General features: G+C 41.8%; 2 protein-coding genes across 5 annotated transcripts; both read right to left on the bottom strand.

Moving 5' to 3' along the window:
* Positions 1–17,096: 17,096 nt before the first annotated feature.
* LOC116729656 (uncharacterized) lies at positions 17,097–18,309 on the bottom strand. The gene is made up of 2 exons (XM_032578329.1): positions 17,756–18,309; positions 17,097–17,668 (listed from the first exon to the last, which is right to left on the bottom strand). The coding sequence occupies exons 1-2, from the start codon at positions 18,102–18,104 to the stop codon at positions 17,097–17,099; spliced, it is 921 nt and encodes a 306-aa protein (XP_032434220.1). The 5' UTR covers positions 18,105–18,309.
* A 10,039-nt stretch (positions 18,310–28,348) lies between these two features.
* On the bottom strand, positions 28,349–67,122 carry ebf2 (EBF transcription factor 2). 4 transcript variants are annotated; one of them, XM_032579753.1, is made up of 16 exons: positions 66,301–67,122; positions 64,702–64,858; positions 63,021–63,084; positions 60,881–60,936; positions 60,689–60,762; positions 59,363–59,431; positions 37,574–37,655; positions 34,575–34,716; positions 33,367–33,497; positions 33,037–33,163; positions 32,860–32,948; positions 32,700–32,765; positions 31,761–31,935; positions 31,496–31,678; positions 31,238–31,408; positions 28,349–31,069 (listed from the first exon to the last, which is right to left on the bottom strand). In XM_032579753.1, exons 1-16 carry the CDS (start codon positions 66,432–66,434, stop codon positions 31,038–31,040), a joined length of 1,752 nt encoding a protein of 583 aa, XP_032435644.1. In that variant the 5' UTR covers positions 66,435–67,122; the 3' UTR covers positions 28,349–31,037. The 4 variants fall into 4 exon arrangements, with proteins under 4 accessions (XP_032435644.1, XP_032435645.1, XP_032435641.1 ...); XM_032579754.1 differs by having other exon boundaries at positions 63,021–63,078; XM_032579750.1 differs by having other exon boundaries at positions 28,349–31,408.
* Positions 67,123–72,089: the final 4,967 nt, after the last annotated feature.

Raw genomic sequence — 72,089 nt, 5'->3', positions numbered from 1 at the left:
CAGGAAACATGAATATCCTCAGTGAAACGCTAATGTAATTACTGGTTATCTTTTACAAGGTGTAACCAAATTCAGAAAGACAGCGACTCGCTTGGTGACACCCAGCTAGACCTCACTTGGTCCCAATCTGTTCCTTTAGATGTACACCCCGCCTCCTCCCACCTGCCTCCTATTCTTCCTTTCTAATCAGGCGTCCCTGCCAATCAATTTGATTGCCATGACAACATTTCACGCGACACCCCCTCCAAACATAGTCACCCACCCGCCACCGCCACCACCCACACCTATAAACAAAAACAAAACAAAAAAAGAAGCTGAATTCCGACAGCTCAGGATTGATGAGGGGGAGTGCTGTCAAAGGCCAGAAATTAGATTAGGAGTGAAGCAAACACACACAAACACATCACGACTCTGAGGCAGCAGGTGCTTTTGGTTAAACCTTAATTACATGATCTCTGATTTCTCTAATTGATATGGTAATGACTATGTAATTAATGCAAAAGCAGAAATACCAGTAGCTTCCTTAATGAATGGATTTATTTGATTAGATATCCTTCTGCATATTTATGCAGGCTGATACACAGACAGGCAAAGAAAATTGTTGTTTGGGTTTGTTGCTACTGTTGTCACTCCTACCACACCGTCTTAGAATATGTAACACAAATACATTAATATAATACTAAGAGTATATAATGACAAACCACATACAATAGAAAATATCTACAGTTCAAATAGATAGTAAGTGAGATCAGAAATCACACCCTCTTTTTACAGGTAGGTGGCACTATTGAGCTATTTCATGCACATTGTAGGCATGGAGTCTGCTGACAGAACTGATAACTACAAGATTTGCTATCAGTCTGAGGGCAGGAGGTGGACAAAATAAGTCAAGCTGCTGCACATATGTTGCAGCTGTAAGGGCAGTTGAAGAAAAAAGCAGTGTGAGTAAAGCGAACACACCAACTCTGTTTCATCACACATGATACAAAACGAGCAGGATATGCACACGGCCTTTTCAAAGTATCGACATACCTTCATCTTTTCCACAGTTTGCCAAGTTGCCAACCACAAACTTCCCTGTACTCTATTAAGATTTTATTTAATAGTCTATTGCAAAGTAGTGCATAACTGGGAAGTGAATGTTTCTAAAAGGTCAATATGTTTCAAAATATGAAACATATACATAGTGGTGGCAGCACTGTACTGTGGGTTTGTTTTTCCAAAAGGAAAGACAAATGGATGGAGCTAAATACAGGGTGATCCTCAAGGTAACTCTTAAATATGAACAAGATGAGGATTCACTTTTGAATAGGACATTGACTTTAAACATAAAGTCAGATCTGCACAGTCCAAAGTGAGTCCTGAAGGGGCAGTTTGCTCTACCTTTTAGTTGCTCCCCTGGTTTAACACACCTGGTTCTAATGAAAGGGTGACTTGCAGGAGCTCCTGCAGAACGTGATGACACACTGAGGGGCTTATTCAGTCTTTTGAAACAGCTGTGTTGGAGCAGTATCACCCCTAAAACATGCAGAACATCATTGAGAACTATAGAGTCGAGCATCTCTGGTCCAGTCAAAGTGCAAACCCAAATCCAATTTAAAATCTGTTACAAGGCTAGAAAACTTAATGTTCACAAGAACACTCCACCTAGTCTGACTAACCTTGAAATATTTTTAAAGAATGGAAAAAAGCTTGTCTTTAGATGTGCAGACCCTGCAGAGACATACCCCAAAATATTTCAACTGTAACAGCAGGAAGAGGTGGTAATATAAAGTATCTAGTCATGGGAGGTAATTTGTATATGTGTTAACCTTTCCTGCTCAGTCTTCTGACCATGGTCGGAGGACACAGGGGAGTTCTTCCTCCAGGGCCGAAGTGAAGTCTACTTCGGGGTTAACTCCTTCATACGCCTTGAACATGAACCACACGGTGGCTGGAAGTTAACTTTTAATAGCGCCAGCTAACAGTTGAAAGCTTCACAGAGCCACTGCTCCGTAGTGATGTGTCGGTCGCGAACGATCCGGCTCTAAGAGCCGGCTCTTTGAAGTGAACGATTGGAACCGGCTCCACAATGGGAGCCGTTTTAGGATCCTATTTGGGAGCCGGGCTTTTTTCTACAGTATATCGCTGTCTCTCCGCCTCCCTGTCGTTGTGCTTGTGCTCTGCAAGTGCCAGAGCCGATAGTTTTTCCCCACATCGTTTTTTTTTGTCCTGCGGTGCCTCGCTGTCTCTCCGCCCCTTCTCCCTCTCCTTGCGCGTTTTGCTCTTCTGCCAGTGCTAGAGCGGAGAGTTTTTTTTCCCTCGGTCGGTCCACTGCCCTCATGTCAAGCGTGTGCTCCACACATCTGACCAATCACACATAGTTTCAATTAATAATGTGGCGGGAAAACACTGAAATAAAAGTTTATCTCCACTTTTTTTGTGGAAACGGCATGCAATTGGCCAAGCTGTATAGCGTTCGTCGGCAGGGGTTTATGCACAGACACTCACTCAGCGGTCAAGAAGCACGACAGAAAGAAGGGGAGTCAGTGTGAGAACTGAATAGGTGAAAATAAATGAGTGACAGAAAACGGAGCAAGATTTGGACTCATTTTAATGCTACATCAAGCTCCAGGGCAGAGTGCAGACTGTGCAAAGTCAGCATTTAATATCGTGCAGGCTCGACAAACAACCTGCACAGGCACATGCGGACATCACACGCATCGGTATTGCTATAGCATTGTTATGCGGCATTTTTACTCATCATAAGTGCTTAACAATGTCAATAATGAAACAAAATATTATAAAATTAGGTTTAAGCTATTAATTAATTAATAATGTCAAAAATATATATGGGGAGCCGTTTGGGAGCCGAAAGAGCCGGTTCTCCACAGTAAGAAGAGCCATTAGAGCCGCATCTCGAAAAGGAGCCAAAAATCCCATCACTAAATGACACTGCTCTATGTAAGTTTAGCTGTGAGCTGATGGGCTGCAGATTCGCCGAATTATTTTCTAAGCGCAAGTTAAGTTTTGGTGGGTAAAATGTTTGTTTTCCTGTAGAAAAATATCTATCTATTGTCACATGAAGAAAAAGCAACTTAAAAAATAATGTCTCTCTCAGTACATATATTTTTAAAGTCGTCACTGTCTCCTAAATTCCCATCAGCACATTGGACATAACCGCCAACTGTGTGTACTCATTCACCGTCCGGCCGATGAATCATTTTGCAAAAGGGGCCGACGAAGCGGTGTGGGAAGAGACTGTCTTTAAAACACATAGTAGAGCATTTTTGATAGCGGCATGATATCAGAGACAATGACAGCAGCGTTATATTTACCGCTGACAACAGACTTATGCAGTAATAAGTTAATTTCCCCTTGGGATCAATAAAGTATTTTTGAATTGAACTGAATTGAATACACCACTAGGACCACCTGCTGGTTAACACATAGTGTGTTATTTATCAAATTCCCACAGTCACTGAAAAAAGCAACTGTTTAATCGATTTATTTGCTTTATCAAACATTTAAAGTGACTGTTTCCCAGCTTTTAATTTCCCTTTGTTGATCAATCTTAGTGAACAAAAGTTGATGTCATCTCAACTTTTGTTCTTGACCCAAAACCATCCTTGTATTTATTTGAGTCACATGACCTAAGTTATCTTCCTTTAGAGGTTTTGCCCTCTTGCATGCTGCCCTAAGCAGTGGCCCCACAAAAGAGGACGATACCCACCCCTTATTTGGTATCTGCTTATTCTTCCTTCTTGACCAATTTTGTGTGTAATCATTTTCTTTGCATGAAGTATACAGAGGAAAGGTGATATTTTGTCACCTGCAACATTTATTTATTTAAATCATGCTCCCTCTCCACACACACACACAGAATAATGCTCACCATTGATCTTCAAATAATTCCAGACCACAGTTAGGAGTTTTTGCTGTATTTTAACGTGTATGGAAGTAAATATGTGAATTTATTAGTTTAATTATTTAATTTATTATCAGAATTTGAATAAAAAATGCCTCTGAAATTTGAATGTTGTATATTAGCGTTTACTTTTTCAGTGTTAAAATAAATTCAGAATTAATTTTAACCTAAAAAAATTCCGTGTCATTATTTGTACATGGTTGCAATTTTCATTTATTAAAAAAATTCACATTCCTATTTCAAAGTGATCAAATTTTCAACATACATATTTTTCAGTGGTAGAGAAAGTGGCAAAGGAAAGGGGGGAAGATTACACAAGGAGAAATAACCAAAATACAAACACAAAGGAGTAAGTAGACTAAAGGAACCTAATTAGAACAAAGGAAAATAACTAGAAACAAGAAATAAACGTAATTAGAAACACCAATGAAGAATGTGGAAAACAAGGTAAATGAAATGGAAACAACTAAGGAACACCAAAAGAATCTGAGGAGGACGGCGGCGGAACAGCAGGCTTGGTGGATGCTGGAGACAGAGCAGAAACCTAGGAGGATGTCGGCAGCAGAGTAGAAACCTTGGTGGACGCTGGCGGCAGAACGGAAACCTTGGGGATGCTGGGGATGTGTCCAATCCTGGCTGACCTCCTAAGCCTTGTGGCAGGTCCTGTTGACCTTCCAGCCAACCTCCTGAGCCTCGCCAGGAGGTCGATGGGACCTGTGACAAGGGCAGCGGAGCAAGTACCCGCCCGCGGCAGAGCAGGAACCAGGAGGGTAATAGGACCCGCAACAAAGGCCTGGAGGTCGGCCCGGAGACCAACAGGACTCGCTATGAAGCCCTGGAGGCAGCCTGGGAGACCGACAGGACTCAATACGAAGCCCTGGAGGTCCGAGAGGAGACCAACGGGACTTGCTACGAAGTCCTGGAAGTCAGCCCAGAGACCAACAAGACTCGCTACAAAGGCCTGAAGGTAGGCCCGGAGACCAACGGTACTCGCGACTAAGCCTTGGAGGTAGGCCCGGAGACCAACGGGACTTGCTACAAAGCCCTGGGGCTGGCCGGGAGACTGACACGACTTGCTACAAAGCCCTGGAGGTCAGCCCGGATACAAACAAGACTCACTACAAAGGCCAGAAGGTCAGCCCGGAGACCAACAGGACTCGCTACAAAGCGATGGAGGCCAGCACGGAGACCAACGGGACTCACTACAAAGCCATGGAGGCCACCCCGGAGACCAACGGGACTTGCCACGAAGTCCTGGGGCAGGCCGGGAGACTGACACGACTCGTTACAAAGCCCTGGAGGTCTGCCAGGAGACCAACGGGACTTGCTACGAAACCCTGGAAGTCAGCCCGGATACAAACAAGACTCACTACAAAGGCCAGAAGGTCAGCCCGGAGACCAACAGGACTCGCTACAAAGCCATGGAGGCCAGCACGGAGACCAACGGGACTCGCTACAAAGCCATGGAGGCCAGCACGGAGACCAACGGGACTCACTACAAAGCCATGGAGGCCACCCCGGAGACCAACGGGACTTGCTACGAAGTCCTGGGGCAGGCCGGGAGACTGACACGACTCGTTACAAAGCCCTGGAGGTCAGCCCGGAGACCAACGGGACTTGCTATGAAGTCCTGGAAGTCAGCCCGGATACAAACAAGACTCGCTACAAAGGCCTGAAGGTCAGCCCGGAGACCAACAGGACTCACTACAAAGCCATGAAGGCCAGCACGGAGACCAACGGGACTCGCTACGAAGCCCTGGATGCAGGCCGGGCGACCGACAGGAATCAATGCAAAGCCCTGGAGGTCCGCCAGGAGACCAACGGGACTTGCTGCGAAGCCCTGGAAGTCAGCATGGAGACCACCGATAATCAAGCATGAAGCTTGGAGCCCTCATGGCACTTCTTTATTTAGAAGTACCATCTTTCGATCCAGTACCTGAGAGTGCCCGTTAGGTACATTTTCAGAAATATATTGGAGATGCCTCTGATCACTCTTCTGAATACAGTTGGCTGATTCTGGTCTGACACCACCTGTTCTATTCTGTCCCTCAGCTGTCCCACTTCAAGCTGCAGGTTATTGTTTTCCTGCTCCAAGGTGGTGTTCTCCTTCTCCAGAGAGCTCTTCACTTGCTCCTGGGTGGCATTTATCAGCTGCAAGGTCTTGTTTTTCTGCTGCAAGTACTTTATTCTCTGCTCCAGGGCGGTACTTTTTTGCTCCAGAGCGGTGTTTTTCTCTTCCAGAGTGTTCTTTTCTTCCTCCAGAGCGGTCTTTTCTTCCTCCAGAGCAGTCTTTTCTTCCTCCAGAGCGGTCTTTTCTTCCTCCAGAGCAGTCTTTTCTTCCTCCAGAGCATTCTTTTCTTCTTCCAGAGCGGTCTTTTCTTCCTCGAGGGCAGTGCATTTCACCTCCAGAGCAGTGATCGTTAGCATCAGGGAGTTCTTTTCCTGCTCATGTTGCCTTCTTCTTAAATTGAGTTTGTGATGCAGGTCTCTGTTATCGACCTCATAACCAAAGTTTTGCCGTTCCAAATGCCTTACTCTTTGCTCCAGGTAGGCATTTGTCCGCGATGTATGAGATAATCTCTCCCTCTGAACGGTGTTTTCCCGGTCTAATGTGGAAATTCTCTCCCTCTGAGAGGTGTTTTCCCGGTCTAATGTGGAAATTCTCTCCCTCTGAGAGGTGTTTTCCTGGTCTAATGTGGAAATTCTCTGCTCCAGGGTACTGATTTGAGTGGTGTATTGCTGCACCAAGGCAGTCTTTTCTTTTTCCAGGACCTTATTATTCTGCTTGAAGAAGGAGTTTTCCTCTTCCAAGATGGTGTTTTTTTGCCCCAGTGCAGTGTTTTCCTGCTTCAATGCGGTGTTATCGTCCTGTAAAGTTTTGTTTACATCAAAGAGCTTTATTAATTCCTTGTCTTTTGCAAGTGCCGCTTTTTCTGTGTCTATAACTTTATTCTTCAGCTCCTCGTTTACTTTGATGAGTGACTGTCTCTCAATGGACATCATGTTCACTTCTTCCAAGATGCCATTTAGCTTCTCTGTCTCTCTTGCCAAGATCTGCTGTATTTCTTCATTCCCAGAATCAGAAGGTGAAGCCTTATTGCGCTGACTCACTTTTGGTCCTTTTTGTCTGAATGAATCCAAAATCTGTCCCATGTTTTCCTTTATTTGTCTGGGGGGAATTCCTTTTAATCTTGAAAAACTTTCCTTTTCAAACTCTTGTTAGGACACAAGCCTTCTTCTTGCTCTCTCTCTCTCTTCTGCAATGCTTATGACTGCAGAATTCAAGTGTGCAGCTTTTTGTGACTAGCTCTTTGTGACATCACTATGGTGATGTCACAAGTTGATGTCACTATCTCAGCAGAACAACTAGAAAACTGCTGAAGTTTGGGAAGATAAGAACAACTGTGGCGAGCGTCGGTTGAGTTTACCCAGAGAGCGGGAGTTAGCTCAGACCTTTTTTGGTCAAAAGCAGCACAACAAAACTTAATACGCCATTATTAAATGGACCCGGGTCGACCCGGGTCCAGCGGTGCAGTGCAAAAGGGGCTTAGTGTTCGTCTCTAGGCAACCGTGACATCATCATTGGTCCAAAGTAGTGATGTGTCGGTCACTAACGATCCGGCTCTAAACCCGGCTCCCAAATAGGATCCTAAAACGGCTCCCATTGTGGAGCCGGTTCCAATCGTTCACTTCAAAGAGCCGGCTCTTAGAGCCGGATCGTTAGACTGCTCCAAAGACTGCTCTGGAGGAAGAAAAGACCGCTCTGGAGGAAGAAAAGACTGCTCTGGAGGAAGAAAAGAACACTCTGGAAGAGAAAAACACCGCTCTGGAGCAAAAAAGTACCGCCCTGGAGCAGAGAATAAAGTACTTGCAGCAGAAAAACAAGACCTTGGAGCTGATAAATGCCACCCAGGAGCAAGTGAAGAGCTCTCTGGAGAAGGAGAACACCACCTTGGAGCAGGAAAACAATAACCTGCAGCTTGAAGTGGGACAGCTGAGGGACAGAATAGAACAGGTGGTGTCAGACCAGCCACAGAATCAGCCAACTGTATTCAGAAGAGTGATCAGAGGCATCTCCAATATATTTCTGAAAATGTACCTAACGGGCACTCTCAGGTACTGGATCGAAAGATGGTACTTCTAAATAAAGAAGTGTCATGAGGGCTCCAAGCTTCATGCTTGATTATCGGTGGTCTCCATGCTGACTTCCAGGGCTTCGTAGCAAGTCCCGTTGGTCTCCTGGCGGACCTCCAGGGCTTTGCATTGATTCCTGTCGGTCGCCCGGCCTGCATCCAGGGCTTCGTAGCGAGTCCCGTTGGTCTCCGTGCTGGCCCTCATGGCTTTGTAGTGAGTCCTGTTGGTCTCCGGGCTGACCTTCAGGCCTTTGTAGCGAGTCTTGTTTGTATCCGGGCTGACTTCCAGGACTTCATAGCAAGTCCCGTTGGTCTCCGGGCTGACCTCCAGGGCTTTGTAACGAGTCGTGTCAGTCTCCCGGCCTGCCCCAGGACTTCGTAGCAAGTCCCGTTGGTCTCCGGGGTGGCCTCCATGGCTTTGTAGCGAGTCCCGTTGGTCTCCGTGCTGGCCTCCATGGCTTTGTAGCGAGTCCTGTTGGTCTCCGGGCTGACCTTCTGGCCTTTGTAGTGAGTCTTGTTTGTATCCGGGCTGACTTCCAGGGTTTCGTAGCAAGTCCCGTTGGTCTCCTGGCAGACCTCAAGGGCTTTGTATTGAGTCCTGTCGGTCTCCCGGGCTGACCTCCAGGGCTTTGTAGCGAGTCCCGTTGGTCTCCGGGCTGACCTCCAGGGCTTTGTAGCAAGTCGTGTCAGTCTCCCGGCCAGCCCCAGGGCTTTGTAGCAAGTCCCGTTGGTCTCCGGGGTGGCCTCCATGGCTTTGTAGCGAGTCCCGTTGGTCTCCGTGCTGGCCTCCATGGCTTTGTAGCGAGTCCTGTTGGTCTCCGGGCTGACCTTCTGGCCTTTGTAGTGAGTCTTGTTTGTATCCGGGCTGACTTCCAGGGTTTCGTAGCAAGTCCCGTTGGTCTCCTGGCAGACCTCAAGGGCTTTGTATTGAGTCCTGTCGGTCTCCCGGGCTGACCTCCAGGGCTTTGTAGCGAGTCCCATTGGTCTCCGGGCTGACCTCCAGGGCTTTGTAGCAAGTCGTGTCAGTCTCCCGGCCAGCCCCAGGGCTTTGTAGCAAGTCCCGTTGGTCTCCGGGCCTACCTCCAAGGCTTAGTCGCGAGTACCGTTGGTCTCCGGGCCTACCTTCAGGCCTTTGTAGCGAGTCTTGTTGGTCTCTGGGCTGACTTCCAGGACTTCGTAGCAAGTCCCGTTGGTCTCCTCTCGGACCTCCAGGGCTTCGTATTGAGTCCTGTCGGTCTCCCGGGCTGCCTCCAGGGCTTCATAGCGAGTCCTGTTGGTCTCCGGGGCCGACCTCCAGGCCTTTGTTGCGGGTCCTATTACCCTCCTGGTTCCTGCTCTGCCGCGGGCGGGTACTTGCTCCGCTGCCCTTGTCACAGGTCCCATCGACCTCCTGGCGAGGCTCAGGAGGTTGGCTGGAAGGTCAACAGGACCTGCCACAAGGCTTAGGAGGTCAGCCAGGATTGGACACATCCTCAGCATCCCCAAGGTTTCCGTTCTGCCGCCAGCGTCCACCAAGGTTTCTACTCTGCTGCCGACATCCTCCTAGGTTTCTGCTCTGTCTCCAGCATCCACCAAGCCTGCTGTTCCGCCGCCGTCCTCCTCAGATTCTTTTGGTGTTCCTTAGTTGTTTCCATTTCATTTACCTTGTTTTCCACATTCTTCATTGGTGTTTCTAATTACGTTTATTTCTTGTTTCTAGTTATTTTCCTTTGTTCTAATTAGGTTCCTTTAGTCTACTTACTCCTTTGTGTTTGTATTTTGGTTATTTCTCCTTGTGTAATCTTCCCCCCTTTCCTTTGCCACTTTCTCTACCACTGAAAAATATGTATGTTGAAAATTTGATCACTTTGAAATAGGAATGTGAATTTTTTTAATAAATGAAAATTGCAACCATGTACAAATAATGACACGGAATTTTTTTAGGTTAAAATTAATTCTGAATTTATTTTAACACTGAAAAAGTAAACGCTAATATACAACATTCAAATTTCAGAGGCATTTTTTATTCAAATTCTGATAATAAATTAAATAATTAAACTAATAAATTCACATATTTACTTCCATACACGTTAAAATACAGCAAAAACTCCTAACTGTGGTCTGGAATTATTTGAAGATCAATGGTGAGCATTATTCTGTGTGTGTGTGTGGAGAGGGAGCATGATTTAAATAAATAAATGTTGCAGGTGACAAAATATCACCTTTCCTCTGTATACTTCATGCAAAGAAAATGATTACACACAAAATTGGTCAAGAAGGAAGAATAAGCAGATACCAAATAAGGGGTGGGTATCGTCCTCTTTTGTGGGGCCACTGCTTAGGGCAGCATGCAAGAGGGCAAAACCTCTAAAGGAAGATAACTTAGGTCATGTGACTCAAATAAATACAAGGATGGTTTTGGGTCAAGAACAAAAGTTGAGATGACATCAACTTTTGTTCACTAAGATTGATCAACAAAGGGAATTTAAAAGCTTCGAAACAGTCACTTTAAATGTTTGATAAAGCAAATAAATCGATTAAACAGTTGCTTTTTTCAGTGACTGTGGGAATTTGATAAATAACACACTATATGTTAACCAGCAGGTGGTCCTAGTGGTGTATTCAATTCAGTTCAATTCAAAAATACTTTATTGATCCCAAGGGGAAATTAACTTATTACTGCATAAGTCTGTTGTCAGCGGTAAATATAACGCTGCTGTCATTGTCTCTGATATCATGCCGCTATCAAAAATGCTCTACTATGTGTTTTAAAGACAGTCTCTTCCCACACCGCTTCGTCGGCCCCTTTTGCAAAATGATTCATCGGCCGGACGGTGAATGAGTACACACAGTTGGCGGTTATGTCCAATGTGCTGATGGGAATTTAGGAGACAGTGACGACTTTAAAAATATATGTGTTACAGGTCCTGAGTGTTAGAACTGCTGTAACAGTGATGATGCAATCTAAAGGACAAACAGACAGGAGTCAGCAGTGGAACGTAGCGCTGCCTTTAGCATCCAGATTGCTTTTTTTTTATTATTATTATTATTATTTGTTAACACACAAAACCTTTGTATTAAAACACAGTAAATCCTTTTACATTGCCACTGGTCTACTTTCATGACAGGCAAAAGTCAACCCCACACTGCTGAAGACAACCGCGGCACATACACCAAACAGGACAAACCAACTGCCGCAAAGTTTCACTGTAATTTTACTGTATTCCTTTCTTTTTAAAAAAACAAACAAATAAAACTTCTCAAACACCAACGCGTTAAAATATAACGGTCCTACAAGAAGACGTTATATTTCAACGGCCCCACATGAAGACGTTAAAACATAACGGTCCTCAGAGCGAGCCGGCACATTACCAACTACCCCCGTCCGACAATACTGACAAAACGGTGCATAGAAACCGCGACTCAGTGATACATCACATCAATCAATATATACACATCTTACAAAGTTGTCTTGGTGGGTTTTTACCACTGTATACTGACCTAAAGGACAAACAGACAGGAGTCAGCAGTGGAACGTAGCGCTGCCTTTAGCATCCAGATTGCTTTTTAGGGCAGACCGGAAGTCCATCCCAAAACCAACCTGGAAGCAACGCCCCCCAAACAAAGGTTCCGCTTCGCCATTACCACTCCCGTCCCCACCTCAGGAACGCAGTACTAATGTAAACAAATGAACTTGCCTAACTGTAAACACAATGAAATTTGTTAATTTATTATTTTTCTTTTAGAAAATAGAATAAATTTTATCTGAAACTATTTCAAAATTAATAAAAAAAACTAAATACTGTGGTGACATTTCCTTTTTAGGTGCGCCACACTCTCCCCAACTTAAAAGGTGGCTCCCGACACTTCAAAGCCAGTGATGACAGTTCACAATATATTAACAACTTGGTTATTATCACAGGAACCTCACTCAAATTACCTTTTCCTTCAGTGTCCACATCTTAGTATACAAAATTATAAGGCATTGTAAAAGGGACTGCCGTTGCATAAGGTACAGTCTGATGAGGAGCATAAAAATGTCCTTGTACAGGTTGCATTACCCACAGTGGTGGAGCTTGTAACCCACACAGTCCAACATGACCTATGACCCCTTGTGGCTGGTAAGAAGGCTGGCCCAAAGTGTTGTAGCTGAGTGTCTGAGGTGGTCTCCTTGCCCGTGTAGACCTTCTGAGAGATCCCTCCTGAGTCGGTGCTTGCTCCTGCTGCTCGATTTCAAGTTCAACCTGTTCAGTGTCTCTCTCCAGTTCTTGTTCTCTTTGTTCATTGTCCGTTTCACAGTTTTGGACTAGTTCATTTTCAGCTGGGTGTGGATGCTCCGTTGGAACATTTTCATCTGTAGTGTTCAGTTGGGAGTCCCTCCCTTGGTCCACGGGTGTGAAAACTTGGCTTGAGGCTGGATTAGTTTGAGTGGCTGGTTCCTGTACTCTGGTTGTCACAGGTACTCTGAGCCAATAACGCATCCTGGAGTCACTCAGAATCTGATGAGTCACTGTCTCTTTTACTTTGGCTTGAACCAACCTGGCGACCGTTGACTCTGCTTCTGATTGGCGCTTTATCTTTTCTGTGACCACCGGTTACAGGTAGGTCATTAACCAGGTGTAGGAGATTTCTGTGGAGAACCCTGGTTTTCTGGGCATTGTTCTCAGGATATACTTTGTATATGGGGCTGTCATTAATCTGTTCTTTGACAATGTACACAGTCTGCTCCCAGTATGACCTGAGCTTTCCAGGTCCGCCCTTTTCTCCAAGGTTGCGAACTAGCACTCGGTCTCCAGGTTCTAAGACAACTCCTCTCACATGTTGGTCATAGTGTTTCTTTCCGCGAGCACTCGACTTCTGGCTGTTGTTGGTAGCAATACGATAAGCCTCTTTCATCCTCCTTGCCCACTTTTTTACATATCCATGTGGTGTTTCACTGTCCTTCTCGGTGTTGAGTCCAAACATGAAGTCCACAGGCAAGCGGGGGTGCCGTCCAAACATTAAGAAATGTGGGGAAAACCCAGTGGCCTCATGTTTTGTGCAATTATATGCATGAACAACTTGGGGCAAAAAGTCTTTCCAGTTATCTTTTTCCGTCTCCTCCAGAGCTCTCAGCATTTGTAGCAGGGTGCGATTAAATCGCTCGGCAGGATTTCCCTGTGGGTGGTATGGTGTGGTACGTGAGTGGCTGACACCTGACAGCTGCTGTAGGCCCCTAAACAGTGAGTTTTCAAATTCACGGCCTTGGTCGTGATGTAGCCTAGCAGGGTAACCGAAGCGAGGAATAGAATCACTAAATAGTTTTTCCGCAGCAGTTTTGGCTGACTTGTTTCTGGTTGGCCATGCCTGAGCGAAACGCGTAAAGTGGTCAACTGCGACAAGTATGTATTCGTGACCACCTCTGCTCTTTTCTAAATGCATAAAGTCAAAGGATACTAGCTCCCTGGGTGCACTGGAGCTGATGCTCCCCATGGGTGCCCTGACATGTGTGGTGGGTTTCTTTTGTTTTATACAGGGACATTGTCTCGTCACATAAGCCTCGATGTCCTTCTTCATAAAGGGCCAGTAGAAGCGATCTCGGACTAGGTTGATAACTCTTTCAGTACCGAGGTGACCCATGTCGTTATGAAGGTGTTTTAGTACCAAGGACCTGTACTTTGCTGGCAGTATAAGCTGCTTCCTACCCCCAGCTTCCCTGTAAAGTAGCTCATTCTCAACCTTAAGTTTTCCCCACTCACACATTAACCTCCTCACTAACCCATCTGCATTTTGTCTATCTCTGTCAGTTAGTGTGGGTTTTGTCTCTTTTAATCTGAGAAGTTCTTTTATTGTTGTGTCTTGTCTTTGTGCTCTTACTAGCTCCTCGTGGCTAATGCTAGGTAAGGCTGGTGTGTCTGACCTAGTGTCCTGAGCCAGATTTAAAATAGCTACATAGGCAACATCACTTTTCTTTGCCACCTCACTCCCTTCCCATGTTGCACAAACAATGTCTCGGCTAAGCTCCTCTGTACACTCCCCGACATAGCTATCAATGTCCAACGGAAGGCGTGACAAAGTGTCAGCGTCCACATTCACTTTACCTGGCCGGTACTTGATGTTAAACCTGAAATCTGCAAGCTCTCCTACCCACCTATGTCCTGTCGCATTCAACTTTGCAGTGCTCATTACATATGTCAGGGGATTATTGTCGGTATACACCGTGAACTCTGGGGCATAAAATAAATAATCCCTGAACTTTTCACAAATGGCCCATTTAAGAGCTAAGAACTCTAACTTACCGGAATGTAAACAATAGTTTTTTTCAGCGGGGGTCAGAGTTCTTGAGCCATATGCTATGATTTTTAATTTTCCCCCCTGCCTCTGATACAACACCGCCCCAAGCCCTTTCCCACAGGCATCAGTATGTAAAACAAAAGGCAGTTCAAAGTTGGGGTAGCCGAGCACAGGTGGATCAGACAGAGTGTCAATGAGCTGCCTCAGGATGTGGTCGTGTTCACAAGTCCAGCTGATAGGAGTCTTTGAGGGCAACTGAACACTTTGGCTTTTCCTGGACTTGGTCTGAGTGTTTTCAGGACTCCCTTTGACTTGTAGAAGGCTGTACAAAGGTTTGGCGATCCTGGAAAAATCTTGAATGTAGGCCCGATAATAACTTAGGAACCCAAGCAGTTTTCTTAACTCACCCACATTCGTTGGCGTCTTCTGACTGAGTGACTTGACAGCTTCATAGTCCTTTGGATCGATCCGGACTCCATTTCCTGAAACCAGTCTACCCACATATCTGACCTCTGCTTTAAACAGTTCACATTTGGTTGGGCGAAGCTTGACCCCATGTTGCTGTAGAGCTCTGAGGACTTTGCGCAACGCCTCAACATGTTCAGTGAAACTCTTTGAATAGCAAAGGATGTCATCCAGATATAGGATACAACAATCATCACGCAGGGTGTCCAGCATCTCTTCCATACTGCGTTGGAAGGCAGCAGGGGCATTACTGAGACCAAAAGGGATCCTCACCCACTCGTACAATCCCCAGGGTGAGATGAAGGCAGTCATATGGCGGGAACCCTCGGCCATGTATCCCTGGTGGTAAGCTTTACCTTGGTCCAGAATGCTGAACCAGCTGTGGCCACCCAGCGTGTCCAGGAGGTCTCGGATGCGTGGAAGTGGGTGGCGGTCAGGCACGGTTTTCTGATTCAACTGTCTGTAGTCAATACAAAGTCTTAGCGTGCCATCCCGTTTCCTCACACACACTACAGGTGCAGAAAATGGTGATTTTGACTTGACTATCCAGCCTTTAGCCAGTAAGTCTTGGATATATTCTTTCACCTCTTTGTATAATGGCTTGGGGATGGCAGTGTATGTGCGTTGGACTGGGATGTCATCTTTCAGGTTGATAGTCATGTTCAAACTCGGAATATCTCCAATGTCACCATCATCTCGGGCAAAAGCATTTGATTCCTCAAATAACATCTGCTTTACTTCTTTTTGTTGTTCTGGTGTTAAATGACCAATGTCCACCGGGGGGTGCCAGTGGGCAGTATTGGATGGCTCCTGGTCTTGACTGGATTTGGACATAGAGCCAACAACACAGGTGGAGACTGGTGTTGTTTCACAAGAGTCTTTGGGTTGGTCAGTCTCAACTATTTTTGTAATGGCCTCAATGGAACCCAAAACGGTTGGACTGCGTAAAGTCACACTCTGGCTGGAATAGTTTGACACAGGTACTTTAATATACGGCCTATCTGTTTTTTCTATCTGTAAAAGTCCTGCTCCAACACTAAGCTGTTCGAGGTGGACATCATCTAGCACTGGCTCAAACAACACAAGTGACTCTGTGGAGCTCATACTCTCCGGGACTCTACACTTAATGTAAGCTACCTGACTAGGATAGACTATCCCCCCTTTGAAACCTACTTTTACAGTAGCTGGCTCATGTATGGGACGCTCTTGGGTCTGGATAAAGCTTACTAAGGTGTTTACAGCGGAAATGTCGATTCCCATTGCTCTACCAATTAGCTCAATAAGTTTGTAGTTCCCCCCATTGTCTCTAATGAACTCGTGGATCACATTAAAGCCTACTATGGGTCTCTCGATCTTAAGGCGGCTCACAAGGAAGGGTACGCGTACAGATAGGTCTGGGTCGTCGTTACCCTCGAGGTTGACTACAACCTCCACCCACCCATCATAAGGTACTGTGTCCCCGGTGACTGCTTTCACATTAAGATCATCATCCATCAGTTCACTTAAGGGTCTAACCTGTTGTCCGGGTAAGTATCTATTTAGCCACGCATGATCTAAAAGACTTACCCCCGCCCCTGTGTCTAATACCACCGTTACTAGGTAACCTGCCATTATACATTTGAGAAGGGACTGGCGACCTACTAAGGGAGCTACTAAACCACGCGGTGTTCCTTTGTCAGTTTCTTGTGAACATGCACCTAATGTCTCTCTGCCAGTAGTTTTGGATTTTTCCTTTGAGCGGGACTGCTGAGGTTTGCCGATCAGAGGTGGTCCCTCTGCTCTGATCGTCTCCAGTTTCCCGAAGTTTTCTTCAGGCACCCTAAGGCACGATGCCCTTCCTCTCCACAGACAAAGCAGTGGTTACAGTTTGGATTGGTTTGTGAAACACAGTTCTGACAGCATTTTCTTTCTCTTTGAGGTTTTCTCTCTGGTTGGGGTTTTGAGCTCCTCTGCTCTGGTGCTGAAACATGAGCTGTCATTGCTTTCAGGTTTTCCATAGCTTGTGTCAGTGCTTCTACTTGGGCGCTTAGTCTTCGAAGTGTGAAGTCATCATTAATCTGATTTACTTTCACATTGTCCTTTGTTTTCTCTTTCAACTCACTGTCTGCAGCGTGTGCATGACTCACTTTGATGGTAGAACTTCGGCCAAGTCGATGCTTCCGCTCACTTTCCTCTGCCGTGGTCTTTATTACTTGGCGAAGTAGTGCCTCATCACTGACAGTTGAGTCACCTAGGAGGGTCTTGAGGTCTCGACGAACACTGTCATACTTCTCCCCTATGCCCTGGCAAATAGTGTTGAGAAAGATGCACTGAATTGTGGAAATATCGTACTTAACGACTCAGTCTGGTTGTCTGAGGGAGAACAGGATCTTTTGCTTCAGTCCAATCATTCTATACAAAAACTGCTGAGGGGTCTCATTTTCAAACTGCTTAGCACACATTAAATCTTGGAAGAGTGCTGTGCTACTTTTCTCACCTAAGTGAGACTGCAGGAAACTTTTAAGCTCAGAAACTGTGAGATCGTCTTTTATTGTTAACATATCTCGGAAGTTACCTGGCTTAATGGCACGTAACACTCCTCTAATCACCTCATTTGGAGTATGATTCTCCCTGAGACCCTCATCTATCTGTTTACAGATGCTATTGTAACTGATTTCTGATGTTGTGTCACTAATCATTCCCCCATGCACTTTGAATTCTCTGCGGGACAGCAGCGGCAAATCTTTCATGGCTATCATACTCTCACCAGTGTGACTTGGAATGTTCCCTGAACAAGGAACAGAGTACTGTGGTGAGCATCGCTGAGTCGGGAGAAGTGGGTCCCCTGTAGCTGGTGGAACTGATGCCGAAGTTGCCTGCTGGTTGCGAGATTGGCTGGCGCAAGATGGTGTTGGATTCCGTCCCTGTGGGTCTGGAGAAGCGGAAGTGGATAAGGCTTGGTTTAATTGAGCGTGAACAGTGTCATAGCGGGCCAATAATCTCTGTATGTCTGTGTCACCATAACCATCTTGTGGCTGAACAGGGGAAATGGCCTGCTCACTTGTACTTGCTTCTGCTTCAAAGGACACTGTAGTATGTCCACGATTCGTCATAGTGCTGTCTATGAAACATTCCAGTCTTTTTAATAATGGCAAACCCTGGTCCTCACGACCCAGGATTGTTGGACATGTTAGGTAGGTAGTCAGATATTCAACACAACTTTCTTCATCATTCTGAGTCAGCTGACTGGAGTCCAGTCCCTCCACGTCTCCAAGAGAAGTTGCGATGAGGTGGGCTTCACTACCTGTTAGCTGGTGTAACTTTTTCTTGATGCTCCATACTAGTTGTTTTCTCTCACCAGAAGACATCTTGCTGATTTCGGACACTTGAGTCCACAGTGCTGCACTCTGCAGGCAAGTACACCCTTTTTACCGGTTACTGGCCTCTTTACTGCACACTGGGTCACTCCTGGCTCCGGAAACATCTAACACGAGAGGTCCTGGTAGTCAGTATCATTGGATCAGTAGTAGCCCATGGATGTACGGCCTGCTGATCCCGGACGAGCCCCCACAATCTGTTACAGGTCCTGAGTGTTAGAACTGCTGTAACAGTGATGATGCAATCTAAAGGACAAACAGACAGGAGTCAGCAGTGGAACGTAGCGCTGCCTTTAGCATCCAGATTGCTTTTTTTTTATTATTATTATTATTATTTGTTAACACACAAAACCTTTGTATTAAAACACAGTAAATCCTTTTACATTGCCACTGGTCTACTTTCATGACAGGCAAAAGTCAACCCCACACTGCTGAAGACAACCGCGGCACATACACCAAACAGGACAAACCAACTGCCGCAAAGTTTCACTGTAATTTTACTGTATTCCTTTCTTTTTAAAAAAACAAACAAATAAAACTTCTCAAACACCAACGCGTTAAAATATAACGGTCCTACAAGAAGACGTTATATTTCAACGGCCCCACATGAAGACGTTAAAACATAACGGTCCTCAGAGCGAGCCGGCACATTACCAACTACCCCCGTCCGACAATACTGACAAAACGGTGCATAGAAACCGCGACTCAGTGATACATCACATCAATCAATATATACACATCTTACAAAGTTGTCTTGGTGGGTTTTTACCACTGTATACTGACCTAAAGGACAAACAGACAGGAGTCAGCAGTGGAACGTAGCGCTGCCTTTCTTCTTCTTCTTCTTCTTCTTGAGTTTATTGGCGGCTGACAACAAACTTTAAGTAGCATTACCGCCACATACTGGTATGGAGTGTGGTTCGAGAGTAGCGCTGCCTTTAGCATCCAGATTGCTTTTTTAGGGCAGACCGGAAGTCCATCCCAAAACCAACCTGGAAGCAACGCCCCCCAAACAAAGGTTCCGCTTCGCCATTACCACTCCCGTCCCCACCTCAGGAACGCAGTACTAATGTAAACAAATGAACTTGCCTAACTGTAAACACAATGAAATTTGTTAATTTATTATTTTTCTTTTAGAAAATAGAATAAATTTTATCTGAAACTATTTCAAAATTAATAAAAAAAACTAAATACTGTGGTGACATTTCCTTTTTAGGTGCGCCACATATGTACTGAGAGAGACATTATTTTTTAAGTTGCTTTTTCTTCATGTGACAATAGATAGATATTTTTCTACAGGAAAACAAACATTTTACCCACCAAAACTTAACTTGCGCTTAGAAAATAATTCGGCGAATCTGCAGCCCATCAGCTCACAGCTAAACTTACATAGAGAAGTGTCATTTAGTGATGGGATTTTTGGCTCCTTTTCGAGATGCGGCTCTAATGGCTCTTCTTACTGTGGAGAACCGGCTCTTTCGGCTCCCAAACGGCTCCACATATATATTTTTGACATTATTAATTAATTAATAGCTTAAACCTAATTTTATAATATTTTGTTTCATTATTGACATTGTTAAGCACTTATGATGAGTAAAAATGCCGCATAACAATGCTATAGCAATACCGATGCGTGTGATGTCCGCATGTGCCTGTGCAGGTTGTTTGTCGAGCCTGCACGATATTAAATGCTGACTTTGCACAGTCTGCACTCTGCCCTGGAGCTTGATGTAGCATTAAAATGAGTCCAAATCTTGCTCCGTTTTCTGTCACTCATTTATTTTCACCTATTCAGTTCTCACACTGACTCCCCTTCTTTCTGTCGTGCTTCTTGACCGCTGAGTGAGTGTCTGTGCATAAACCCCTGCCGACGAACGCTATACAGCTTGGCCAATTGCATGCCGTTTCCACAAAAAAAGTGGAGATAAACTTTTTTTTCAGTGTTTTCCCGCCACATTATTAATTGAAACTATGTGTGATTGGTCAGATGTGTGGAGCACACGCTTGACATGAGGGCAGTGGACCGACCGAGGGAAAAAAAACTCCGCTCTAGCACTGGCAGAAGAGCAAAACGCGCAAGGAGAGGGAGAAGAGGCGGAGAGACAGCGAGGCACCGCAGGACAAAAAAAAACGATGTGGGGAAAAACTATCGGCTCTGGCACTTGCAGAGCACAAGCACAACGACAGGGAGGCGGAGAGACAGCGATATACTGTAGAAAAAAGCCCGGCTCCCAAATAGGATCCTAAAACGGCTCCCATTGTGGAGCCGGTTCCAATCGTTCACTTCAAAGAGCCGGCTCTTAGAGCCGGATCGTTAGTGACCGACACATCACTACTTTGGACCAATGATGATGTCACGGTTGCCTAGAGACGAACACTAAGCCCCTTTTGCACTGCACCGCTGGACCCGGGTCGACCCGGGTCCATTTAATAATGGCGTATTAAGTTTTGTTGTGCTGCTTTTGACCAAAAAAGGTCTGAGCTAACTCCCGCTCTCTGGGTAAACTCAACCGACGCTCGCCACAGTTGTTCTTATCTTCCCAAACTTCAGCAGTTTTCTAGTTGTTCTGCTGAGATAGTGACATCAACTTGTGACATCACCATAGTGATGTCACAAAGAGCTAGTCACAAAAAGCTGCACACTTGAATTCTGCAGTCATAAGCATTGCAGAAGAGAGAGAGAGAGCAAGAAGAAGGCTTGTGTCCTAACAAGAGTTTGAAAAGGAAAGTTTTTCAAGATTAAAAGGAATTCCCCCCAGACAAATAAAGGAAAACATGGGACAGATTTTGGATTCATTCAGACAAAAAGGACCAAAAGTGAGTCAGCGCAATAAGGCTTCACCTTCTGATTCTGGGAATGAAGAAATACAGCAGATCTTGGCAAGAGAGACAGAGAAGCTAAATGGCATCTTGGAAGAAGTGAACATGATGTCCATTGAGAGACAGTCACTCATCAAAGTAAACGAGGAGCTGAAGAATAAAGTTATAGACACAGAAAAAGCGGCACTTGCAAAAGACAAGGAATTAATAAAGCTCTTTGATGTAAACAAAACTTTACAGGACGATAACACCGCATTGAAGCAGGAAAACACTGCACTGGGGCAAAAAAACACCATCTTGGAAGAGGAAAACTCCTTCTTCAAGCAGAATAATAAGGTCCTGGAAAAAGAAAAGACTGCCTTGGTGCAGCAATACACCACTCAAATCAGTACCCTGGAGCAGAGAATTTCCACATTAGACCAGGAAAACACCTCTCAGAGGGAGAGAATTTCCACATTAGACCGGGAAAACACCTCTCAGAGGGAGAGAATTTCCACATTAGACCGGGAAAACACCGTTCAGAGGGAGAGATTATCTCATACATCGCGGACAAATGCCTACCTGGAGCAAAGAGTAAGGCATTTGGAACGGCAAAACTTTGGTTATGAGGTCGATAACAGAGACCTGCATCACAAACTCAATTTAAGAAGAAGGCAACATGAGCAGGAAAAGAACTCCCTGATGCTAACGATCACTGCTCTGGAGGTGAAATGCACTGCCCTCGAGGAAGAAAAGACCGCTCTGGAAGAAGAAAAGAATGCTCTGGAGGAAGAAAAGACCGCTCTGGAGGAAGAAAAGACTGCTCTGGAGGAAGAAAAGACCGCTCTGGAGGAAGAAAAGAACACTCTGGAAGAGAAAAACACCGCTCTGGAGCAAAAAAGTACCGCCCTGGAGCAGAGAATAAAGTACTTGCAGCAGAAAAACAAGACCTTGCAGCTGATAAATGCCACCCAGGAGCAAGTGAAGAGCTCTCTGGAGAAGGAGAACACCACCTTGGAGCAGGAAAACAATAACCTGCAGCTTGAAGTGGGACAGCTGAGGGACAGAATAGAACAGGTGGTGTCAGACCAGAATCAGCCAACTGTATTCAGAAGAGTGATCAGAGGCATCTCCAATATATTTCTGAAAATGTACCTAACGGGCACTCTCAGGTACTGGATCGAAAGATGGTACTTCTAAATAAAGAAGTGCCATGAGGGCTCCAAGCTTCATGCTTGATTATCGGTGGTCTCCATGCTGACTTCCAGGGCTTCGTAGCAAGTCCCGTTGGTCTCCTGGCGGACCTCCAGGGCTTTGCATTGAGTCCTGTCGGTCGCCCGGCCTGCATCCAGGGCTTCGTAGCGAGTCCCGTTGGTCTCCGTGCTGGCCTTCACGGCTTTGTAGTGAGTCCTGTTGGTCTCCGGGCTGACCTTCAGGCCTTTGTAGCGAGTCTTGTTTGTATCCGGGCTGACTTCCAGGACTTCATAGCAAGTCCCGTTGGTCTCCGGGCTGACCTCCAGGGCTTTGTAACGAGTCGTGTCAGTCTCCCGGCCTGCCCCAGGACTTCGTAGCAAGTCCCGTTGGTCTCCGTGCTGGCCTCCATGGCTTTGTAGTGAGTCCCGTTGGTCTCCGTGCTGGCCTCCATGGCTTTGTAGCGAGTCCTGTTGGTCTCCGGGCTGACCTCCATGGCTTTGTAGCGAGTCCTGTTGGTCTCCGGGCTGACCTCCATGGCTTTGTAGCGAGTCCCGTTGGTCTCCGTGCTGGCCTCCATGGCTTTGTAGCGAGTCCTGTTGGTCTCCGGGCTGACCTTCTGGCCTTTGTAGTGAGTCTTGTTTGTATCCGGGCTGACTTCCAGGGTTTCGTAGCAAGTCCCGTTGGTCTCCTGGCAGACCTCCAGGGCTTTGTATTGAGTCCTGTCGGTCTCCCGGGCTGACCTCCAGGGCTTTGTAGCAAGTCCCGTTGGTCTCCGGGCTGACCTCCAGGGCTTTGTAGCAAGTCGTGTCAGTCTCCCGGCCAGCCCCAGGGCTTTGTAGCAAGTCCCGTTGGTCTCCGGGCCTACCTTCAGGCCTTTGTAGCGAGTCTTGTTGGTCTCTGGGCTGACTTCCAGGACTTCGTAGCAAGTCCCGTTGGTCTCCTCTCGGACCTCCAGGGCTTCGTATTGAGTCCTGTCGGTCTCCCGGGCTGCCTCCAGGGCTTCATAGCGAGTCCTGTTGGTCTCCGGGCCGACCTCCAGGCCTTTGTTGCGGGTCCTATTACCCTCCTGGTTCCTGCTCTCTCGTCACTAATGGGGAGCCGTTTGGGAGCCGAAAGAGCCTGCTCTCCATAGTAAGAAGAGCCATTAGAGCCGCATCTCGAAAAGGAGCCGAAAATCCCATCACTGCTGCTCCGGTCCTCGGCTACGCTCACCCCTCACACGTGCCGTCTCTTCTTCGCTCCCCCAGCATCCCGGTTCTTCTTGTTTTTAGCACACAGCGCCCCCTTCTGACCGGAGGACGGCTGCCACACATCTCACTCACCTACACTGAACATACACGCCACTTACTGAGCTATCACCACATACAGTGGAGGCACTTTCCCCAACATATGCTTTTAAAAAATCTTGTATCGAAGTATCAATTTAAACCCAGTGCACAATTGCTCACTACTTTGTGTCGGTCTATCACTTAAATGTCATTGAAAAACGCTGTTTAACGTGACAAAATGTTAAAAGTTCCTCCGCTGAAAACATTTTATTTTTCAAGCCGGAAACGCTTCTATTTTAAAACTCAAATTTGGTGTTGGGAACATTTGAGCGAAGCGTCGAGCACTTTCCAGAGACAACCATGAAGGTAGGAGCTAATGGCAGTAATGAATGGTGCAGCGTTAGTTGGTTAACAAACTTACCTCTGAATAATGTGTTTCTTACGGGTCCGCTTGGGCCACGCTTGATGGATGGCCTTACAGAAGCCGGGTCAATTAGCTCAGGCTGGATTTGCCTTCATGTGGGCTGCAGACGGCACTGGGAGAGCCTCAACCTCTGTCACGCGGCCTGGCTGTAATTAATCACCAGCGCGAGGCCTTCTCACCTCACGCAGCCCCGCGCACAAACAGCCGATACTTACGTTTGGCCCAAATTACATCTCCACTCCTCTAATCTGGCTAATTGTCAGTATGGTTACCAGAGGAGAAAAAAAGGTTGTTATAAAGCACCTTCCTGGCATCAAACCGATTTACCACAGCAGGTACTTGTATTTTTACATTTCTAACAAGGCTCAATTAAACCACAATTATTTAAAAAACGGACTTACGTGTATGTAATAATGTAGAAAAGAATCAGTCTTCCACAAAAGGCTTTAGTTTGTGTGTTTGAGGGTCAGAGCCGGCCACAGAAATAAGAGATTTTTGCAACATTTTCAGGCCCCTTGCTTTCAAAGGATATGCTGGTGAAGTATCTCATGAATTATGTTTAAAAAGCTACAAATTAGAGCAAATTTATTAATTACATTTGGATGGATCTGAGTTTGGAAAATATGACAGCCAAAGCAGTATTTGAGTATTAATTACTTGCCTATTCAGCGTGGTCACCCTCTAAAACACAGCGATATCACAGATTTTAACATTTTTCAAGAGTCAGTGGTTCTTCTGGCCTTCATTGTTTACTATACAAGTAACTAGTTACATATACTTGAGTAACATTTTAAACAAAATGTATTTCTATGTGCATATACTTCTTCTAGTAGTTTTACTGCACCATATGTAGCATTATTAGTAGATTGTTTCACAGAAGTTAGGGTTTAAAAGTTAGAGTAAAGTCACTCAAACTTTTGTGAAAATGTACAAATATTACAGATTGTAAACAAACTGCCAGTCTAGACTCCTGAGCATTTGTAAAGGAAAGGAGTTCCAGGTGCAAACATTAGACTAGGATGTCTAATGTTTGAGTGTTTGAGTGTTGCTCAAACATGGCTGAACGAATCAAAGCAACACTGGGTGTCAAAAACAGGGTGCTTCTGAAAGAGGAATAACAACATAACATGATATAAAGCTCAAAATTAATTGGGAAACTCAGGCGTTACAGCGATACAAAGCTAAAGTCGCCCATGTTCCTTGCTAATGTGTACTACCCGGCAACACACTGCAAGCTGTTAGCTTAGCAGCTAGCCAGGTGTACTACCTGGCAACACACTAAAGGTAAAGGTAAAGGTAGTTTTATTTATATACCACATTTTCAGCAACAAGGCAATACAAAGTGCTGATACAAGCTACAAGCTGTTAGCTGAGCAGTTAGCCATTTTACCCACTGGATTAACCAGCCAAACAGCTAAGCTCAACTCTCTTCAAGTAAAAGGTCTCTAGGCAAAAATAAGTAGGATAATCAAATTAAGTGTTTTTGTGTGTATTTTTATGGTATTTCTGTATTATTTTATGCTTAGAACTGTTCCAAATGGAGCTAAAGCAACCTTCAGTTTTCTCTATTCAAGTTCATCCCAACAATGAGAAGTCCAGTCATAGACAGATGGTCCAGGAGGGTGAGCTTTTCTCTTTTAAGGCATTTTTTCTTCCCTTTCATGACACCAAGTTACAAAAAAACAACCTAACAACTTTACAAAATGTCCCATCTTCTAAGCTAACAGCAACTAAGCCTTGAAATTGGCTTACCTCTTTTAGATGCTCTTTCCCTTTCAGCATCATGACAACAACAGTGCTCCTCCATAATACTGTTTACAACCATTCTTAGGAATGTTGAACTGAGAGGTAGTTTGTATGTAAAGCTCAGCAGATGTGTAGTTCTTCCAGGTGTTTGCTAATTGATGCTGTCGCTAGTCTGACTAGGGAAGGTAAAGTGACGGACTGCTCTGCAGCTCTAAAGTGCAGCTTTGGGTAAATGAGCAAGCTTTAGGCAACCCTGAATAGCTGCCACAGCAGATTCAAGTGTTGCTCAAACATGGCTGAACGAATCAAAGCAACACTGGGTGTCAAAAACAGGGTGCTTCTGAAAGAGGAATAACAACATAACATGATATAAAGCTCAAAAATGTTGAGGTTACATAATACTCACCCTTTAGTCAATTTTGCACTAATTTGCATCACCAACTCTTTAATACACTCCTTGGTTCTTAAGCATGCATAATCATACTGCATTGTGGTATTATATTTTTCTATGGGTTATTTCATGTTTCATTCATTACATATTTTTCATTTTTCAAGCCTTCTCCAAGACCCAAATAAAATAGCTGAACGTTTTCACCAGCAGTCATTCAGCTCTGAAGAGGCCTGGTCCAGTTTAGTTTCATCAATAAATATAAATATATTTAAAGACGTAATTGAAGATTAATATTTTGTCTCATTTGTGATTCTCTGACATATGTATTTCTAAAAACTGGTGACTGTTATTGCAACAAATACCAAAAAGTATGACAAATTTAGATGTCCATATCAAACATATCAATCTAAATCAAAGGAATAAATATCTATAAATCTGTATTGCATTTTTTTTAAACAGGCATAACCTGCAGCAGTTGGATCTAGATTGTAGCATTAGTTAGCAGCATTATGAAGCTCTTTTTTCTGTCTGACCCCAATCACAAACCCAGGAACTCGGGGCATGGAGGCATCGTACAGAGACGTCACTCTGCGTTCGCTGAATACACTCCTGTGGACCGGACAAAAGCAGCAGGCTGACAGATGAGGTTTCTGTCTGGGGATCTCTGTGTTGCTTTACTGTGTGTGTATTTGTGCATATGTGGTGCTCATGCATTTGTATACATAAATGTTTTAGTGTGTGCACCTATTTGTGAATGCGCGTGTGTGTGTGTGTATGTGTTTTTGGTTTGGGGGTTCGGTCTCTGGGGGCAGCTCTGTGTCTCCTCCATCTGCCACCCCACTCTAGTGACACCCAAGGGAATGGCAGGGAGAGGGGTGGGGAATTCATTTTGGAAAGAAAAAAAAAAGAATCAGGGTCCATCGCTCTAATGGGCAACAATGCTGGTTTCACTGATGGGCCAAAGGCAAAGGACACTGGCTGGGTGTTTGGAAGCCAATCTACCAATCTATTTGACAAAACAGTAGGCCACCCCCGTCAAGATCTACCCCGGGCTGCCTAATAAGGCACGCACACCCCTGATTATGCCTCAAATGAGAAAGGGGCTCACTGTATTTTGCACACATGCACACAGACGTCACACCCACCCGGGGCTAATGTCAGCCTAATGCATGGCCATGCTGTGGCCAGAGGGCTAATTGGGTATATAAACACAAACACATCCCTTGAGAGGGGAGAAAGGGAAGGGTGTGTTTTCTGCTTCCTCTATAGCAAGAAACACGGCACGTGAAGTTAAACAAGAAACTCATCATATTTTAGCTGTCCTGGTAATGAAGGATGACACGGCAGGGCTTTCGCCTACCCAACAGCTGGATGGCGGTGATGTGGATGTGTGATGTGGAATGACTCGGTGGCAGGTGGCATCTCATGCTGTCTTTATCCAAACTGTGATCAGGGAAAAACGGTAAACGGCGCCGCAGCACTCACAACCAAACCGTCATGTGGAAGAGGAGCATATGGCTCCTGCACCGCTGGGCAGAAGGAACACTCAGCAAGATGAACGCTGAGGTGCTGGCAACAGAGCTGACTTTAACTTGTCAAATTAATAACATATCAAAGGGAAGAAGGGGAGATGAGGAGGAAGAAACGGCCAGCAAGTGGTTGTGGGGCTAAAGGGCGGGCAGTGTCTGGTGTTTGAAGTCCACACGTCCCCTCATTGTCACTGCAAAAACGCCACAGTACACGCAGACTTGCTACCAATGGGCGCTTACCCTACCCCCTCACTGCTTTGAGGGCTATGTTAATGAAACAGTTGCTGTTTCCTGGCATAACATTAATTACCCGATCAAAATAGAGTGGGTAATTAACTGCCCTTCTTTAGCAGTGCTAATTACATTAACAGAGAAGGACCATTGCAAGAGAGGATAAGAGGCGAGAGGAAGAAAGACGGGATGAAGCAGCACCAAACAAAGACTGAAGAAAGCAAGGCAGCGGTGAGCCGCATGCCTCTGTGTGTGAGTGTATTTTTTTTTTCTTTAACAGAGAGAGGAAGAGGCCGCGTTGGAAGGAAACTCATGTGGTTCTCACTCCGGCCCCCAGAGGCTTGGTCCTCAGAGAGAAGCAGGCTTATTGGAGAGGAGAGAGATGGGGGGGGGGAGGAAAGAAGGGAGGGAGGAGGATGTTGTTTATCTTGACATGCTCTACTCAGTCTTTAACGCTCGCATCACAATTAAGATGCTGCGGCTCATCAGCTATGTATACAAAACAGTGTAACAAGCTGCACGAGCACACAGGTGATGGGCATAGTCAAAAATAGATCAGGCACAACCTTGAGATGTGGAGGCTTGCAGGAAAAGCTCCATGTTCAGGACACCACAGCGTAACATAAGAAAGAAATGTGTATAACCACTTCAACTCACTTCAGTTATTTTTTCCTTTTACTTGTTTTATTTGGAGCACAAAATATAATTACACCTTAGAATTTACAAATCACGTTTGCACCATTTTTTTGTATCACTTCAAAAAGAAGATGGCTTAAAAAACATAAAAATAAATTGCTAACATTTTTTAATAAATAAGATTAACTGAACTCTAAAAACAAATTTGCTTACGTCAGCTACCCTTTACGTTCTTTGTGCACGTCCTGAGAATGAGTTTGTGTTGTCATGAATAATGCTATGCCTTCAAAAGTATTCATACGGCTTGAATTTTGTGTAATTTTCCAACGTTACAACCTCAAATAATTTTTAGTGGAATTTTTATGCAACAGACCAACACAAAGTAACACAATTGTGGAGTGTAGAAAAGGATTTCAACGTTTCACATGCAACTTCAATGTGCATCTTAAAAGTGCTGCAACCTGATCTTTTTTAGAAAACATCCAGGACCAAACAGCAAGAATACCAAGAAACTCAACAGACAATTCAGGAATAAGGCTCTGGAAAACCTTAATGCAGGATTGGGTCATAAAACAATATATCAATGCTCTAACATTGTACAAAGCAAAGTTTAATCCATCATCTGGAAGTAGAAAGAGTATAGCACAACTTCAGACCTATCAGGACATGTCAGCCCAGCTACACCTACAGCCTGGAAAAGGAAAGCAATAATCAGAAAACCAGCCAAGAAACCTGTGCTGGAAGAACATCAGAGATCCTTTGTGAAGATGGGAGAATCTGTTGCAAATCTAGCTTTTATGGACAAGAAGAAAGTGCTGCTAAAAGTCAACTCATTTTTACAGTTTGTCATAACTCATGTGGAGAGCCAAAGAAGTTACTCTGATTAAGTCAAACTTTACGCTTTTTGATCAACAAAAACTGTGTGGGATAGAAAACTAACACAGCAAATCACCCTGAAAATACCATCTTCACTGTGAAACTGGGAGTGGCAGCATCATGTTGTGGTTTTTATGTTCTTCAGCAACAACAGGCAGGTGGATGTGAAGGTGAATTGAACTAAATAAACGATAAAACTAGAAGAAAAACAGTCAGAGACTGCAAAACCACTTCAGATTTGCTAAATTGTTCTCCTTCCAATAGGACAGTGACTCAAACATATAAAGGAAAGCTTTAGAGTAAAAAATATTCATGTGCTAGAATGGCCCAGCCAATGGCCAGACTTTAACCAACTTGATAATCTGAAGAACTGAAAACGTTTGTTCACAGACCTTCTCCTTACAATATTACTAATCTTGAATTATAAGCAAAAAATAATCAGTCTGTAGATGAAGAAAGCTGGTAATAAAACATGCCCCAAATTATTTGGGACGTGTTTTGGGCCAAATATGCCCTTCACCATTATTATACTGTAGAAAATCAAACACAACATAATTGTTTTTTTCACTACACTACTTTGTAATGGTCTATGCTCTAAATCCCAATTAGATACAGTTTTGTGCTGCAACCTCACAAAATGTGGAAAAACTCAACAGGTCTGAATACCTTTACAAGGAACTGTGGCTGTATGAACATGATAATAAATGACCACTTAATACACCTTCTTCTTTTTGTTTGAGCTGTTGTGCTTTTGCTTCCTATACTGCATAGTGACTAGACATCGGAAATGAAAGTTCACAAACTATTCAGGGTGAAAAAGTACCAGAGCATGGGTGTAACAAAGCATGCATTTTAAGTGGAAATAAAAAGGATACGGCTAACTAATATTTCCTTTTACACAAGGACAATAACCTTTAACTGCGGGCAAAACACATATAATTGCTTTTGCAAGAACCTGAAAAGTAGGGAAGTTTAATTAAAAAAAAACAAAACTCCACTAAAAAAAATCCATTACAGAGTGTCATTTATCAAAGTAATTGGCAATTGGAGAGCTTGCTTAATTTCATCAACAGTTGGAAAGAGAACCAGTTTATAAAAACACGTTTATATTATTCCCTAAACTAACTTTAATAAGTTAAATTGCTTGTTCTTAAATAAATCAATATATGAATTCATTTTAGTAATAACCCATGAGAAAGATTTCTCCCTTGAAAAAACAATCAAAACAAAATATAAGGGTTCTACTTTTCTGGAATGTAAGTTGTCCTTAAAAGTCTACTACAAAACAACCTCTCTCTAGCTCACAGACAGTGTATGCACATGCCATTTAGTGTGTCTACACACACACAAAGTAAGCACCCCACATTTTAGAGCTGCGGCTTCTTATCTGAGCTGTCCGGCATCCGTCGACGCACAGCGATCCAGCAGTGCATCATGTAAGTCTTTCGCAGGCATTGCAAAAACTAGATGCTGTATGTGGCGGTGGATCAGAGGTTCAGACAGATCCTTTTTGAAGCTTCAGGTGAAATTAAACTGAGGTTTCCTGTCAGACACACATACAGCAGTAAACTGTCCAGTCTTGCTGTTTGTAGCTGAGGCTGATGTGTTATCCTGTGCATCTGGAGAAGATTGCTGGTCTTTGGACATTTTCATACCCCACCCGTTCCACTGACTGGTCGCAAAAAGGGGGCTGAGAGACAGTGGTAGGAATCAGGGAGGAAAAGTTACGCTCACTAGTGATCAGTTTTTTTCAGTCTCCCTGCTCAGTGCCAAAAAGGAGGGGAGGTAAGTGAAGCAGTGTTCTGGGGCAGATTGGGGGCAGGTGCTTTGCTACATCGGGGGGACAACCAGGCCCGTCATCGCTGGAGAGAAAAAAATATACAAAATCTATGATTCTAAATCAGTCAGGCGTTTCATTACTGTACATCACCCAAGTCGTGTTCAGTCATAGCTTTTGAGTTGGTTAGTATAGGGTTAGACTGCATTGGTGAGTTCAGACAGCGGGGTCAGATAGTGAGTTGGATGACTACCTCTGAAGCTGTTCCCCCCTGAGGCGGGACAGGCGGGGGAAGGAGAACCTTGGGGCCTGAGGACGGGAGCAAAAGCACTCTTCTGTTTAGCAGCAGAAGGGAAAGAGGAGAAAGGCAAGAGAGAAGACGAGGAGCTGGAGCTTCCTGGTATTGTGGGGCTCGCTGGCATTACTGAGAAACAGAGAGAAACAAACGGTGTTAAGCCTGAAACCGAGTCAGAATCAACGTTGTGAGTTCCAGGCAGGCAGTAAGTCTTACTGTAGGGAGAGCTTGTGGGTGAAGCGCTGCTGAAGCCAGGAGATCCAGGAACTCCCAGACTTGTCATGGGAACTGTCCCGTAGCCTCCAGTCATCCCTCCGCTGCCTCCGTAGCTCGACTGCTGGGGAGTGGAAGCTGAGGGGTAACCCCTCGGAGACAAACTGCTGGAGTTACGGATATAACCTGAAGGAAACATCAGAGCAGGCTCATAAGCTTTACTGGCCAGAAAGACAGAAGAAAAGATTGGCTTGCTCAGTTTGTTAACCTTGGCTGCTCTGTCCTGGATCTCCAATGCTAACCCCCAGCTGGGATGGATAGGAGCCCAGGCCCATGACGCTCCCATGGGCTGGTGAACTGGGCAGCGCCTGCAACTGGCTGTGAGGACGGGGAACACTGTAGAGTGCCTCGGCAATGTCAGCTGCACGTTTCAGCAGCATGTCCTGCAGCAAGTCGAACAAAGTGACAAACAACAGGTCAGTTTCAGGAAATATGAAGCCAATTGGCTGATATGTGTTGGTGCTGCTACTTCTGGTAGTAAACAGGAGTGAACTAATTAATCTGTAACACTGAGAATCTTTAAGTGACACTCTGTCAACCCCTCAAGCATTACGGGTCTGAACTAAAGAAACAGTTAAACTGTTTAATACAATATTAATATGAGGTAATGTTAAATGGACCATGAACTCATGTGGGTCACTGTCACAGAGCCAACAAAAAGCAAAAAACTTTGTACAGTTTTTTTCTGAACACATCCTGTATGTAGAGTAATGTTGTTGTGTGTGGATAATGTTTGATAAATGGTTATTAATTCCTCCATGCCAATATATCTTGTTAAAACTAGTTAAAAAGAAAACTAATATTGTTGTTTCCTATGTTGCGTCCCTTGCTTGTCAGATAATGCTAATATTTCCAATCCTCTTTCATTTCTGTGCAAAAGTTGTGCTCATGATTGCTTATCAAAAATTTAATTTGTGGAAGTTAACAAATTCACAATTGAAAAAGCAAAATCAGGGAGGAAACATTAGACCAGGATCTTCTCACTTAAGGAAAGATTACAACAATAAAATGGAAAAAAGTTCAAGGGGTTTGTCAATGTTTGTATAATTCAGGGGCAATTTTTAAAGTATTTTATGTTCTAAATTAGAAATGCCCTACTTAATGACCATCAATTTCGAATGTAGGAAACAGTTTTGTTTCTAAGTACCTGATTACTGTGTGGATTTCCATATAGGGCTTCAACAAGATCTGCTGCTCTTTTTAGAAGAATCTCCTGTAAAAAATAAGAAATTTAATTGACAACTCCAGGACAAAAGCATAATAATCATAACTCATTTAAAGATAAGTTTAGGTAACTCTTGTCTCACCTTGGCTAGCTTCTCTGGGTCACCTGGATGCCGGGGAATTACTTTCTGAAGTCGCTGAAAACCGTAGTCTATAGTTGGCTCATTAAGGGCTAAAAAAAATCATTAGATTGTCAAGCTTTAGAAACAATTATTTAAATCTTTGGATCTAACTTTAAGAAAAATGGCTCATCCTAATACCTGTGTAGATGAAGCGTCCAGGGGCTCCCTTGCAGAACTGCTTCGATTTATACGACAGGGTGACCTCCACGACCCCAGGGATGTGTCGAGGAGGCGTCTGTACACGAATGGCGTGCGGAGTGATCAGCTGAGGAGAAAGCACACAAACGGTGTCACCAAAAAAACGCCTCCCCACGTCTTGTAAATATTTAGGCTAACTCATTACTGTGGGAAGATTCAATTGTTAAGACTGCTCATAAATCACCCAAATAATGAGACAAGCCATATGCTGCGCATTTCATTTCACAATGTGCAGCATCATTAGCGGGATGTTTCGTAGACAACTCTTACCTCACTCCACACTAGCATGCTTCCAAACACCACCTGCAGCCCGTCGAAGAAGTTCTCCCCAATGACTATGACCATGGCCCCGCCGGTGGTCCAGCCTTCGCTGGGGCTGATGGCTTTGATGCAGGGGGTGGCTAAGACGGGAGAGAAAAGCTTCATTAATACAATCTACAATGACGATCAATAAAAGTAAAGAAATGAGGGTAAAAGTGTTAGGTATACTTAACATATATGCGCCCTCCAGCAGTATTCATTAATTGTTCACATTTTATCATGTTTTTTATGTGATAGAGCAACACAAAAAGGAGACGTGGTTTTTATTTTATGCTGCAGAAAGCATTCCCACATCATGATGCTGCCACTGTCGTCTTTTGCTGTGCGGATGTCAAGTGTACATTAATGACTCTCTTGGACCATTACATAAAACCTGAATTAAATACACTGACTTGTGATTGTATTGTGACAAAATGTGAAAAAGTACAAAGTTTATAGACACTTTTACAACTTTTTGCACTGTATGGACTGAGTGGAAAAAGTTTGAAGATTAAAATCACAATATAAATGTATGTTATCTTAGGCTAAAACAGCTGCTTGAAAAGAGACTTAAAGTCATGCATCATGCACAGACATCCTCATTTAAAAGTTGGGTTAAATACAGGACAAATGTCTGGATAGAGTTGGAAAAATGATCTGACTCTTCACTTGTGTAAAAGCTTTCATTAATTAGTGCAGAAATGAAATATTACTAGTGTAAGTTTTAGGCTTGTTTTAATAAATCTTGTAAATTAATTCTTTTTTGCCTCTCAAATATGTGAAACTTTGACAAAGTCGAGCAAAGTTCTTCGATACTCGCACCCAGTGAGATTTCCGATAACACTGATTACTATATGTTTTTCTTGGTCTATGTTCAGAGTATTCACACCCTTTTGATTTTTCTCCACCGTTTCTGACATCATATCCTCAACATTTTATGGTATAGATCAACAAAAAGTAGCACATACGACCTTTTATGCAGCCTCCTTGACTCTGATACCCTCAAATACAACTTGGCTCAGCTTGTTGCCTACAGAGATAAAGTCTGCCTGTGTGTAAATGAATCACAGTCTCAATCTTTGATTCAGATAAAATACGTAGTGTGTGTTTGTAATGTGACAAATGATGAAAAACCGTATAAAAACAGGTAAATTAAACCTCTTATCTTATTGTCCTACCATATTCCATGGTATTCTCCACAGACTCTCCCGGCTCCAGTCGGCGAGCTCTCCGGCCATGTTTTGAGTTGTTGTGGACGAACATGTTGTCTGACACGGCCAGGACGTGTCCATCTACACTCACTGTGCTGGACAAGACCACCTGAGCGAGAGGACAAAGGGGGCAAAGAGGAAGACGCATGAGCATAGATGAAGCATTTAGACTGCAGGCTAAGAGTCAAAATATCAAGTTACAAGTGTGAAAATCCCAGAGCAACAATTTGTTTTTCTGTACAGGTGACGGTCATATTTCTTAATGGATGATCTGACATCTCAGGGATTTCCACAACACATCTGCATTCTGGCGCTGTCACCCCTTCACTCCTCCACTGGGTCACCATATGGCCTCTGCCTCTGACTCTGGACTAACTTTTTGATTCATATAGCACGCAGCAGGCTCACGTTGTCTCCTCTTAATCCTTCAGTGACAACAAACATATGAACCGAATCTCCTATTTCAGCTGGTTGTTAAAGCAGTGGATGATATATGGCACCATAATGTGATTTTCTGCCTACTGCATGTCCCCACTTACATCTGCACCCCATAGGTGGCACTTTATACACTTAACAAGGGGATAGTCCCAAGTTTTTGCCCTCATTATTCATAATATTTATATGCTCCAGGATATTATGACATATATTTTGAAATGACATGTATAATAAACCTTCATCTTAAAAGACACACATAATGAAACTTTTGGGGGTGAAGGAGCAAAGCAAAAGAGAGGGGAAAAAACATATGTTCCATAGGTGGTGGAAGGGAAAGGAAAATAACTGTAAATTATCGATCAAGCAGCGAACTCCTGCCCAGCCCTGATCACCTTTTAACCCAGAGGCCCAGAGTTTGGAGCGCTCGTGTACTCATAACTTCTCAGCATGTGTCACACCACAGGAGTTAAAGCAAACACGGTGGGAGACGAGGACGGAGAGGGGCGGGGGCAGCCGGACACAAGGCTTTGCCGGGCAAAGGAGAATGCCAGAGAGAGGCCGCTGGTGCTGAAAGACGGCAGAGGAAGTGAGCACGAGGAGTCCCTTGTGACCACTTCCTGGGTCACGGAGCATGACCTTCCCCATCTGGAGCCAATCACTCAATTCTTGACAACTTCCTGAAACACCTCAACCTATTTCCTGCTCCCAGGCGCCCCCACAGCCATGTCTCCCACATATATAACTCTTTGGTTTGTCTTTCCATCTCTCTGACTCCTTATTGATTTCTAACTTTCACCTTTAACTTCTTTCTCCATTATGACTTCCACTGGAAAACCTTCCCAGAGATTTGCCATGTGACAACTGTAGCAACTCTCAGCTACTTTAATTGGCTTTAAGACCCAGAAACCAAATATTCTCTTTGGATATCAAAAAAAAAAAAAATCAGTCTCATTGCTTGTCAGTAAAGTTAATTTATCTAAAAATGACTTCTTAACTTTTCCAAGTAGTTAAAAAATGTACTCGTATGAAAGAAGGAGAAATATTCCTATTTTTTCCTTAACTATAAGTATCGAAAGACAAATAAACATGAACAATTGGTGAAAAACACAATGCTGGGTATTCAAATGATGTCTACTTTTGATAAATGGACCAAACTAAAAGCGATACTCTAATTCAGAGTCCTGGTAGTTACCGTCATTGTTCTGTGGTCTGGTTTCTTCTGGTCGTGACTTTTGGAGTGTCTTTTTACTTTGGATTCAGAACCAAAGGATGCACTTGAATAAATGATTAATGCTGAGCATGCTGAAGGCATTTGTACAAAAAAAAGGGTGAATTTACTTTCAAAAAAGTGAACAGTGCGATCAGGTAATGATAAACTGGTTTAGCTTAGCTACTTGCTGGAGTGGGAGAAACAACGTTTCTCATTTGAACGCGATGGGGGAACAGCCAATCAGGTGCACATTTTTAGACAACATGAGAGCCATGTCATTAGAGCCAAGTAGCTAAAAGCTGTTTAAGGTTGGCAGATTAGAGTTCTTCCTCTTCCTGGAGAGTTTTGCAGATATGAGACACTTTTTATCATAAGTAAACAAACTGTCTGCCAAGGTTCCTATTGTGCATTTAAGGAAATAGGATGTTAACCTGCACTTGTTTTGTCTCATCAAAGAGTTTATGCAGCTGCAGGCGACTTTCATATAAACAGTAATATGAAACAAGAGTTTAGAATATTAGAAAAAGACAATATTTTGAGAGAAACAGATTTTTTATTCTGGCTAAACTAAAGGCATTCTCACACTTTGATGGTCCAAGGTTCAACTAGGCAGGAAATACGGAAAGATTCACTTCATTTGGCTCCTTTCACTTTCAAGCTGCACTTATTGAAAGCAGACCAGGCAGACTGGACAACCTCATACAGTCACAGCATCAGGCCATTTGGGGCACTGTCACAAGGCCAGTGGAAGCAGCAGGCAGGGAAATGAACCATCAGCAAAACTACAGATGTACAAAAAAAAACCCACACCATGTGAAACGTGCTGCTGATGTTCCACAGACACCAAATGTGGATTTTAAAGCGTAGGCGTTTCTTCTTCTCATTGGTTTTAGCTTACTGGATAGTTTGGTTGCATTTCCACAGTAAGAGCTGCACCAGAGGTAAACAGAAAAAAAAAGGCGAGTTTTCACACCTGCCCAAGGTGAAGCAAACTATCTGAGAAAAACAACTGGTCATTCTCTTTGACCAGTTATTTCACATAAGCTCTGCTTGGAAAACGTCTGAGGATCTATTTTGTGTCCATCATACAATTCAGCTGTCCAGCTGAAGACTTTGTGGAGAGGAGAAGTCTAAATTAAAAGTGTTTTAGTACTACAGTTTACCTGGAAATAGACTGAATGGGAGAGTAGAGTGTCTTATAATAGAAGAGTATAAAGATGCTCTTTTATCACAGCTATTAAATTCTTCATCCTCTGGTATTCCCACTTTTTTATGTCCACACACAAGTGCACGCACACACACGTAAACATCTTTCATGTACCTGGAATCTCCTCATATCCCTCGGGTTGCCTGCTGTCTTCAGGCAGTTCTGGTTGCATTTCAGGAAAAACTTCAAGAAAAACCTGCAAAGGTAAACAAAAGGGCACATAGTAAAAAAAATTTTAACATCAGCAACAAAGAAACTCCATGACAGTTTCCAGTATGTAATTATTTCCCCCGTTTTCACACGCCAAAAGCCAAAGAAGGCTTTTTTTTTCTCACAGCCAGGTCCTGTGTGATTGCATGTATGTACATGTGATTACAGTTCTGACATAAATCCCAGCTGTTTAGTTTAGTTTTAAAGTCAATGTTGTTACACTTTAAATCAAGTAATGAGATCTGGAACCACAAGCCGAGTGAAAAGTGCTGCTGCGTTTCAAAGTAAACCAGAGACAATGATGTATGCCAGCGGGCTCAGGGGACTGTGGTATCCCACAATGCCATATTTGAACCCCACATGGGAGCGCAGAGGGAAACGAAGTAGAGACAGCCACAGAGAAAATTAAATGAGGAAGTGGCAGGACGAAGGTAGGGAAGGAGGCTTGTGCAGGTGCTCGCATGGACATGATTTTTTATTTTATTTTTTTCAAGTATATGAGTCTCATCACGTATGTAACTTCAATCCAACGCACTGTGGAGCTGAAGACAGTGGGGGTGGGGGGTGCTGATAGCCTGAGCTACACCAGAGAAAACCTGAAAGAAAGGTGGAATAAATAGAAGAGAGGGAGACTACTGAGAGAGACTCCAAATCCCAGGTGTACATGGTTCGGAAACATAGCCAGCTGCCATGGCAACGCAGCTCTGCCGCAATCCCAAAGTCCCCACGCTAAGAGGCAAAGATGGGAAAGAGGAGGAAGAAACTGGAGCGCATTCCATCACAGAAATACGCCGAATTTCTGTGATGGAAATACGGTGAAAAGACGAATAGAGAATGTAGAAATAAACAGAGGAAGGGGATATAAAGTGAAGGGAGGCAAGGATGAGGTTAAGAAGATCTATTCAGATGTTTTGCAAGGCCATAAAAAAACTTAAATAAAAAAAACAAAAAAAAAACATCTGAGCTGTATGGTGACCCTGCTACAACAACAATTCAGATCTTAAACTAAGTGTCCACTCCATTTACAAAAAAATGTCTGTCAAAAACTCAATCATGATGTGACTAAAACACAGTTGTGTGAAACCTGGCTCAGTTGTTGAGTTTACTTTAGTAAGTTGTGGTTAAAAGTGGGTGCTAAATTACTCTCCTATTTATACTCTTAGTAAGGAAGGAGAGTTATTTGTAGAAATGTTCAAATCAGGTCCCAGGTTCTAACCAAGGCTCCCTGACAAAACTCCTGTTGATGGTCGACCATCTGGGATTCCTGCAGCTGCAACCCCAGCTTGCTGTTTTGCCATGAAATTCACAGCCAATCCTTTAAAATCAGTTTATTTTTGTGTGCTTGCAAAACTGCATAATAGGTCATTCACAGTATTTTGTTGATCCAACATCTCTGAATTTTCCCTAACTCCTGAGTGTTTTTCGTCAGTCAGGACTACATAGAAATTCGTAGTCAAAGACAGACCGGTGCACCTCCTGGTCCGCCTGTTCAGTGTGTCCTGATTGGCATGCTGGGATACTAAGAGAAAATGTCTGTGTAAAGTCTTTTAAAGGTTCTGACATTTAAAACACATTTTTACGTTTTAGAAATTGGAGAACATTTTTTTTCTGCATTGTTTTGTCTGCAAAATGTAACTGAAAAAGCACTGAAATATGTTCGGAGCTGATACAGCCATAAGTCCTTTTAAAACATGCATTTCTGCAAACTGCTCAGCATGAAAACTCTACCAAGAGGAGGAAAATTGGAGAGAAGTGAGTTTATTGAAGTCTCTAATTGTATGATATATCTTTAGAAACAAATGATAAAACTTTATACTTTTTATGAGACAGATTGTCAGGATGTTGCACAGAGTTTTTTAACCAGGTTAACTGCTGTGTTTGGATCAGCTTATTGAGGCTGAGCTGCTCTGATTGGAATAAAATATCAATCGATGTAACGACATGAACTGGAGACAATTCAATGTCCACAACATCGCTGATGAGTGAGGGAAGTGCTACACAATCACAGTAATAATACAGAGTAAATAATGCTGATGGACATTAGTGTATAATCTCATTGCATGTGCATAGCTATAAGACAGGATTATTTGTTTTTAAGTGAATCAGGAAGATTAAAAAGAACCATTGTGATCTGGACATTATGCTACTCTATGTCAATAAGAAAATAGTCGCCGACTCTTACAAAATTCATAAAAGTTGGTTATTTTAGAATAATTAAAACATCATTAACAAATGAAAAATAAAACTGAATTATCTTCGACATGTAGTTTGCTTTTCCTCAATAAACCCAGATGCAATGTTTTCTGATAAAAATACTTGGTCTGCTTTGAAATTGAAGACAGTGAGGGTTTTATCCGCTCTGCTTTGAGAGGTTTAAATTAAAGAAGCAGCAAAAACCAACTTCCAGAATTAAAGTTGAGTGAAGTTGGTGAATTTTACAGCTTTGAATAAACATGCTATCAAAAGCATCCCTACTAAAAAGCAATGCAAAATATTTGATGGCTGTAATTTTAGTATAAATATAGTTAATATAATGAAAAAATGGTCACAAACTTATTTAATTTCTTTACAGCACTGATCTATTGTATTTTTCAGGGTCATCACTCATTGAAGAGCCGTCCAACTTATCATATTTTTATTCTGTTACATGAAACTTCTTACTTCAGTTTTATGTTTATTTATCCATTAACAGATTTCAGATGTAAACATCACACTATACATGTGTGCAGCTTTCTACACTAAATTGCATAAAATAATATTTTAATCAAAATGACAAAAAGACTTAAACATTTTTAGGTCTATTATTCAACATCTTTCTTACGTTTGTGATGTCTTGACCTCTTAATAGTTTCACTCAATTTGTTGTGTCTGAATGTTTTGAATATATTCGTGAAGGAAAAAAGTCAGTTTTATATATGCATGAACTATGTTTTGTATCAAATAATATTCATTAATATTCCCTAGGTGTCGCTGTGTCTGATCAGCCAGCTCTGCTTTTGAAGCAGCAGCAGAAACAATCAGATCACAGATGCACCATAAATCTAACTCTCCTCAAAGTATCTTCCTGTACTTATATTAAAGTAATTCTTTTCTAGTTTCTTCCAGCATTGCGTTGCATTTTACTTCAGTGAAGTACTTTTTAAATCACTGTCGCTGTTTCCACTAAGCAAACAATAACAGTGAGGAGAAAAATGCCACAGAAGGAGGCAGCGTTTTGTTGGCTTACGTGGGTTGGTTTGATCTCACCCACACTGTGTTCTTTGCAAACATAATTCATCTTAATGTGGAGCGGCTGTGTGAAGAGGAAATTCATATTGGCCCCACAGCCCTGAATCCTCCCATCGAATACTAATCTCTCCCTCATTCCCTCAGCTTTTACTGATCATTTCTCCATCGCTTGCTCCAGTTTCCTCCCTTGTGAACAGGACCTGGCTTGAAACTAGTTCTCAGTTCCAACTTGTCTCCAATATTTCTGGAGTTGAGTTATGCGCTCAGAGGACAATCAATATTGTTGTTGGCAGAGAGTGATTACAATTTATCTGTCAGAGTTCGAACCTTCCACCTCGGAGCTGCGGTAGATCTCAGTTTGGAGTGAAAATGTGAAAGGGCCCATATGTGCCTCTCACACATCACACTGAGAATTCACTTCTAATAGATCATCAATGTTGTGGACATCTCACAGAAAAGTTATGAGGTGTGTTACTCTAACTCTAGCTGAGCACATCTTTGAAAATCAAACAGTATCAAATTGCAAAAATATTCACGCCACTTGAAGAACTTACATTTTATTTTTCATGTTACAAGCACAAACTTTGATCAGCGTTTTATGTTTTGAGACACACAAGCACAAAATAGTCCGTAATGTCATAGTGGGAGGGATGCTTAATGAAAAATTTGAAAAAGTCTGTCATGTGTTTGTATTCTTAGTTCTCTCAAATTAAGTGTTTAGGGTATGTGTCCACCAGATTTGTACAGCTCAAGATGGAAAACTTCAACCACATCAGAGGGAAGCATTTCTGAGAATCCGTCTTCAAGTGTTGCCACAGATTGGTAAGTAATTTAACGGGCATGAGGCCGGGAACAGCACAGGTCACAAGTCAGAGACAAACAGGACAAACAACCATGCACACACACATTCACTTCTAAGGAGAATTTAGAGACAAGTTAACCCAAGAGTCATGTTTTTGGACTGTGGGGAGAAGGGAGAACATGCAAACTCCAAGCATTTAGACCCCAGGCTGGGACTCGAACCCAGGACCTTCTTGCTAAAAGGCAACAGTGATACTAACTAATCTGGGGCCTTCACAGAGCAGCTATATTTGATTGAATTACACACAGCTATGTAGCTAACATAGCTATGTAGGGTAATTGTATCTATATAGCACATTTTCAGCAACAATGCAGCTCAGAGCGATAGACTTTTTTCTGATTAGATGACGTCTTATGGGAAGAAGTTGCAAAGGATTTTATTTTGGGGTATCAAAATTATTATCCAATCTCAGATAAGTGGAATATGATGGATGGATGGATGGACAGAATTAGGTTTAAGAAGATTAAATACATTTGATATATACACAGAAAATGACAAGGTTTGGTAGCACCAGCCTTTTTGCAGACAATGTAACAATCGGTCGTCACACATTTAACTGGATGACATGACAGTTTCGGTGAACTGACGACCAAGGGCCAAGAAAACCACAACCCTAATTCAGCGACTGTCTACATCCATTTCTGGCTTTATGCACTTTCTGAGGGTTCTTGACCTTATTTGTTGACTTCTTCTCATCATTCCTTGTTTATATGACACCAGATGCCTCGCACACACACCGGCATGTAGAGACACACACACACCGACACACACACACACACACACCCCTTAATACGCTGACACACCCACCTTTGCACCCCCCCAGCTCCCTTACCCAAAAACCCATTGAGTCAACTTTTCACCCCCCTCAGTTCGGACGCACACAGCTGCAAATGCTGAAATTAAAGCGAGACATTGACGCATATATTAGCATGCATTAGCCGCTTCCCTCTGCCCACTTAACATGCAAATCTCCCAGCCCCGTCGCCTCGCACCTTCTGCCACACATTCATTTGCTGAATTATAATTAGACTAATCTTGCATAATTAATAAGAAGTTGAGGACCCTCTGTTTTTTTATTACCCCCCCTCTTCTATTGTGGTTGCAGAAGTTTAATATTGCTGTTGTTTGTTTTGTTTTGGTGGAGTAACACACCCACACAGCACAGTGTACGACACACTGCAAAGATTTGGAGGTAATCCTTGTGTCACAGGGACATTAGCAAAGAACGGCCGATTTCAAAGAACTCATCGTGCAAGTGTGTTTGTTTTTAATCTGGTGATGTTATACATTTACATCTTGTTCTGCTCAATAATGCAGGTTATTCTCTGCTAATAACACTTTCAAGTGAGTAACACTTGAGTGTGCAAATAGTGCAAGTGTAAATAAGACGAGTTAGAAAAGAGAATCGACGTTTCTGTTGAATGTTTATAAAGAGAGTTTGAAGTTTTAAACATCAACTTAAACTAAAAACCTTTATAAAAAAACTTTAGAACAAAAAAAATTCCTCTTGGATTAGAAAATAAATACAAAACAAATACAAACTAGAAAACATTGGTTTCTTAGGTAAACTTTATCTGATAAGCAAAATTATGGTAACTGAGTTGAACCATAGCTGCATGTGGTCAGGGGTTGTGAACTGTGCTTTATCTTCTGTATCACTTTCTGTCTTTAAACACACTTTAATGGGATAGTTTGGATTTTATGACATAAAGCTTTGTGGAGTTGTTATTATCAAGTAAACGGCTCAAAAAATGCTAATATATACATGTTTATTTGTAACAGAGTTAAATATTAACAAATATTTTATATTTCTAAATATCAAAATTGCCACAATGTTTTTTTCTCAGCAGAACTGCTACTGAATTTCTGCAGTAAAGTTAAGTTGCTTTACAGTCTGATCTAAGTTCAATAACCTTTGGGTTCAGAATTTCTGTGAGTTTTCCTAATTTCAATTTAAAATTTTCAAGAACATTATGATGTAAGCTTAGAACTGATGATCACAAAATAATTCAACAACTGTAATACCTTTATTCAACATAGTTTTGACTTAATTAAGTAAATTACATAAAACTTGACCAGTTAAAATTGAACAGGTGTTTCAACCTGCGGCTCGTGTTACAGGCGCTTTATGACAACAGTGATGTGAAACAGTCTTTACAGATTTATTTTGCTTCGTTCAAATTTTAATACCAGACAAAAACAAAGTTTGAGTGAATAAAATAAATCCATTTTCAAATAATGATTCCTAAATCAGATTAGCACTATATAAAATATGATTGTGGTTAAGCCCATTATTGTAATGGGCTTAACCACAGAGTTCTGCTTGACCTGCACAATCAAGAAATGACTTCAGTCACTCCACCACGATCAAGTCTCAGTCTAGCTGGTTGATGTCTGGTTCGGTTTTAGCCCAGTTTAGTCTGTCTCCAGGTCTGGGGATGTGAAAACAGGCAGGAATAGAGAAACATGGACGGCTGCGACTGTGCAGGAGCTGAGGTCGGCTCCCTGATGATGCTTGCAGCAACACTCAGTAATGGAGGTTTTGATGGACTCAACTAAACCCAGATATTTCATTGTATCTTAAAGACAAACAGCCTAAAGTGTCAAGTAGTTAACATTAAAACCTAGAGTGATGTTACATCTCATCCTCTATGTGGGCGTTTTCATGGCTGACTCAGATAAATCCAGATATTAAATTTTTGTCTTCTAGAAATGTATTGCTGGCCCAAATATGACAAAAAAAAAATCAAATTAGCCAATTAGTTTGCTATTGTGAACCACTCTGTCTATATTGTGGCACATTTTTAACTATGAAACCTTTTGGGTTTAGGTAATGCAGTCAAAAGATGTAAGGCAACATTTATGCATGAACTTTGTTGAAAAGAAAAACCCAGAAAAGAATAAAATGCACATTATGCCAAACTAAGGTAATATTATGTAGTTCTGATATTTCAAAACTGTAAATAGATTGAATTTAACATATTTGTGTTCTGATGATCCATAACATCATCATTTTAAGACACATTAAAAGAAAAGCAGTGAAAAAACAATGTATGTAACTAATATAGTGAATTTTATCCAATCATACAGACAGAGTGAAAATCAGTTGCATACATTCGAATTTGATCCTAATTATTAAACATCATAGTCAAATTTAGTTTATTCTTACTTTTGGTAAAACAATTTCTGACTAAGAATACCTTGTGAGATCAGATGGACAAGGTTCATAAAGCAGAACCATGATTTAAAACACATCATCAAGAATACGTCTTAATGGCCTAAAAAACAATATGATGGTTTGGATGTAAAAACTTCCTTAACTGTTACTGCAGATGCTTGACAGCAGTTGTTGGTGTCTCTGGTGGCACAACCAGTTATTAGGGTTAAGAGAGCAATTACTTTTCCCATAGGGCAAGGCTGGTATGGGTTGCTTTTTATTTAATACATACAACCATCACTTGCACTCTGTGTTTTGTATTTACTCAAATGATCCTTTCTTGATGTTAAAATTTGTTTGAAGACCTAAAACATTTAGATTTGAAAAAAAAAAAAGATAAAAAATTATTTAAAAAGTCAGGGCACAAAGTTTGTTTTCAACATGTTACATAAATTCAACAGATTCCTTAATACTGAATTATTTTTTTGCAAGCCAAACCATTTTAAATACCCACTTTCCCAAGATGAAGAAATTGAAGCAGGATAAGGTGATGTGGATGTATCAATTTTAAAGACCATTATTAGGCCAGTTTCAGAGGCAGAAGTCTTTAAAGGTTCACAGGTGTGTTTAAATGTGGATTCCCTCCCCCAAAAAATAAATACATTAATAAAAAACAGCAGAATTTACAATATATGCTAAATAACACTGGTGATTATATTTAAGACATTTTAAAAGCTTGATTTAAATCTTTGGATTTTGCTGCAGGCTAAAATTAGAGCTGAACTCAAACATTCAACTAAGAAAACTGTGACAAACAATCTAATACAAAAGTAAAATCATTTCAGATTCACTGATGGTATTATCTCACAGACATGAGCATCTTCAGCTATTTAAACTGCTAAAGTCTGCTTAAATTTGGGTCTGTCTTCAAGAACCTTACATTAAAAATCATGCTTATAACACAGAAAACATAAAAGATAACAAATCTCTGCATCATTTTACACCAGATGTGGGTGAAATGTTGTTTCCAGAGATCTTTACCGACTTTAGTTAAAGCAGTCAAGGGGCAATGCACTAAACTGGAAAACATATTTTTCCAGGAAGCGATGCTGAAGGAGACTTGTTGCGCTTTTTCTTCTCCTTTTGTTTATCTGAAGTTTGAAATATGGCTTACACAGTTGGTTGAAAACCTAAATATAACAATAATCAAACAATAATCAAACTTACTGTCAGCTAATGGACTTCTCTGATAAAATATTTAGCTGTCAGCTTGAGGTTAAAAGAGCTTTTAGAGCAATTTTTCTTCTCCTCTTGTGGCATTCGTTCTGAGTTAGACTCTGCCAGCACAAACACTGATCTTAGTAACTCAGCACAAAAACTCAGAGGCCCTTATTATTTTAAAATATATTTCATTTAAACTATGTTTCCTGTCAAGATTATTCAATATAATCTTTTTTTGTTTGTTTGTTTGTTTATTGTTTTCATTCATATATCCCTGTTTCTGGCCAAACAGACCAAATGTCTTACAGCGAGACCTGAGCGTCCCAACTGCTGCAACTAACTTTACCAAACCAAGTTCAAAGAGCAAATGTCAAATTGTGACACTGAGAACAAATAAAAATAGGCAGATTTTATAGTTTTGTTCTTTGGAGTGGATGCTCTGTTCCTCATTTCTGTGTCCGTTAGGGCATCTGTTACACATCAGGAGGGCTTTCTGCTTTACACGTGGCCTTAATCATCTGGTGAGCACCTAGCTTGACATAAACTTTCATAGGATTTCATCAGCACTAATCACTGTCGACATAAACTGCCTTCTCAAATTGTCATAAAACACATCGGCCTCTCAGCTCCTTGGGAATGCAGCTTTGGTGGCAGCAGGAACTGATAAATGGTTTGCTGCAAGCTTCAAGTTAGCTAAATGCACATTTACGTAATCATTTTCTAAAGTTTGACTAAGTGCAAATTCAGTGATTTGGCGAAAGAACGAGGGTGAAAAGGATAATGACACTAAAAATAACTTGATTCGCAATATCTATCTATCTAGCCTTTCAGATGCAGGGTGGTGAGAATACAAAGTGAGTGCACACACACAAAAAAGAAAGATTAAGAAGAGAAGAGGCAGAGACGGAGGAAGAGAGGAAGATTGTTGATGTCCTGTATGCAGGGCCATCACTCATCAGAAATCCCCTCCATCACCCCCACCCTGAAAAAACAAAACAGTGTCCTGACATGGCGGTGGAGGGGAGCTGCAGGGAGGAAAATTAGGAAACCAGATGTGAAGCATTAAAACATACTGACATGCTGAGGGCCTTCCTCTGCCACACTCACACACTAAGAGCACTAACTCATACAGCAGCCCGACATGCATGTGTCACACAAAGGCTGTGCGAACCACACACACACACACAAGCACACCTTCGCGGGTTCAACGAAGAAAAACTGGTCCAAGTCAGGCGACCATGTGTGTACAATCAGTCATGCAAAATTACATTAGTAAAAATAATGCCTCCGACATGAATGTCTCAGAGATATCTGAACAGAAATAGGAGATGATTTTTGATCCGAAGTGCATCTGAGGAATCAAAACATGCTGCAACTCGCCGCTAAAGACTAAGATTTGGATGAGCCCGTGTTTAATTCCAAGACATCAGGCTACAGATGGGTCATCATGCATCGCTGTATGGATATGCATCCAATTAGTACATGTACCCCAGCTGAGGATCAACTTTGGGTGATTTGTTTTCGTCCATGAGGAGATTTGTGTTTGGAGGGGTGTTTGTGTCTGTGTGTGTTGGTAATAAGGGGGATGTTGGGGGTAGTGGTAGGTAATAAATACCCCTGGACCAGGGTCCCCTGGCAGACTGGAAGCTAGACTGGTCATCAGGGTTAACACCCGGGGCACATGACCTCTGACACTGCTAATGGGGCACAGAAAACCCTCCACGAACTGATACCTCCTCTGTCGCATACCACCACAGGACCTTTCACACCGGTCCCTCCAGACGCCTCCCCTCCTCCTCCAAAAACATACATGGAAATCTGTGACTTCAGCTTCACTCAGCAGCAAGCATCCCTGCAAACATCCATTAGTTTTCCCCTTCATTCTCCATCATGTCTTTACGCAGACACAGATATCTATAAAAGAGTCAGATAAGTCTAAATTCAGTGTGTTTTAGGCAAGTTTGTTTTGCTTTTTGCTCTCTCAACTTACAAAGATATCCCCATCCCTTTAGTATTTTTTATTTTTTGATACTAAGCCAAAACTGAAGTGTGTTTTTTTCATATTTTTTTATATATAGGAAAATCTGGAAAATGTGGCATGCATTTATGTTCTACTCTCCTGAGTCAAAACTTTGCAGAACCACATTTTGTTGAAGAGCAAAGTCTTTTATCAATTCAAAGATAAAATGCGATCCATACTTTTTGCAAAAAAGCGCAAGCTCAGTCAGATTGGGTGGACAGCATCTTACAATAAGTTATTGATTGGATTTAAAACTGGACTTTGACTAGGTCATCCAAACACATGAATATGAATATAACTTGATCTAAAGTCGTCTACTTTATCATTCGTGTGTTTAGGGTTGTTTTCCTGCTGGAAGGTGAATCGCCGTCCCAGTCACAAGAGTTTTAGAGATTTTCCCAGGTTCTTCCTGAATTTCACTCCCTTCGTCTTTCCATCAACTCTGACAGGCTTCCTTGTCCCCACAGCATTATACTGACACCACCATATTCTACTGTAAGAATGCTTACAGTGTCCAGTGTCATTTTTTCTCCACAAAGCATTTTGCATGAAGCTATTAGAGTTTAATTCTAACCTCATCTCTTCATCAAATCACAATTAAATACCTGGATTTGTGTTGTAAAATAATCAATGAGACGATGATCCACGTAGCTTCTGTCAGATTGTGTGCATTTTGGCCGCGCCTCTGTCCCAGGCTCAGCCCTGCAACCTCAGTCCAGACCCAGCCCGATACTAAAATGGAGAACTGTGACAAAGCCAAACATTTTTAAACACGAGCACAGATTTATAGAGCTCAGTACTGCTGTAAAGCTTTCAGGCATACCACCACGAAAAATTGACTGTGGCACGGTGAAGCTGGGAGGAATAAAGTGGGCTGAAGGGAAGGGAATACCAGAGGCACTCCAACATCGCAGCTGGGTTTCTCCTGGGTCCAAAAGCAGTTTTACCCCACAACCTCTCACCTGATTCTAAATGTGCATTTTAACAATTTTAAATGAATTAATGCCTCAGTCTCCTGAGCAAAGCCAAAAGCGGAGATTGCATACAAAGCTCAGCCACATGGGACTGTGTTTGTGCTGCCAAATAGATGGATATGGAGGGATATTCGGAGTCTAGAGAACATGAATTCAAAACCAGGACGGGGAATAGACGTCCCATCAGTGGCCTGACCTCTCCCAGCATGCTCGGTGTGCCCTGGGGGATGAAGATTCAAAATATATTCTCACAACTGTCAGATGGAGATGCACGGTAACACCAACAAATGTGCTTAGGGTCGCCTGCAACATAGCAAACACTAATGTTACCTTTTTAATACCCTTTCAGTCAATCTGTCGCTAATCAGGCTCACCGATAACATGTGTGCATCAAACCCTGACCCGAACCTCTCTCTCAGAAGAACAATGAATCTGGGATGGATGGCACAGAGAGAAAGAGAGAGAAAGAAGAGAGGAGAGAGAAGAGGGAAGCAAAACAGAAGGAGAAGAGATGTCTTCTTAATTAGCCAGTAATGATAAGATCTGACAAACAACATCTGTTTCCAGAAAGAGGGAGGAGGAGGAGGGCTGACGGAGGGAGAGTGAGGGAAATGTTTGAGAGGGAGAAGGTGCGAGAGGTAGAGAGTCGGCTAAGAAACCTGTGAAGCCTAGACAACAGGGACCTGCTTGTAAGAAAGTAAATGGGAAGTGGAGGGGATGTGTATGAGGGAGGGAACGCTTTGTAGCGTGACACAATGGAGGAATGGTGGATGAGAAGTATAACAGAAGTGGGAGAAAGACAGACAGGGGAGCGAAATCTGACAGGGTTGAAGGAGTCCAAGAGCCCGGACGCGAATGACAGACAGAGAGAGGAAAACAGATCAAAACTGAGAGGAAACCAACAACACCGAGAGAAGCAGGGGAGACAATGAGCTGGAGGAGAGGAGAAGAAGGACATGTGAATAAGGAGAGGAATCATCCAGAGGTCCAGGGTGCTGTAATTTACTCTCCGTGGCTAATACACAGCAAATGTGTCGGAGCCGAGGCCAGAGAGAGGAGAAGGGGAGCTGGGTGGCTGGGGAAGCTGGAGGGAGGGCGAGCAGAGTATCTGGGCTCTCAGCAGGCCTGCTGGGAGCCTGTCAGCAGTCACATCACCCCCTGCCCTCCGTCCTGACAGATTCATCAGAGCCCAAACACACTCCACAACACATTCACACACACATTCAAAAGACTTCAGCAAAATTAGAATATTTCCATCTATGATTAAATTCAAATGTCGCCTGGAACTGCACTGCGATGCCGTAATAATAAGTTAAGTAAAGAAATGAATCTAGAATCTAGATTTGTTTTTCTTGTTAGGTTAATTAATCATGTTGGTAAGAAATCCAGAATCTCTCCTCTCAACTTTATTGTTTGTTACACAGAAAGTGATGATGCCACCTTTAATTTTAATATGTTGAGTTAAAATTTCATTCACTTTCAACTTGTGACAACTTTTCTATAAAAATTAGAATGCTAAAAGTTATTAATTGTTTTCGTTTGACGTGATTTCTTAAGTAATATATGTAAAAATACATTATGTACATATATACATAAAGTATACTTTATATATACATTGCATATATTCATATATGCATATTTGCTTTATCTTAGTTTGAAAATTCGTTCTACTATTTGCATTTAACTAGCTACTGGTACACCTGAATTTCGCCACCATGGGACAATAAACTATATTTCTACTCAATTCTACTCAATACTCAAGTTGTCCTTACAGCTCAGGCAAAGGCTGATACGTTTTTAGTTGCAACGCCATTGGAAATTCTGATGCTTCCTTATTTAGCAAAACGCCAATTACCAGTCTAACTGAAACTGCAAATAGCAGCTTTGTGAGAATAAGTCAAGCAATTTTAATGTTCCTGAAGCTGTAGTCTAGAGCGTGTTAAAGCAGAGCCTCCAAACTTTCCATGTTTTAAAACTAACAACACAACAAAAAAAAGGTTGCTGTTTTTCATACCGGCTGGATTTATGACAATAATAATAATATTTTTTTTTTTATTTCACTCACTCCATATGTTGACTGTTCTTTTTTTTTTTTAATTTTCCACAAATCACCCCAACCAAAAATAGGAATTATTTTATTTATATTGCAACAGAAATAAAGCACAAAACTTTTTGCAAGCAATTTTATGACAAATACAGCCTGAATTTGAAAATTATGACACTAATTACCTGGCAGGTCATCCTTTAGGTTTATGACGTGCACAGCTCTGCTTTTTTTTATTATTTTAAAACATTTAAGTAGTAGAACAAGCATTCACATGTACAGTATATATGTGACTTAAAAATATTTTCCACACAAAATTTGTCATATGGCATTTTATAAATGGAATCATAGATCAAAAAGTAATGTTCATTTTGGAAGTATGTGCGAGTTTTCTTCTAGATTACAAAGGCTACAAAACAGATTCATGCTGGAAATTTCTTATGGTGTCTTTTAAGCAAGAGCTGGTGTTGGCTAATTCCAAGGCTTTTATATATATATATATATATATATATATATATATATATATATATATATATATATATATATATATAGCAGATATATATTTACAAAGCATATGTGTGGCAATAAGCCAATGCTGATGATGTTAAAGTTTCAACAGAAATTAAGCTCAATAAAGTGCTTCAAACTCCCTTTAAAGGACAGCTTCTAAAGCTTCTCTTAAAAAGGTTTTTTGTGCAGAAAACACAGCTTCACCCTGAACATTGTGTCTCCTTTTTACTTTATTTAATTGTCACCCTGCACTTGTACCATCTCTGTATGATGAAAATAGCTTTAATCTGTAATTCTTAAAATATTTAAACCCCAGTACAATCATTAACATGTAAATATTTGAAGCAAGAATCATTACCTTCTCAGCTATGACCCAAAAGAAAGGCAACTATTGCCTGAATTAGACCTTTAATAAAATCTATTTCTGGTAAACAACAGATGTCTTTGAAAAGAGCGTCAGAAACTGATGCAAGGAGAGCTGCGGAGAAACCCGATTCCTGAGAAAAACACAGTCTGTCCAGATCCCAGAAAAACAAACAGAAAAACAAAGTGACTGGCAGGGCTGGTCCAGCAGCAGGGGGGCATTGTTAAGTCATCTGTGAAATTTAAGACCTTAAACAGGAATTTGACCAAACCGAGTCACAAACGTGACTGTAGCTCCTCCCTGAGCAGCAGCATCCAGCCAGAAAAAACAGGCCTTGTCCCTAAGTACCACCACTGACTGGCCTCTGACTCCTCACACACCCACACACCCACAAATATATACACACTAATCAGATCCTGATTGCACAAATACAGCATCTGTTTACTAAATAAATTACAAAAGCAGAGTATTTTTTAAAGTAAATTACAAAATCTGTTTCTAATTTAATTGAACATGCTCACTTTTTTCCTGTCAGTACCACTTAGTCTCTGGAGAAAAGACATTTCTCTCATCTTTTTTTTTTGCCGTACAAAAATAAACTAGAGCCATTCTTTGTGGGGAGGCTAAAGCCACAAGCACTTGCTGAAGAGGAGTAAATCTGACTTGTAATCTGGCAGATTTCATAAACTTTCTGTTCACAGTGGAGTCAAAGATCTGCCCCGACCACATTAGACCACATTTTAGAAAGCAGCTAAACTAAAGGTCCCTGAACTTCCTCTTTCTTCTGTCTAACTCTGAGTGAGGCCCTGGCTGTCTGAAACTGTACCTGTCAGTGATTTTGATATTCCAGACATTCATCTTCTCTCCCTGTCTGTCTTCATGTCATTCTTCTGCTCACGTCGCCCCAAGGGAGGAGCCATCCCCATGCTCCTGTGCCAGCTGCTCAGTGGTCCAGCCTGTGTGCCGCTTCACTGTGTGCATTAGAGCCTCAGGCCCCCTGTCGCCACGCTGCCTGGTCCCCCCTGCCTGAGGGGCTCGCTGACAGGGGGTCTGGAGGGACCGGACAGTAGCGGCCCACCAGGGAGAGACCTGTGACAGTGGACTGAGCAAAGCAGGGGGTCTGACTTTGTCTCTGGGCATGTATGTACGTGTGACTGACGGGCAGATTAACCTCTGCTATTGATGTGTGAATCAGTGCAGACAGATTTTGGAAGCAAAATCATTTAAGCACCAAAAAAGGAAAAAAAAGTAATTTAAAATTTAAAATGGACACACAAAAATGTGATCTTAGGTATACAGAAAACATTTGAAGAAGACTCTAACATGACATAAGGAAAATCAAATTCTATTAAATAATTAGTTTTTAATCCAACTGATCCATTTAAAATAAATATATGCAACGCATTTTTAATGTACTTTATGTTTTTAAGTTCACTTAAGTTTCAAGGAACTTCTAAGTTGAAATCCAATAAAGGATATTTGTATTTTGTATATTTCTTAGGTATCAATATGACATAATGATGCTTAGACAAATACTGTATATCCATAAGACATGAGAGCCATATTATTGCAGTCTACATGCCAACTAGTTGTACGTGTTGCCAGGAGAATGCCTTTTCTGTTCTACCATTACAAATGTAAACGTAGAGTTTGTTAAAGTCCACTTGACCTGTCTGTCAGTCAGTGGGAACAAAAGATGAATGTATAAAAATGCCTCTCACACCCACAACTGAGCATGATAGAGGATCTGGGATGCTGTGGGCCAGTTTTCCTTCCAAAGGAAACCCTTGGTAGAGTGAACTCTTTGAAACATCTGGAGATTTTAAATGAACATCCGGTGACTTCTGCTAAAAGACTGAAAAATGGGGTTTGACCAGGTTATTTCAGCAGAATAATGATCGAAAAAAGATCCAGATCTACACAGAAATGCATCACCAGAACACAAAACAAATGATTATATCACTTTACTTTTCTATCACAATAATGGGTGTTGATTTGTTTTAATTTTTCTCATCTAAAGGAAAATCTCTGAATGAGAAAATCTCTTGGATGGGAGGTTTCATACTCTGGCCTTGAATAAAAGATGATTTAGGACTTTAGACACTGTACTCTATTGTATGCTGCAACCATATCAAATGTTACAGAGAAAGACTGAGTAGTAAATGCGGATAATACAAAGTATTGACAGCAGGTGTACCTATAAGGCCACTAACAATTTTGCCAACAAAAACATTTTTTTTTCAAAATTTTTCCCTAAACCAAAGTCAAACTGGTTGGTATTTTCACATATTTTTGTGTAGGAATACACTGCCTCCACACTAAACTACACAGTGTTTAAAGCAATCGTAGGACAAGAAAAATGTTTGCATAAGGCGTGAAAGTACTTCTATGTATTGCAAATGGAAACACATTTATCTTTAGATAAAGACATCTCACTATTTCCCATTTCTTTTAAATGCATAAATGTGTAGATATACTGTCAAATCTTCAATTTTCACTCTTTCTGCAACAAAATGCATCTATAGAGGAAAACCACAAGTTTTTCTACATTCAAATTATTTTCATCATTATTATTTTATTATTATTATTATTATTATTATTATTATTATTATTATTAAAACTACTAACAGAAACACTAACTAAATGTACACAATATCCTTTTGCTGACGTGAATTTGAGAATATAAGCAAATATGTAAAATACGAATCTATACAGTGAGTCTGAGAAAACCCGTCTCCTTTGACATTGTTGTCTCAGACATAAACCTTAGAGTGCCTATATAATGGCCTAACAGAGCGACTTGGCGGCAGATTTTGAGTACGCATCTGGGAGTGGGGAGGAATTCGACCCCTGACATGGTCCAAAAAAATGCTGCAGCATTTATTCTCTGGCTGGTAGTTTAATGTTCTTTTCCCAAAGACTTTTTAGCTGCTATTTTGTTTTTTTGGCTGCGAGCAGAAAAATGAGGAGTCTGCAGTTCCCTGCCATTAGCAGGACAAGGAGAAACTGCTGCGGCCTGCTGTGAGGGCAAAGTAGACGGCCTCCAAGAAACCCCTGCATCACCATATATTTTTTAAGATTTGCTTCTGACAAGCGGGGAACAAGCATATGGAAAGGCTAACTCTGAAACAGATGGTCAGACTGACATAGCACATCAGCAGAGAGCAGACATTTGCATAAAGCAACAAATAGGACCTGAATTTATTGTCAAACTTTGTATAGCTACTTCACACTTCATTGTTTTCCTGTGATTTAACATGTATGCTCTGTTCCCTCCCTGGAAAAACAGCTTAAAGAATTAATAACTAATAAAAGCAGTAAGCTCCATCAAGCTGGGAGTCTTTGTAACGTAGTCGAGGCTCGCCAATTTTCAGCTAAATTGATTCACAAAGATGCAAAAAGAAAAGAAAAAATTAAAGCCGTTTTGTTCAGTAGCTGAAAACAATATGTTCCTGTGGTACGCATAACCAGAACCAAGACTACAAACAGATCAATACAGCCCACAACCTGGGATTAAGAGTAATGGATTCCTGTTGGAGCCGAGCAGCTGAAGTCATTTTCAGCTCAAATAATAAGAAGCAAAACAGCCGAATATTGGAAGTTTATAAATGTATGATACATGTTTGATGATTGGATGTTTCAGAATTTAGAAGGAAAATGTGAGAGAATGTGAGATTTTTCTGTAAGTCCATCTTGAGTGTTGGGGGAGGAAAATGCCCTATTGACAGCATTGGAAATTTTCTATTGATTATTCTTCTTTTCTCTGAGCAGTGGCTTGTTAAAAAAGAGCCCTCTTGGAAACACGATCAATTAGTGAGATAGTGCTCGTCATTGATCACCCGACTGCCCCTCACAAGGCCTCATACGATGGATCCCTCCACACACTCCTTATGACTATCTATTGATCTGGGCTTCTTAGCCAAATTTAAAAGCACACACTTCGCCGTCAGTCCCCTCCTCCCCATCTGAACCGGACTAACACTAATACTGACATCTGCTTGTCTCCATTGTAAAAACCCTCTGTTCACTCATAAATCCTGGGCCCAGAACCAATATAGTTTCTGAGAGGTCAAGGGTCATGAATGGTAATAACACCACCATTAACAGATCTGCCTAGATTAATACTGAGAGTTCAGATTGAGCAATAACTGGTGATAAATGCCACATTTTAAAATGGGGAGATATTTTTTTAGGTTCTGCTCTTTAAATTTGTTTGAAATTTAATGGGCTGAAATATTCTCATTTGTGAAATATTCACGTTTATTTCAAATATAAAAAATTTAGCTGAAGTACTTTTAAAAGAAAACAAAAGCGGTATAAAGTTTACCTGTGAGAGTTTGATGAACAACGTTTATGGTGATGAGCCAAGAGTAATCGATCTCTGTTTTTTTTTTTTCTACTAATCAATCATCAAACCAATCAGTGAGCCAGTCACCCCATCAGTCAAAGATAAGTGGGCCTTCTACAAACACAGAAGCCACTTGAAGAGTACTGTGGTTCACCAATGTTAAGATTATACAGATGTAAAACTATTAGACGCAGCAGGCAGTGGAGCATTAGATAATGCTCGCCATATAAGCAACTTGAGTCATCTCTTTGTCAGCGGCTGCCCTTGCCCTTTTCATCCTTCCGTCCCTGCACCCCCCCTATCCCCACCCCTCCTCATGGATCAGCTGTGATCTCCTCTTTCTCTTTTCTCTCAAATCGGGATTAGTGAGTAGGAGGGGAGCAGGGGGCTGTGTGGTGCAGCAGCACCAGCAGTAGCACAGGGAGGAGACGGTGGGGGGGGGGGGAGAAAAAACTGAAACAATATGGAAAGGAGATTAGAAAAGTGGGGGTTTGGGGCCGTTAAGGGAATTGCAAACTCCCTTGTGCTTGGGTAGGTGTCCTAATGACACCGCCTAATTATGGCAAAATTAGACAGGCTAAAGGGAATGGGGTAGGGGGCAAAAGAGACGGAAAAAGGAAAAGCAAAGAGGAGCATGGGAATTAAGAAATTGGGAGTCAAAATAGTAGGAATACGGAGCGAAAGAAAAGAGAGAGAGAGGAGAGAGGGGTGTGTAAGCTTGGGTGGGTTGGGGGCTTAAAGGAAGGAGGCACGAGGCTGCGAGTGTGAGAATAAAGAGCGAAAGAAGGAGGAAAAGGGGTGGAAAGCAGCGGCTGGGCGACGGGAGCGACTGGGCCCCAGAACGCTGCATGTTAATTGGAGAACAGGTGTTGGGGCTGGGAGCAGGAGGCTGATTACTGCATCCACAGAAACAGACCGTCTCCTACACACACACACGCACGCAAGCATGGCTGCAGACAAACACACACACCCCCCACACACATCCATACACACATGAATAATTTAAGCTCCAAGCAGTGACTGGGGAAAAAGGTCACAGTAAGGGTCACGCAGACACACAGACAATCGTTCATACATCCATATACATACATAAATAAAGGATCGCAACACAAACACTAAAAACATACATCATTCCTGTGAGCACACGAGCAGCGCAGAGATTCTGGGGATGCAGATGCAAATTGTGCTAACCGATCACTTTAAGTTCGGTCTTGCAATAGAAAAACCAATGTTGGTCACGCAAAGTTACATTGGCTTATCAGAAAATAACTGCCTGCTAATTGGTCGATCCCTGAGGAGAAGATTCTGCAGATCAGTTATGATGGAGAAGCTCCCATCAAGATAAAATGGGCCCAGTCTGATTAGTTCATCCTGCAGGTCAATGATTTCAACCCTTGAGAGATGCACATGAGTCTAAACTGATATATAGATGGTTAAAAGTTTGGTTTGTCCTTAGTGATGTGCTGAAAAACTACTTACAAGCTCATTTCAAAGATACTGTAGTTTGACTATGTTAGGAGGAAGTACGAAATAAAACAAGGGGCCAAAAGGGATCATTGTTCGAACTGTATGTCACTGTAAATGGGAAAAGCAGCTGCTCTGCTGTATTCTGGGAAAACTCAAGAAACAACAGCGCATTTTTTTTTCTTTTTCCGTTATATGAAAACTATCTTCAGCACAGATCCTTAGAGACACACTGTCAACAGCCAGCCAGCTTGAACTGAGGAGGAGAAAAAGAAAAAGGTCCTTGACGTATATGAAGTGTGTGTTTCCTTGACAGACAATTGAGGGGCAGAAGAGCGGGAAGAGGGGCAGAAAGGTGGGAGTGGAAGAGAGACAGGGGAAGAGGTGATGAGGGTTGTGTCTCTGACATCACAAAGAAACTATTCCACATGTATGGTTTGCTCGCGAGCATTCATCACTGCGGTTAATGCCAAGCAGACAATACTTGGCCTCCAGGAAGCCCAGGACGTGAAGTCTCACCTGCACGCTGATTATAGAGGGGTGGTCATCTGGCACAAAGCCTGACTGGCTGTGAAGGTGCGCAATTATTATGAGAGTCAACCTACAGGAAGGGAGTAAATATGTGCTTCTGATGAAAGGGAACATGTGCTTACACCAAGTGAAACTTCAGGAGTGAAGGAATTGCAGCAGATCCAGAAAGGTTCAAAATAACAGCATTTGCAGATAAGCAGGTGACTCGATAAATTAGAAGATTATCAGGAATTCAAATCAATATATAACCCAATTTCTAATAAATTAAACATTACATAAGACTAATGAAAGAATACTTCAATACATAAATGTCATGTTATACCCCAGTCATAGCAAACACAATCATAGTAATAATGACTGCTGACTTGACACTTGCCCTGCAGTCATTTGCCCCACAAAAAAGAAAGAAAGAAAGAAAGACAAATTTATTTACTGGTAAAGAAATTGGCTGTTCAAAGAGTACTGTTTGCTAACAGTCTAATGGAAAGTTAAGTGGAAGGAAGAAGTGTGGTAGAAAATGACTCAGGCTCACCAACGTCTTAAGAAACGTTTGTACCCATCCTCATGGCATGGGTACAAACTGATTTTTCTTGCAGAAGAAGAAGATGGCTTTACTGCAAAAGAGTTGAAGGTGAATACCTCCCCAAATAGAAAATGTACAAAATAGAAAAGGGATTAAATGACCAACACCCTCAAGACCACATTTTCTTTTCTTTTATTTCCCATCTTGGCAGCTTAGGTGAACAGAATGGTGGGACAGGTTGCCTTACAGTGTCAGCCAACATTTGATGTACGAAAGGGGGCGTGCTTTAAAACACAAACTATCTTTACATTTAAGGAGTAAATGAAAGAGTTAAATGTTTCCATTTTTTCTGTGAGTGTTTACTTCCATATATGCAAAGAGAAAAGCCAAACTGGACATTAGGTGTGTAGTGGTGGATTATTGGAGGTACATGTTTCATGTCATTACCTGTCAATGATGACCGGATCAGAGGGCGTCTCATTGCGATTGCCACAACTTTTCTTCTCGCAGCAGCGGCTGAGTGGGTGGTTGAAAGAAAGAGAGAAAAAAGTCAGAAAATGAAACCAAACTGGCTATTATTTGTCTGGCCCATCAGCATCCACAGCCCCAGACAACGCTTCTCTGCGGTCGGCCAAAATCCAGAAACACACAAAGGAGGCATGAGAGGGGAGGGGAAGAATAGACAAAAGAAGAAAAGAGGAAGAAAAGGTACAACAACACACCCTACAAACAGTGAGAGACCATTCAAAAGTGAAAAGCCAGCCAGGCAATCTGTCACATTGATTCTGAAATCAAACTCAACCCCCATGCAGCTCCACTGCACACACACACACACACACCCTATCCCACAGCATCCTACCATTCGTCAGCGGTTCTGTCCGAGGAGCCTGCTGGCCAGCTCCCTCCTCCCCCCCCAACACACCTCCCTGTCCCCTTCACTGCATAACAAAAGTGCCCCCACCCCTAACCATCTGCCACCCCTACACCTCGCCTCAGCCCTCCCGTGTCCCAGCTTGGCCCTGCCCTTCCCCCCTCCGCCCCCCTGTCAGACGGCCTCACTCCCCAGCTGTGACGCTTGCCCTCTGCCTCCTCGGCTCTGTTATTAGCCAGCTGTGAGTCACATTCGGGCATCTGCTGGCCACACAATGGCAGAGCCCGGTCCGTCTCAGTTCCTATCTGCGTGTCCCAGGACCGCATCCTTTACCTCTCTGAATCCCAGGTCAGTGCCCCACTTCCAGACCACGCTCCCCATCCCTTTGACTTGTCCTCTTTCTTCACCTCATAACAATAAAATCGTCTTGGTCCTGATTCAAATTCAAGTTTTTAAATGCTAGTAAATCAGCGCTTTAACACTGCTTGCCAGAGTACTCTTGTCACACCATGTTCACACATGCCGTCTTGGCTAAAATATAACAGAGGGAGTTATAGTTCAATGAGCAGAGAGGAAACTGTTGCCCATTAATTGCTTGGTGCTGGTAGCTGAGTTCTGCCTGCAAAAAATCCTGGGTCAGAAAGAGAGGGGGCCCAAGAAGAAACAGGAGCTGGACCGGCGACCTGCTGCGATACAGCGGAAAGCAGCAGGGGGTCAGCACTGTAACAAGGATGATGACAGGCAGGGTAGACTTATAGTTTAACAACACCCCCATTTTTAAGAAAAAAAAGAGTCCCAAAAGCGCATTTCGTCAATGCTGGGAAAATCAGAGTGTAACAGAATAATGGATGTTTGGATTTAGTCCCGTTAGGCAAAAATTTCAACCACTGTATGTCACTCACCTGCACATAACCTCATGCGTGAGCAGAACTCTGCACATTTCTGGGTTCTTGTTCTGTCCCTCGTACGATATGGGCTGGGAAGAGGAAATAAAGACCAGCAGGACGGATTTAGTTTCATGTGGAAAAAGCTAAACTAATTTCTTTAGGATGAATTGGAATCCTTTCAGGAAGATTTAAAGAAAGTCTGCCAACCTGTTTGGTGACAGAGTCGATAAGTCGTGCGTAAAGATCTTGCTCTGTACGAACCCCTGTGAGAAAGAAAAGACAGGATGTGGATCTCATCATTAATGTTGCAACTTGTTCTGAGCAGGAGGAAATGGGAGAATTGTTACGCATGCAGATGATTTTCATTTGATAAATTGAGACCCATCAAGTCTGGATTTATTTTTAAAAATCACATCAATACCACAGTATGTCAGGGGCAGTCCTGAAATTCTCAAGAATGCTCTCAACACCCACTAAACGCTAAAAATAAAGTAACCAGATTTATGGGATACATTATTCTTTTTCAACCTTCCGACAGTCTCTCACCAAACAAAAAAAGTATTGAATTCAGTCCAGACAACTGAGGAGAACAAGCGTGGTGTGCAATCATATTTTTTCTGCAATGGTTTCTGAGGGAATTGAGTCATTTGATGTTTGATAAACATTTCTCATGTCCTACTTTAGGGCTGTAATTTACAGGATTCTCACGGATTTCATAGGATGTGCTCTTTATGGTTGTTTCTGTGTTGGCTTTGGGCTAGAAGTTGAGATGATTGACAAACATTTGTAAAACAATACAGAACATTGCAAAAGTATTCATAGTCCTTGAGCTTGTTCACATTTTGCTACATTTAGACCAGAAACTAATCCTTTGAAGGGAATGTTGCAGCTTTACCAACTCAAACAAGGAAGGAAAGAAAAACAAAGCAATACAAGAATTTAAAAGTTTGTTGGATTTTTTTTTTTTTTTGCAATCAAATGGAATTTGGTCAGAACTTTGACTAGGCAATTTTAATATGTGAATAGGCTTTGATTTAAACTATTGCATTGTCACTCTGGCTGTAAGCTCAGCGTCTTTGTCCCTCTGGAAGGTGAATCAGGTTTTTTTTTCCAGGCTCCGCCGTGTATTTGGCTCCATCTAGCTTCCGTTAAACCCTGCCCAGCTTTCCCACAGCATGATGTTGCCACCGCCATGCTTGAAAATGGGCATGATGATGTTCAGGTGTAATTTTCTTCTCATTTGACCCATGTTTCTCCTTTCACATGTTTGCTGGATCCATTTAATCTCTTCAGGCATACAGTAAACCAGACTTCTTAAGGCTTTCTTTCAACAAAGACCTTCTTCTTGCCTGTCTTTCGTAAAGGTTCATTGGTCTTCATGATGCAGCTAGTCTCCTCTGAGGTCTTCACAGAAAAGCTGAATTACACGCAGGTCGATTAAATGACTTCTGGAAATAGAACTGGGTTTTATTTGAGGATATTTGAGTAAAGAGGGACAATTACAAAAGTACACCACAGTTTTCTGGGGTTTTTTAATCAAATGATATCACTTTCCTTCACTTCCCAATCATTTGCTACTGGCGTTGGTCCACCTGAATAAAATTCCTTGATGCTTCTGGTCGCAAATTGACAAAATCTGAAAAGGTTCATAGCACCTATCTGCAACTACGACAACATTTAGAAACTTTTAGTTGAAACAGTGAAGCGCAGAATGGAAAGAAACACCATTTAATGATTTGCTGCATAAGAGAAGACAGTCACTGTTCATGTATTTTCTCTACAGAGACTTTTGAGAGTATTGCTTTTAAAAATGTGTTCCTCTCATCAAAGTCTCGATTGAGACGCCTTTGATATAGCTTTGTGGGGGAAGGAGAGGGGGAGGAGAGCATGTAGAGGAAGTGCTCTTGGCGTGCTCGCGTGTACATGTGGTGCGTTCGTCTCTGCGTGAACGGGGCTTCTCCAGAACTCGCCTTTTATCTTCTCTCCCATGGGTGCCACTGGGATGGCAGAGCAGGGGCAGCGGTGACTCATGGGAACCACAATTTTCTGTGCATCCCCTGATCTGATGTGAAGGAACTGTTGGGGGAGAAGGTGGGGGTTCGGATGGGGTGGCAACATTTATCTCATTTTCCTCTACTGGAGCCTAGAGGTAGCTGCTTAGAGGGCTTTAAAATCTTAGAAAAGACATATCAGGCAATGAGCTGCAGAGGGATTGGGGGTATGGCGGAGAGGTATGTGTCCCTCTAAACTCTTACGACTCTTGGTAGTGAGTCTAATATAACTTGTTATGGCAAAATTAAATCAAAATACAGAACAAGGAACTGATTTTTTTTTTTTGTCAACTCACCATTGCTGTAGAGGAGCTGTAGCTTGTAGTGAGTGCCGTTATTTGTCTTTTCTCCTGTCTGCTCCTTGGAAACAGGGAAAAATCACATAGAGGGAAGCACAATGCATGCCGATAAGTACACTGGGGTAGAGACATCTGCACATGGGCATCAGAGTTAAGCACCAAATTTATTAACATCCTAGAGCTTGCTCTTCTCCGTGGAGCATCTTCCAGATCAGAACCGTAGGCTCAAAGCTCATCATGCATATAAGCTGAGCACTTAACCTTCAGCTCAGGGCTCACTATAGAGACAGAACCATCATCTCTGATACAAGCATCCTGAAACAGAGAGATCTGACTGAACGTCGTTTCTGCTGCAAAGCAGGGGGAACATTTGTACATGCTCGTGTGTGTGCAGGAGGAAAATTGTGTTCCCCCCTGCTGTGTGTGAGCCCGAGCACCAGCGGACCTTGACATAAAAAACTTCTTTTCCACCATCCCTCCTTCGCCCAAGCTCTCACTTCTTCCCTGTTTGGCTCTTGTTCCGCCTCTTTCTTTCTCATCCTCTACCTCCACTGGTCTTTCTAAGTGGTCTCAAAGGAATGCTCTCTGGTCCAATAACCCAGGAGGGCCTGCATTTCGCAGAGATGAGCTCAGGAAAGGAGGAGAGCAAAAGGGGAAGTGAAAAAAAGAAACAGGCAAAACGAGGCAGTTGTAAAAGAAAAAGAAAAAAAAAGGGAAGAAGAAAGTGCAGGAATTAAGATGCATGAAGACGAACTCAGAGCCTAATATGAAGAGTGAGACTGCGACACAACAGGTGATAGATGGATGCCTGGCTTCATAAAGTTTTTGCAAATGCACTCAGAGGAGCATTTATTTTGCCATGCCATCGCTTTACTGCTGCATAATTGCGAGGCAAAAACAGATGCCAGGGTAACCATGCAGAAAATGAACTTCTCCCCTGTCATCATGTGAGTCGGCGCTGGCCTGTGTGGCACGACGAGCAGCACAGTGACAGCTTTCAGACCTGGCATTAGCACCGCTGCCAGCATGAATGACAGCACAAATATGTTTCGGCTTCACGTGGCAGGAAGATGTCCCCCTATTTACTCTTCTCAGGACGGCGCTGCAGGGGGTCCACTGCCCTCCACACAAAACACTAACATCCATCAGATGTGGTCAGAAGGATCGCTCCTTCATATCCAACTCTTCCTCTGCCACGAAACTCTTTCCTCATTTCGCTCGTGTCCGAGCTGAGAAATTTCAGACTCAACAACAAGCCCTTCCACTAAAGCACGGGGGGGCTTTAACGAAAAGACACTTTGATGATTAGTTCACTGTATATCATAACAGCAGCAAGCATGATTTGCATTTTAAAAAGTGGTGATATCCTCCTAATGAGGCGAGCTGCTAATTAGTCATTAGTTATTCTTTTTCAATCCCCCATCATCAGCTCATTGAGGGTGAAGCTCATGTAAACATGTAGCCGTCAGCTGTTCGATATGTTTGGCTGTACTCAGGATGGGGAAGATTAGGTTGAGCACCTGGTTAAAGTGAAATGTTGTCTGATTTTAAATGCATTATTATTATTATATATTTTTTGCATTGTATGTTTCTCTTCAAAGGAAGTGTTGGGATGAAAAAAAATTGGTTTTGAATTAATGTCATCCTGAGACAGTTATTAAGACAGAGAGGCATTCACCTTCTCATGCTCAACAAAGTCCACAAACGCCGTCCTCTCCACCTCCACAGGCTGGCCGTGTCTGTCATAGAGGGCCAGGACAAAGTGGAAAAAGTTGGACTTGCGAAGATTGGAAGGCGGCTGCTTCTCAAAGTGAGCTCTTGACAGGGCCACTCCACTGAGGACACAACAGGAAGAGACACAATCAGCTCTCAGGAATCATTGTGTCTAGTTTAACTCTTTGTTTGTGAGGCTGGTGCATTCTTCTTCAAATTAAAATGTGAAAAATAAATAAAAACTGGAAACACAATTCTGAGAAATATTGGAGTTTTTTGTGTAAAGATGTTTCAGATATTCTGTAAAAAAAAAAAAAATTTGAAAGGTAAAAAGTTTAGCTTTTTAGTGTTTATTTTTCTTTCTTTTTATTTTTAAGTCAAAAACATGCCTTTAATAAATAAATTATAGACCTTGTATAATTTGCTTCATTATTTGCAAAAATGTAAAGTCACATTATTTCAACTTATGTTCCTGTTTTGAAAAAAATCCTTCGTTTGCACTTAAATGTTAAAATTAAATACACTGACAACACTAACTTAACATAATATAGATTGAAAATAAAACGTAATATGAACGAAACAAAAAACACCTTTGACCTGGAGGACCATCTTATTAAAATCCAAAACATGAGAAATTAATTTTAAAAAGTAAAGGTTTTGAGCGTATCTCATTTTTGTCTCCATTCAGACATGAAACATTTATTTAAGTTCGACTTTTAAATGGTCCATTTACTTTAAAAAAAAATCTTTTAGTTCTTCTATTTGAGGAGAAGGTTGTTTCATGTAAAATACTTACATTTGATTTAAAGTCATCCTTGACAATTATCTTTATTGATAATGAGTTAAGCATTGCGCGTGTTTTAATAATATTTTTAGCTTAACAAAAATCCAACTTATAGCGCTGAATTGAACAAAAAAAAATCAACTTATTTTATTTCATTAAATAAAGCTGCAGCTTTGCTTCGTCTTTTTGCGACGTAACTTTCCTCTGTTGGAGTCAGGAAAACAAAATATGTGCGACAGAATAATAAGAAAACGTTTTAATCTCACTGTCTGCTGCTGCTGATAAAATTCAGTTTGCTCTTTTCGAAAAGTTTGAAATTGCTTAAGCGGTAAAAACGTTTTTGGTTCTTTTTGATAAAAAAAAAATTTAGCGAAATTGAGAAAACTGTGGAGTATAAGTTAAGTTTACATTTTAATTCAATACATAAAAATCTTTTTTGTTTTTTGTTTTTTCTTTGCATTAAAACGTTTGCGATAAATGTAGTTTTCATCCAAACTTGAACGTTTTGGACACGAAAAACCCTGTTGCGCATCAAACAAAAACCCAAATTTCAACCCTAAATCTAATTCACAACATTATCGCTCGTTGTGTCCTCTTCAAAAAGTTTATTTATTATAATGTGAGCTGCTGTTTTCATATTTTACAGCAAGTCCTTTCCTGTAATTTTCTGACTCTATTCTGACATCTACACTCCAAACTATTTCCTAACGTGTCATAAATTAAATTCTGCACAGTTCTGAGAGGCAAGAGTAGCGGGAAAAGTTGAGTTTCGTACTTTACCTTTGCGCTGCAACGTTCGCATCCACAACTCCAACATTACGCACCCACGACCGGACTGGATCCATCTCCTCTCCAAGAGTTCTCTCTTTTAATCCGCTCACGTCTCGTATTAGCTGCTCCTGGATCCCAAACATTTAAAGCCCTGTCCTGGTCGTTTGGATGACTTTTTGAAATTCTGTTATGATTTGGTTCGGACCGACAAGATGGCCTGGACAAGTTGAAGCACTTCAGTAACGAACAGAGGGTCCACTTCAGGGCGCCGCGCTCCCTCAAAAGCGCCGCAAAAGAAGCTTCCAGTGAGCTTTGGGGGAGAAAAATAAATAAATAAATGTCTGGTGCTGGTGTTATGACTCTTAACGGGGCTCAGTAGAAATCCGCACGGACTTTCTTTCATTCAAGGCTCAAAAGATGAATGTAGATATATGTCTCCACAGATTACAATCATTGTCCGAGCGCACATCTCGAGCAGGAGTGGGAGCGCAGCGGATCATCTGCTCCAACAGAGAGGATCAGACGGAGATGGAGATGTACTTTTAAAAAAAAAAAAGTAGATCTGCGCACAGAAAGTCTTCCTTTGTCACAAGGCCGGGTTGGATCAAAAACAGCTGATCCTGAGGCCAGTAGGCTTGGAGTGAGCCGCTGTCCTGGAGCATGAATGAGACCCTCCGCCGGGATGGAGCGTGGAGGAGGGGCCAAGTGCCATATGGGGGACCGATTGTTGAAATGGATGCTCTCATTGGTGTAAAGTGCATCCGTTGTTTGGACCGCTGCCAGATTCACTATCCAACCCGAGACTCTCACAACAAACTTTCACACAACAGTTCAACCAGGTTTGACTTTATTTATTTATTTAAAAAAGAGAAAAGCAAACTCTCAATGTTTGCATCACAGACACTTTTATATTTGGACAGAATAACTAACATTGAGATTTTGTATATTTATTCTGTGTTCAGCTATCACTGAAGAAATTGTGAGTATAGCTTTGCTTCAAAAAGCAAAATAAAATGTAAGTAAATTGTTGAGTGTCTGAATGTGTGTGTGTGTGTGTTTTTTTTAATGTAAGTAGCTTTGTGACATTTCAGATAAAAGTTCCTGCAGGGCAGTAGCACCAAAGTTGCACTAAAAAACAATCTGTAAGAATTAAGACAATAAAATCTTTGTAAGAATTTCATAAAGTTTAATTTAAGCAGTTTGTCAATGTTTTCAGTCTATCATGATAAGGTACAGGGTAAAGCTTCATTGACAACATCAATCAACATTTGCAGTTTATTAACTCTATTTGCTAGCAAGCAGCAGTTCCAAACTTGTCACTATTTCTAACAAGTATTCAGATCCCTCTTTTAAATTTATTTCTAACAAGTGACCAACAACAAATCTTACGACGCTTCCTGGTATTATTGGAGGCTTTTGGAGGCTTCTGATGTGGAGATACAAATCATTCTCTCAAAAAGAATAATTTGGGACATCTGTGCGTCCCTCAGATGTCCCAAAGTGCTCACATGTGGCCAAGTCCTCACAGCAGTCCTTCCTAGTTGCATTCAGAGCAGAAAATATTCACCCTGATCAGTGAGGCGACTTTAATTTTTGTCTGTTGTTTATGTTTCCAAACAATAGGGAGTGGGCGCCCCCCAGAGTTGTGCACATGGTTAAAAAATGAAGACAAAATAAGGTAGAGCAAAAAATGCTGAAGTTGGTTTCTGATTCAAGCTGTAATGTAAATTAATATTTTGTTTGTTTGTTTGATTGATTGTTTTCAAGAATCTGGGAAGCATTTCACCATCTCTGGTCAAAATTTGAAATACTTAAACTGGTTAGATCATAATTGGATAATTTTACTAATCTATAATGTTACCCTGCAACCTCGGATGGCTGAGGGTAATGTAGCAGATGATCTTCCCTCAACGTGTGATGCTGCGATATAGAAAAGACGAGACACACACGTTGAGCTCCTTTTAACTTCAAAAGGAAGATTTATTCTTCTTTTGATGACCGTACTCCATATACAACACTACATATACAATACTTCATATCAAATACTTCATATCAAATACTTCAGGTATCACTGTATAACTTCAACAAATAACCCTTCGATTCAGTACATTACAAATGACTGCAATATCCCTTTAAACCGAACGAGAATTATTTTAACTTGCTCCATCATGAATTTTATTGAATGACAAAATATTTTAGATAGCTTTTAATTATCCAAACCAATTAGCTTTGTTTTAACTCAAATATCTTGTCCCTTTTCCTCAGACCTTTTGTATTTTTAACTGTCAAAATAAAAATATATGGATTTGCTTTTAACTATTTTAATAGCTTTTACCATTTTTATTCTGCACAACATATACTCATTGAGTTTGACAACATTGTTTCTGTGTTATTGAAATAACCCATAAAGAAAAGACACCAGAAAAATGTATTTTACCGTTTCAAAAAGTGAAAAATACAATAAGTTCAAAATGAACTCAATCTCTAGTCCTTCAACTGTTTCTCAGCTAGCTCAACATATGTACAATGTTCGCTCGCATTAGCATTACTTAGCCTCCCGAAATACGTCCCGTTTTCTACACAATGTCAGTCCAAAGCTGTACAAAGTGACAAACCAGTTGACTCTCGAGTCAATAACCTCTTAATTCTTCGACACCACATTTATGCATCAAAATACATTTTTACTGACCTGCGATATAGAAAAGACGAGACACACGTTGAGGTCCTTTTAACTTCAACAGGAAGATTTATTCTTCTGGTTGTGCTCAATCTATCCTTGGTCACTAACGCGTCAGCGCCCCTAGCGGCCATGTGTAGCATTGCACGGACTAACTGAAATACTACAGAACTTATTACGATGAGAAATTAAAGATACAAAATAAAAAATTATGTTGGGGTGCCTATTTTCTTACTTCTTGGTTTTGTTTACTAACAACTTGTTTTTCACCCCTCTACATATACATAGCTTGAGATTCAGGAAACCTTAAGAAAAAACACACAAAAACTTATCAAAGTTTTCTGAAACTGAACAGAACAAGTTTGATAGGTCAAAGTGGGACTACCATAGTGACTTTCAAAACTTTTGCTCGGCACATTCACTTACATCACTTAAGTTTACCGTTTGCGCTGTTGCAAAAAGAGTTAAAGCTGAATTCAAACTATTTAGATCAAGATTAATAATCTTGGATGGTCGACTTTCCCCAGAAAAACCTCATGATTAGCAACAAGTTCCTCCTGGAAGAAGAAGCTTGTCTTGCACGGTGTTTAACTTGATAGCGTTTTGGGGATAGCTAAAGCTGGATGCAAGCTTAAATTCTTGTAATTCCACAAAAAAAAAAGTCTCTAATGAATTGAACCAATATTGAACATCACATTAACAAAGTGATCTTTTAATCAAATTTAAATAGATTTAATGGCTAATGTTCAACACCCTTCAAAACTAATTTTTTGCAGTGTAGCATCCTTTATGGCTAAAGAAAATCCTGTTTGGTCTTTTCATTCAAGTCAGCGTTTAACACAAGTGCGCTCTCGACAGGGGCGCGTCTCAGAGCAGCTCCACCGTCTGCTCCTTTGAACGCTGTGATTTCACTGAGGACACATCGCATCAGTGTCAGGGGAAACAATGGCCGTCTGGTTGCTCCATCAATCTGCAACAGCAGCGGTCAGGGCTGCGCTCCCTTTGGCGTTGGTTCCCCTGCCTGACAGAGCCCGAAATGAGTTCTTAATTAGCGCTGGGCACTCAGACATTTCCACCTCAAACGTGTAAAATTTTGTAAATTTAACTTTGCTTTTGAATTTGATGGGACTTTAGTAATACACCTATTTTACTTTGTGAAGCCAAACAAATACATAAAATAAAATAAAAAATTAAATCGTTCTGTTTGTTGCGGTTTTAAAAAAATTACAAACTTTTACTTTTTATATATTTCGACAATTTAGCTGATCTACACTTTTTCTGTTCAGTAGAAAGAACATTTTGCATATGCTGGACGGATTTGCAGCTGAAATTAATTTCCGCTTCCACTGGTCTGCTCATAAAAAGACTTTTTTTTTTTTTTCCTTGAATCCTGGTTCCTTGCCCCTTACCGGGACTATTGTCTCTATGTGGAGTTTGTAAGCCCGGACAATGAATGTAAATCTCCCCCCTTGGATCCCGCCTCAGCCCACCATCTGCCAGCGCGGGACAAAGTCAGATGTTCTCCCAATTATAAGCGCAGTCTCGGGGAATCCTGTGGACCAGTCGCCAGCCCTGTCGCCTTGTCCCTCAGCACACCTCTCTGTTTATGTGACTGACAGCCACACTTAACCCCAAAACCGTGAAAAATCTGCACATGATGACAAATCATGGCAGAAATTCCGGCACTGCGTGCTAAAATAACAGTAATGTGGGTTGGAAATGTATTTCATTTTTGGTTTTGTAAGTCATTGGGTCAGAAACCTTTATTTGCTATTGCCAAAAGAGATTTTATTTATATCATTACTTGCACAAAATTCATTATTGTATTAAAATTAAAGCAATACTTATTTAAGGTAAGGATTTATTAGATGTGAGCTGAAATCTTTGTCAAAGATCTAATTGGAATGAATAAAAAAATCTGTTCTGAATCTTGATTGAATATTTCTGTAAATGAATGGTGTCTCTTTCTTTGCCCTGACATTTGTTTTTGAAAGGTTGAGATATAAAGACTTATTTGAATTCAATTGGCCTCACTTAGACCTCAGTTAGAGAAGCAGAGAAATCACTTCATAAAAAAAGTTGTGGATCAAATAACAGTGTGTTCATGTAGGAGTAGCTTTGTTTCTTTGGGAGATAAAACCAGATCATGTGCAGAAATGTTTAGAAGACAAAACAGGGCCTGACTGGATCAAGGGCTTAAGGAGCCTAAAGGCCCCAAAATAATGTTGTTGCTTTCCTTTTATTAACAGATGTCTTTCAAACATGTTTAAAAAATAATCTACAGGTAAGCATTCAATTTGTTGGATCTTCCTGTAGAAAATTAATGCAACTGTTTTGGAAGATGTGTGACCTCTAACCTATCTGGACACAAACTGATACATAAGAGCAACTACTGCTTCTTCTCTGCTTTTTTATGTTTTCAGTGATTATCCATAACTTCTTGAGTCACTTTTCTACAGATGAACGAACTCTGAAGTACTGATGTTGTGTCTGATACAGCAAAGTATTTTTGCAGTGCAAGCTTTATTTTATCATTCTCTGTAAAAAGAAAGAAAAACTTTCATGTCTTAAAATGGTTCTATTGCTTAGTGAAAACCTTGGCTAAAAGAATCAATGCCCAATTCCTTACAACATTTCTCACTCCGTATAGCTAAAACTGCTGAAATAGTTTATTAAATATTTGTGTTTCTCCTGTGGGGTCAACGGACTCTGAGATCTACCAAAGCGAAACCGAAGGAAACCCTTCTTCAGTGGCAGATGCTCAGTTAGTTTCTTAACATCAAAAGGCACAACATGTTTGGTGGACAGTCTACAGAGACTGATGATGTCATACTGTCTTCAATGGCTTTCATCTTGTGTTGTGAATGGCATTTCTGTGATGTTGCAAAGTGAAGATCTGAATAAAAATGTTCGCTATATCAGTTTGTAATCCAGCACTAAGCAGTTTGCCAACTAAGGGTGAAAAGGAACTTTGTAAAAAAGGCAAATGACAACGATTTTGTATTTTATTGTAGACAAATAAAAACCTTTTAAGTTGCTGTGTACATAACTAATAATCTGTTGTAATTTGTTTTTGCAGGGTACCAAGATTGTCTCCGGTCCTGGGGCACCAACTCCCCTC

This window comes from Xiphophorus hellerii, chromosome 12 (genome assembly GCF_003331165.1).
Source record: "Xiphophorus hellerii strain 12219 chromosome 12, Xiphophorus_hellerii-4.1, whole genome shotgun sequence".
NCBI classification, from domain to species: Eukaryota; Metazoa; Chordata; class Actinopteri; order Cyprinodontiformes; family Poeciliidae; genus Xiphophorus; species Xiphophorus hellerii.
The sequence above is the reverse complement of the archived record's forward strand: the minus strand, read 5'-3'. Positions and strand labels throughout refer to the sequence as shown.

What these genes read in the sequence shown, in the direction of transcription:
- LOC116729656 (XM_032578329.1), bottom strand. Translation starts at nt 18,104, where the DNA reads ATGTCTTCTGGTGAGAGAAAACAACTAGTATGGAGCATCAAGAAAAAG. An exon ending in TCAGCCACAAGATGGTTATG is followed by an intron (nt 17,669 to 17,755) that starts GTGACACAGACA and finishes CCGCTTCTCCAG; the next exon opens with ACCCACAGGGACGGAATCCA.
- ebf2 (XM_032579750.1), bottom strand. Translation starts at nt 66,434, where the DNA reads ATGTTTGGGATCCAGGAGCAGCTAATACGAGACGTGAGCGGATTAAAA. An exon ending in ACTTTGTTGAGCATGAGAAG is followed by an intron (nt 63,085 to 64,701) that starts GTGAATGCCTCT and finishes CCTGTTTCCAAG; the next exon opens with GAGCAGACAGGAGAAAAGAC. An exon ending in GAAATCCACACAGTAATCAG is followed by an intron (nt 31,936 to 32,699) that starts GTACTTAGAAAC and finishes GACTTGCTGCAG; the next exon opens with GACATGCTGCTGAAACGTGC.